Below are 71928 nucleotides of genomic sequence, written 5' to 3'. Positions count from 1 at the left end.
TACTAAATCCCAGAGAATTTTACTTTGAAGCAATGGTGCTGGGGTAATATTTGATACCCAAGAGAAGATTAGGAGAAGACACATTCCTCTGACAAAATTAAAGTTTATCAGAATTGCTACAACACAGACTCAGAACAGAGTGAAACTTTTTGGAAGATTTTCTTAGCTTTGGCTTTGACAAACCCTGCTGTTTAGAGCTGCCTGCTATTCCCCAAAGAACCCTGAAAGTAAAAGAGAAAATTGTTTCCAAATAAGAATAATTAAAGCTTGCATAACACAGTCTTGCATTCAGTTACAAAGTCAAAGAAATCAATCAGGGCATCTAGTTTGTACAAACAATGTCTTAAATTGCATGGAGGAATGTTTTGTGATATCCCCAATTAAAAAAAAAATCTGGCTACACTTTGTTCTAAATTTGAGGGTTCAAAAGGTTCACAAAACCTAAACAATCCTCATACTTCTCTCCACTCCCTCTTGCTAAAGACCTGCCCTGAAAAACAATTTCCAAAGTTTTGGGTTGAGAAAAAACAGGTTAAACCATCAGTTTTGCCCTTGAATTTCTCTGTGCTTTCCCCAAGGTCTTTAAAACCTAAATAATTTTGTGCTCTTATGCACTGGTCTCTTTTCTCTCTTTATTTCATCTTTTTCAGGCTGTACATGCTTTATATGATGGATATCTATGTTTCAAGTGTTTTCTTTCTAGTCAATTAGCATGTAGGGAGACAGGGATCTCTGACTGCAATACTCTCAATAAACAAATCATGAACGATTCAGTGATGGTTAGTTCTTTGGGGCAGGACTCTGTAACATAGCCCACCCTAAATAACTCTGTCTAGACATGTTTTGGGAATAGGGGCTGATATAATAATTCTGGGGAATTTTTTTAATGAAAGCAAAGGCATGCAGAGCAATGCCCTCCTCCTCTGAAGAGCATCTGCCAACACCCTGGGATGCTGCACGGTCATGGCAATTACTGAAAAGATGGAATAGGCTGACAGCAGTGCCAGCAGATTCCATCCTGCTGAGAAGGAGGGGTTCAGCCTTGGTAAGGGCTGGATCAGGTAAACAGAAGGGCTGATTTTCAGTAGCTGATGCCCAAGGGCTGGTGCACGGTAACTCTGCCACTTGAACATATCGAAACTCAGCAGCCCACAAGCATTTTTATGGTGAAGGAGATCAGCTCAGGACAGGGTGTGCAGATCTGACAGCAATTTCCATGGTTTTCCATGAACTGGGATGCCTGGAACACCTGCCTGGTCCTGCATGTTTAGAAACCAAATGAAACCATTTCCAGCTAACTGGATGTCCCTTGGGAGAAGTGTAGCTCTGTTCTCAGGCACAAGGTATTGTCCTGTTCAGGGCCAGGAGCTGGACTCAGTGATCCTTGTGGGTCCCTTCCAACTCAGGACATTCAGCAATTCTGTGTGGTTTCACCTCTCCAGACTTCACCTCCACCCATTTCCAAGTAAAAGAATATCAAGGTATTTTCCTTGGTGCTGCCATTTCAAGGTAGGAAATGGCTACTTGCACAGTCATGTTGGAATAGTGTAACACAACCTACCATAAAGGTAATCTAATCTGGTCTAAAAACAGCTTCTGTTTTTGAAGTGGTGATGAACTCACCTGTTGTGTCCACAGAACACTGAGGGACCTGCAAATCCCAGGGCAAATGGCAAGACAGGAGAAATGTCCATTTACCTTTTTTTTCCTCCTTTTCAGTAGGAATCAGACACCACAGAGGTGTTCCATACTATTCTTTCCACCTCATGAACAAAGCCAACAGGGATCAGATTCTTCTTACTGACACAGGCACCCAGAGGTGTCTCCTTGTGATTTAGGAGCCCAGAGGAGATTTAGTTAAAACAGCCAATGGAATCTGGGCAGGAATCCAGCCAGTCACATGCAGGTGACACAGAGTGAGTTATGTCACTGCCCAGATTATTGATGGTGATGTTTGATCTGGTTTTCCAAACGCAGATGTGTGGCAGATAAATTGTGTGCTAGAAATGTTCCCTGGCTGTGGAGAGAGTCTAACCCTGGTGTTTGTTTTGCAGAAGACATCTGCAAGACATTGGTTTGATGAGCTCATCACAGTAAGGAGGTGACAGGAGAAAACAACCTCCATTGCATTACTTTGATAATGTGCAGGACAGACTGATGCTTGTCCCTCTTTCCAGATTATCACAGCAAGAGTTTCATCTTCATTCTGCTGCTTAGATAATTAGGGATGAATATTTTCAGTTCTCTTGCCTGTTCTCCCTTCCTCTAAATCCAAGGGAAAGAAATGGATTTTGAACATCCACAGGTCACATTTTCAAAAGACAAAGTGAGTTTGAATGGGGAAATCATCTCTGCCAGTGATCCATTTTCAATTAGTTTTATGAATTTCTGTGGTGTATATTTGTTTCCAGAAGATATTATGTCCCTGACCTGATCCAACATGAGTAATACTCAGGTCCTGTAGACCCAGGATGGTGTTCAGTACCATTCATGGTTTGCTTGAAGCCCTGGTCACTGCCAACACACCTTTGTTTCTTGTTGGGACATGAGGTTCAGTGTGACACCAAGAGCGTGTGACCCTGGCCTGGGCAGCAGGAGAACCAGGACTGTGGGACACACAGCCCATCCCTACAGTCAGAGATCCTTCTCAACTACCTTAAACAATCCAGAATCATTCCAGGACACAGGCAGCTTTGTGGGCACAAGCTGGATAGTTGGGGAAACCCAAAAGGGAGAGTTGAAGCTAAAACAAGAACATGAATGCTATTGAAATCCTTCCTAAGGGCAGGAGAAACCCTCTGTGACAGCCAGGAGTGCCAATAATGAGGGACAAGCCCTTGTCCATCGTTTTCCATCAATATTTCCCATAAGGAAAGCATTTTACCCTGAAGGTTTCCTTAGCTGCAGTGTACTCTGTGTTCGGAGCCAAACACGGGAATTTATTTTGCATTGGGGCCATGGCTCAGCTTGAGAATAAATTGCCTTTGGGTGGACACAGGAAGGGAGCAGGGTACATTGTGTCCTCCTGAGCTCCCCCTTGCCTTCCAGCCTGGTCTCAGGCAAGAACAATAAACAAGATCCAGCCCAGTCCCCCCTGCCCGGGTTCCCATGGCGCGTGTCGCTCTCACGCGGCTCCTACCTGAGACCAAGAGCTCAGGAGAGAGTTACAATAATTCCAGTCAGTGCCTCCCCTCTGCCCCTGCACCCTGTGATCTTATCTGAGTGCCTGAGCCACAACTGAGAGCTCTTTCTTGCAGAGGGGGAAAACATCAGAGATGTTATGAAAGGCGCTCCTGGCGCTTGCCTCGCTCCCTGGCGGCGGCTGGGACTGGAAAACACAAGAGAACTCTCGCTCTCTTACCTGCCTCCTCTCTCCACCAGCACCCAAAACCTCTCTGGAGAGCTCTGAAAAGCCTCCCAGCTGGAAATGCCTCAGTGTTTTGAAGACTTGTAGCTCCTTCAGAATTGTCTCCATGCCTGGGCCCTGGCCCTGCTCATCTGGCAGCAGGGTAAGGCACACGTCTGCCAGCTCCCCCCACGAAGCTCAGCTCCCTCTGCCCAGTCCCAACATGTTTCAGGTCAGATTAAAAGCTACAGAAGCCTGATGCTGCCTTTTTAATACATAGATGTGGGTTGATTACCAGGGAGTGGTCATTTCACTCCTGCTTTCTTGGCAGGGGCAAGGGAAGAGAGGGAGGAATACACCAGGGAAAGGCAATTTGCTCTGCCAGCATCTCCCTGTCCATAAATCACAAACATCTCAGGTATGCAAGCTGGAGCAGACACTCAGGCAACAGTTGCAGCTCTTATCCCAAGAAATCTAATTTTTTTCCCCCTGGAATCTGTGGCACATTCATTCAAACTGCCTCATTTTTGAAGCATATCAAAACCCCACGTTTTTCCAGCTGCATCCCCAGTTTCTAGATGTGAGGATGCTGAGGTGAGTCCTTCCATCCCAACAGCTTTGGGATGCTACAGACAGTTTGAACCTGGCAGAGAGAAAAAGTACTGATTCCAAGGAGTTTAATGAAAGTAGGTAGCCTGAAGGAAGACAGAATATAGGAATTCCTCCACTGAAGGGAGGTATATGCCATGAAATCATTCTTTACAAGGCACCAAAGAATTCAAATTAAAACCTGAGGTAGAGGGAAAGCCCCTCTGGAAGCTCACAGGCATTGAAAATCCAACCACGAGTTTCCAAACAACAAATCCAGGCAGGCTCTGCCATCCAGGAACAGCTTGTTTAGCCCTGGTTAGAATAAAATGGATTGAGAAATAATAAATGAACTTTCCCTCCTGCCCCACCCAGCTTAGGCTCTTCTAGAGCTGAGATGATTTTACATTTTCACAACAACCTGAAGGCTCTGGGCTGCAGCTGCTCAGCCTTGTGGAAACGTTGCTGAGGTTTTTGTGATGATAAACAGGTATTATGGAAACAGCTTTCTGTGATTTGCCTGCCCATAAATAACAAGGTGTTGTGCTTACACAATGATTCACTTTTCAGCCACTTCAAGGAAATAATTTCAAAATTATGGCTTCTGTCAGTGTGGGGGAGAGGAAGGAGCCTTTCTCTGTTTTTCTTTTGGAGAGAATACATGAAAACTTGGGAGGAGCAGGTCTGAAGGAGAAAGTTGAAGGAATTTATGGAGTCCTGAAGGTGAGGCATGAATGTAGGCCAGAGGAGGTTTTAATCCATACAAATTAAAAAGATCTGCAGGACTTAAACTGTTGCATGGGAAAGGAGAGGAAGCCAAGAGCTAAAGGTCCCTGGCAGGAGATGGAGGGTCTTCCAGATCTGGATGTTGAAGACACAGGTTAATAAAGTGATTTAAGACATTTAAATGATGAATTTCTGGAATTTAATGAAGAACCCAGCTCTTCCCTTGAACAGGAGTGAGTAAAACAACTCTGGGAGAAAAGTGATGATCTGAAGGTTGATTGCAGCCAGATTGTGGAGAAATGCAAACACTTGGATGTGCAACAAACAAGTTCTTTGGCCTTGGTTTTTGTCTCTTTTTTTATTTGGATTATCATTATCATTATAATTTATAATTGTCATTATCATTATAATTGTCATTATTATTTTATTTATTTATTTCCTCCTATTTGAGGACCATTCTAATCTTTATCAAGCACTAATAAATATAATTTTTTTTAATAATGACATGCAGACACTGAGAGCAGAGGAATTTCCAGAAGAAGTCTTGCTCAAGGATGTAACCCAGGGGATTTTCTTCTAGCACACATTAAAGTGGAAGAGGGGTTACAACTCCTATTGTAAATGTCTGATAAATAAAGCCCCTGGAAAAGTGGGTACTGATCCAAGTCCTGGAAATTTCTTCATTCTTTCCACTCCTGCTTATTCATCTCCTTTGTCCACCCAGCTCTATTCTGGATGAAGTTTTGGGAAAAGCTACCAGCACACCTCCTTTTCTGTGCTGTCCTGGCTGGAAAAGAACATTATTGAGGATATAGCTCCATCTACTGCCATAAAGGGAAATGTCAGTCCACCAACATCTGTCTTGGGCCTTTCTGCCAGGGCATTAAACAAAGTGAACTCGGCATAAAAATGTCCCAGTTACCCTTTTTCTCGAATAAAAATAACCTAAACCAATAAGAAGCAAATTTTCATTTCTCAAAATTAAAAATTCCAATTAAAACAATGATTTTAGCATAGAAAATAGCAATATGCAGGCTTTTTTTTGGTGTCTAGACCTATAAAAGCCATTTTACCTGCAGTAATTATACAAAATTGAAGAAAGCTCTGAAAAATTTGACCTGAAACACTGTAGTTTAACCTTGTGTTTGCCATGGTCAGTGTGTTGGGTTTGCTTTCTGTGGGTCAGTTTTCCTCTGGGTTCTGTCAGTCAAAGAGCAAGGACAGTGTAAAATACAGGTTTGGTTCTCCTTGTGGTCAATATGGAGAAGAGGACAATTCCAGAGGGCAACTCATCCTCTTCTTGGATGCCTGGCTCAGGATTTCATGTTTTTTTAAAAATTATTATTATTTTTTCCCCCTAATCTGAGAATCATTCTGATTTTTTTTCAAAGACCAATTAATACCAGTGATGTTATTAATTACACAAAGACAGTGAGAGCAGAGGAGATCCCAGTAGTCCAGAAGGAACTTTGCTCAAGGGTATAACCCAGGGGTTTTGCTTTTAACATGAGAACAGATTCTTGGATGGTTTCAAACAATTAACTGATATTTATTTGCCTGATTTTCCATTTGCCAGTTCAGTTTTTTGCACTAAAAAATAAAATAGAGAAGATACTAGATAGAGAAGACCTTCTAGGAGATATAAGGCTTTCAGAAAGGGTTATGTGGGAGTAGGACAAAGGAGTACATGATATAAGAAGTCCTGGGAATAAAACACATCTAAAATATTAAAAACCTGCTGAAAAATCTAAGCCTTTATCCTGCATTCTCTGAAATATTCAGAGAAAGGTGCCCATGGATTCCAGACTCCTGAGGGACACGAGCCACAGCCCCCTTTGGATTCAGCAGTGGCCACTGGTAATTCTTGTATTGATTTCAACAAAAGCAGGAGCCAGTCTCGTTTTGCAGAATCCAGGGACAGTGCATTGGTCACCAGAGACAATGGCAGCCTTTCTACTGGCTTCACTGGGCTCAGGCTGGGGGCTGTGAAAGCTGGTCTTGTGTTGCACAGAAAGGGAATGGCTTTGGGGCTGTATAGCTCCAGGGATTAGTAATAAACAAAGAGCCTTTAACTTCTAGGTCAGTGCTCTGAAGCTCTGCCAAGCTTCTGGCCAGTGAATGCTGCTGCCCTTTGTACAGAGGCAGCTGATGAATGAGTTTGACAGTTCTTGGCATGGTCCTGAACTGAAAATGTCCATATCATTGCAATTCTGTGCCCTCCTTTAGGAATCAGGGGGACTTGTGAGGTTCATCATTTTGCTGCAGTGTTCTCAGGTGAGTGGTACCTGCTGGCAGGGAGCACAGAAGTGCTTGGCCTTTGAGGAAAAGAGGCCTCCACTCTTTTGTCTGACCACTGATGTGGTCTGGACAATGTATTCCTGCTTAGCCTCTGTGATAAACAGAATAAATGGGCAGCTGTAAGGACCTGAATTCCTGACCAGTCCATGCTGACTGCTGTGTCTCCTCCTGGACAATCCCTGTTGCTGCTGTCTCCACTCCAACAGGTGGAACCTGTGTGCACATCCTTGCAGCTCTAGGTGTGTACTGGCTCCCTGAGCTGATACTCTTTGAGTTGATATTCCCTTTTCCCTGCTCAGACATATTGTGAACTTGCCTGATTCAGCTCTATTTCATATAATCATCAGATAATTCTGTGGGCTTGTAGCCTGCTCATCCTCCTCGCTGGGAAGGGTTGGACACAGTGGCAGGACATGATTTACAATTGTGGTGTTGAGAAGAATCACATCCAGGCTGTTTGCCTGGAATTGCTTTTTGGCACTTGAAAGTTCGCATGAGTACTTTTCCTACTTGTTTTCCACTGGTTTTCATCCCATCCAGTATTTACCCTGTGAGTCTCCCCATGCATACCTTACTTATTTTGAAAGTACAGGATGTCACAGAAGTAGGGACAGAAAGGAGGATGCTCGTGTGGCAGCAGAAAGGCCTTTCCAGGAGGGGCAGGTCTCTCCAAACAAATGATCCTGAGATAAATCAGCACAAAGAAATGGATTGGTCACTACAAAGATCAAGGTAATTGCAGGGAAGGGATGGCTAAGTGGGATCTAAAGAAGGAGGAGGATTTGATCACAGGATTCAATGCCCACCCACTGAACAGGTGAACATCTGAGCCATCCTGCAATTTTCTACTTGGTTTATTCACCTCTGACCATCCAGCTATCAGTGCTGTCAAACTGCAGGCAAATCTCAGAGCCCAGATTGAAAAATTACAGGATGAAAATTTACAGGAACTCCTAGGGAAGAATTGGCTTTTGCTAATGTATGTCTGTGCCTTGGAGGACAAAATCTGGAGTGGAGATCTCTAGGAATGGCTTCAAACCAGCTTGAGGGGTTTGAGAAGAGATGGTTGGTTTGGTTCAGGGTTAGAAATACCAATAGCAGCTTGTGGGTTTTCCCTGTGTCACTGAAACCCACACGAGCTGCAATTTGGATGATACCAGGATGGCAACTCAAGACACCTCCACAGAAGCTGATGATTCTTATGGGTCCCCTCCAACTCAGGATATTCAGAATATTCCAAGATCCAGTGGCATGGCTGTGTGAGGGGAAACCATGTGGATTTTGATGGGGAAAAAAAAAACCTGAGAAAATGTTAAAGCCACATCTGTACAAACCACAGCTGCTGGTCCTGCCACAGCACCAGAAGATAGGAAAGACACAGATCCAAATGATCAGTTCAGGACAGGGAAGCCAAGAAATAAGGGATGGGACAGGGCTAAATGAAATATGAGTCACTCAGAGTCCAAAACCAGAAAGCAGCTCTCTCCCTCCATGGAGAGAGGAAAGAACATCTGCATCATGTTTTTAATGTGTGGGAAAGTCTCCCCAGCAAGGAAAGAAATCTCCCTTTAGCCTCGTTTCCTTTGGAAAGAGACTTAGTGCACCAAGAACCATTGAACCACTTGGCTGGTTCCAACCACAGCCAGGAGGGAGGGAGATGTCTCCCAGGAATTGACATGCCCATGGATTTTGCAACCATGGGGCTGCTGGAAAGAAGAATCTCTGTGGGAGCCTCTAATGAAGGGGAGACAAAGTCACTGGGCACAAAAAGCCCTGTGCAAGAGCAATGAACATAAATGTGATTATAAATGTCTCAGTCGTGTGCCTACAGGGCTCAGCCACTGGAGCCAAGAGAGGAGGGATTTTGACTCTGTGAGGAATTGGTTTCCTCATTTTCATTAAAATTTGCTGGTCTGGCACATCTTTTTCTGAGTGAGCCTCACATAATCACATGGCTCTGAGAGCAGAGTTGCCATCTGCTCCATCTCCCTGGAAGCTGATGCTTCTTTTCCTCAAGTCTTTTGTGATGTTGGCTCAGTCTTGTCCAGTGGCTCCAGTCCCACACATCAGTCAGAGCTTTTCCTTAGAGAGGGGCAAAGAGCTGGGAATTTGCATTGCATTCACAGTGGACTGAGAAGTCTTTCCCCAATGCTGACTGGGGTTGGAGCACTGCAGACACAGCAGCTCTGAATTTGGTTACAGTATAATCCTGGAGAGTGCATTTTTTTGTTGCTAGTTTTTTGCTCAGCTTGTGTTGCATTTGCCATCTGGCACTTTCTGCCTAGAATAATGAGGATTTTCATAGAATCAGAGCAACATTTAGTTTGGGAAAGATCTCTAATGCCATTGAATCCAGCCATTAACCCAGCACTGCCAAGTCTGACACTAATCCATGTCCCTAAGTGCTACATCTACACATCCTTTAAATCCTTCAGGGATGGTGACTCCACCACTGCCCTGAACAACCCATTCCAATGCTTGGCAAGCCTTTCAGTGAAGGAATTTTTTCTAATATCCAGTCTTAACCTCCTCTGGTGCAATTTGAGGCACATGTGGGGGAGAAGCCCTAATTTCTGCATGACCATGCTCAGGCATTTCTATTAACTCTCATTTTAAACATCCCAAGAATTAGAAGCAGTGCAAGGTTACAAGCAAGGCTGGCAGTTTGTGGATGGCAGCACCATCTTGTGTTCACTTCTGGAGAAAGAACTGAGACTTTTTTTCTTCACTGAACAGGCAGAAGTTTCTCAATCTCTTTGGCAGATTTCATAAGAAAAATAATAACTATTGGCAAACACTGGATCAACATAAGACAGAGGCTTAAAATCTAGGCCAGGCTCCATCTGCATCCCACCCTGGGTCTCCAGGTAGTACTTTTATTTTTTGCATATCACAGTTGGTTTAAACTGTGTGCCACTCAAATCCCAGGAGGTGCTTCAGCTTTGTGCTCATTGCTATCATAAATGGTCTGGCAAGTCACTACAACCACCCTTTAAAACCAGACATCTGACTATTTTTCCCACCCTGTAAAGTTTCAGTGCATGGAGACTTTGCATTATCTAGTCTGATGGGCTGTATCTGGACCTGATTATCTTGTTATTAAATCCAACCAGCAATTCCCTCCCAGAAAAAAGCTCTTGAAACTATTAAAGACAGTTCTGGCCTCTTTTCAAAAAGTGGGGCACTGCCAGATTAAATCTTGCCCAGTCAACCTACACGTACAAAAAAGCTGCTCACAGCAATATTTATATTTGTCATTCTGTGTAATTCCTACCATGCTGTCACCTCAGTGCCCAGTTTTTGACCTAGACCTGCACTAGACATTTGCCAGAGAAACCAGGTGACATTTGGCCAGATTTGAAGCAGGGACAGATTTGCTGCTGGTTGCAAAATGTATGTGTGTCATAGCTGCTCTTTGGGAAAACTGTGAGATCAGAGGCCATGGCTTTGAAGAAGGGATGAGATTGACCATAATTTACTCATTTATGTGACCTGCTTTGAGGGAGAATTAGGAATTTCCTCTGTGGACCAGGTCTCCCTGGGCACAAGCACACCAGTACACTATATACCCCATGTAGAATTTTGCAGATAAAACTGGTCAAGGGTGCTGGAAATATTATTTGCCACTGCCAATGTTTGCGAAATATAAGAACATTCCCTGACACAAATTTGGATTATTTCTACTAAGTTATCTCCAGACCATTCTCACATTTGGCAATTAATCCAGTCCAGGGACCATTCCCAGCTGGCAGTTTGCTCTCAGCCTTGCTCTGGCTGCTGGGTCAGTGTCACAGAGTCAAGCATGATATTCAAGGTGGCCCCAGTACATGGCAGCATCCCCTGGCACAATCATTTCACTCATTAGTGTGAATGGTTTTAACTCCAGTGGACTGAAAAGATGGGAAGTTTTATAATCCAGATGGAAAACAGGAGAGGACAGATTGATACAGGGGCAAGAAAAATGCAAACAAATACCATGAGTGGCAAGAAGGTTGTGCACTGGCATTTCTTGCCCTGCTGCCCATAAAGCCATACCAGTGTGGGAAAAGATAGTAACACCTGGAGAACTTCTGGAAAAGTCTCCTCTTTCCTTTCCAGCCACAGGGTTTAATGACACAGGCACCTCAAGGAGAGGGCTAAAGAGTTTAGAAAAAGAAAGATATAAGATGTGATATAAATTGTCATCTTTCCCAGCCATGCAGCTCTTGCACAGGCAGAACACAGGAGGTTCAGAGAGAAAAAAGTCAATTGTGACCCTCCCTGAGTGCATTATCATAGAGCCATAACATCATTTAGGCTGAACAAGACTTCAGAGTCCAACCATTTAATCATAAAACAGTTCAGGGTGGTGTGGGTGCCCTGTTCTGTTGTCCTGAGCAGGGGTGGCACCTTTTGCTCCCTCTGAGCTCAGAGGGGACCTGGGATGTTGCACAATTCCCACTCTGTGGATCTGGGATGAGACCAACCTTGCTCATCCATCCTGAGGCTTCTCTGCAAAAAATTGTGTGAGGGTTGGGAATTATTGGTGAAGCCTCTCAGCAGCAGGAAATGAGCTGTGATTGCCAGCTGATTTTATTGTTACCAACAAATGGCTGTCAGATAAAATTGACTTCCTTTCACACCCGACCTCAACTGGATACAGCAGCTGTACAAGTGAAGTGGATGTTTAGAACAGACTCAGACAACTTCAGTACTCAGGAATCATGGTTCCAGGCATAAAAATGCCCCAGTTTTAATACATCATAGCAATTGCTGTCAAATCAGTGCAGTGGATATTCACTCTAATTTCTAGACACGCTCACAACTGATAGATATTCTTCTGCATTTAACTTCTATGCATATTTCAGCAAATGAGTTTGCTGGCAGAAAACTCCACTCAAACAGCTAATTAAAGCAACTCATTTGGAGAGCAGATTTCAAATTTACCAGAATCAAACAGGCACTCTGGAAATGTGCTCTAAGTGCAGAACTCACTCAGGTGGGCACAATAAAAATGCTGCAAGTGACCTTGATGGGCTCACAGTCCCACAAAGATGGGCTCAAATCAGCAGGCTTGGTCACCCAGAGCTACAAAATATCTTCTTTAATTCCTTGTTTTCTCAGGAAAAATCTTTGCTGAAAGGGTCCAGGAAAAGGTCATGATCTTAGAGCTATTTTCAACTCAAGGGCATCAGATCCCAATTAATGTGGTTCACACTTAGAATCAGACTGAGTTTGTGACAGCTTGTGGAAGAATTACAAATAATTCAAGGGAATTAGGCAATGCCTGACTATCAGCTGAGATTTGAGTCTGGAGAGAAATCCCCATCTGCTGATACCAAGGGAAAGAGGGAAAGAAGCTATTTTAAATTAGTGGCCATGTGTTCTCTGTGCAGCTCGTACTGTCCTCCACTTTAGAGCAGTTTGGAAAGGATCAGCTTCTTTCAGAGGAGCTCTTCTCCCTTTAGAATTCTGTGAACCTTTGAGACTCTGATGGATAAAAAGCAGAGATGTGGAGCAATCTGGCAGTACAAAGATGGTTCTTGACTTGCCATGAATGGGCACATTTTAATCACATCTGTCTGGTTGTGTCCATAGCAAGAAATTGCACAAGACCTAGACTGCAATGGTGCAGTTACTGGAATGGTTAAAAATAAACCCCAAAAAACTAAACTAGTGCTGGCTGAGGTTCTTCCAGATAACTTCCACCATCCAAAACATAGCATGGGTCAAAGGGCAATTCAAAAGTCAGTTTTGATGGGACCTTCCTTGGAGGTTAAAGAGTTGTACTTGGTGAACAGGTTCTTGTCTGGGACCTCAGGGCCACAGGAAGGGCCCTGACTGTGGTGACTTTCCTTGCAGGCACTCTCCTTTTTCTGCTTATTAATTTTGTTTTCAGTTAGATCCATAAGCTGAATGGAGCACAATGAAAAAAGATAAGCCAAGAAGAAATCAGAGAACAGAATTAAGTCTTATTTAACTAGAAAAAGAGGAGGAAAATGAAGACTGAAATATTTTCTTTACTGACATTGGTTCCAATGCAGTGTCTGGGGTGGTGGTTTTGGGGTGCACTGCATTACATGAAGTCTGCTTCTTAAGCCTGGGTTATGTCCTAGATTCAGCTCAGGTGCTTGAATTTTAATTACGTTTTCCCTCTTGACTTTGTAAAATCTGTTAGATTTGTGTTTTAGGTGGCCATAATCACTCACTGGAGGTATTAAATATCCATGTTGACCAAGTTAGTGTTTAACTTTAGGAGAAATGTAGTTATTCAGGTGGTTGAAGTTAGGCTCAGGATCAGGCTGCTGTCCTGAACTGGAGGCAGAGTTCCACCCCTCTCCTGGCTGCTCTGTTATTCCTTCTTTCCTTTCTCAGGAAAGCACTGACACAAGAGTATTTTTGAGGAGAAAAAGGTGACCACAGAGGGGTATTGCTGGATCTGCCCTTTTCTATGCCAAGGGTTTAAGGAGAGAACAATTTAGATCCAGTACAGTAGCTCCAAATATGGTTGAGAGTAGTTCCCTTGAAGTCTTTCTCTGAAATGTGACTGGAAATTGGTTGATTAGGAGCCAGCTCTGTCTTGGAGAGCTTTCTTTCATGCCATTGTTTGGGTTTGAACTTGTCTGTTCTTTATTTTTGAATCTGACTCAAGCACACACAAGGGTGATCAACTTGCAATGTGGTTTTCTGTTTCAGAGAAAAAAAAAAAGTTCTGTGAGCTATGAAAAAAAAAAGAAAAGGCTGGTGCCATTGCCATGGGAATAAGTTGTAGTTACAAGGAAGAGGGGTTCTGAGAAAACAGAACATTTCTCTGGCACACAAGAACTAAAAAGTTCATAAGAAGTTTTATACAAGACCTTCCTTTGCTAACAAGCTCAGACTGGCAGTGGGAACATCTCTGCAATTTTAACTTGTTTTATACTTTTAAAAAAATTATTTCACCCTGTTCTCTATCTGGGGAGAACCAGTTCAGGAGATCAAAGTACCAAGCCTAAATCACTACCCACCAGGAGAAGCTTACAGTGGACATGAGTCTAGGATTTAGATTTATCTCTGTGCTCAGGCAGGGCTGCAAATAAAACCCAAGGGCTTTAGTAACTAAACACAGGAATCCATTGGATGAAAACAAAGCATGTAGTTATTCCTGGAAATAGAGTGTTCCCTTTAACCACAAGAGATGTCAGTTCTAGCTTTTGTCTAAATAGGGCTGCCTAAAAGTGAAGAGTTTTTTAGACCCAGAACCAGCAAACAAAGGGAAGATTTACAGTGAGACCATCACCCAACCAGGCTAATTAAATGCAAATAAAGACAGATGTTGCAAAAGAATAAGCTACAAAGATCAGTGATGAGATGGCTCCTCAAATAGCTGTGACTGACAAATGAGTTGGTGAAAATGAAGTCTGTGCAAAGACAATTCTTAATCAGAAGATTCTGTGATTTTTTCTTTCTTTTCCACTATTTTGGTTTTAGCTGGCTCCAGAGCTCCAAGATCCAGATGCTGGATATAAAGTTCTGTAGCTTCTCTCTTTGCATATATTAATTACTATGTATAGAAGTGAAAAACATTATTTCTTAAGTTCCAGTTGTGTCTAGAGAGTCCATCCAAGTCTCTCCTGGGTTTTTGTAGATGTGCAGAGAGGGAAAGAGCAGATCTGTGCCAGAGAGCTTGGTGTAGTTACATTCTGCCATGTCATCTACACTGACTTCAGGATTCCACTTTCTTAAAGGAAGTTAATCATCTCAGTATTCTGAAAATATAAAGCAGTTAGTTACAGCTGATAATGAAATTATACCTAATTACATGAAACCAGTCTTTCTGAGTAGACAGCATCTCTGAAGCCTTTGAAACACCACTGGGAAACAGAACATATGGATTTAGGAGAACTTGGGCTGTCTAATCCTATTCTGAGTAAATTTGATCCTATTTTACCTGTGGGCCTGGATATCTAGAGGGTTCAGTGATGGGTTTTGTGGATCACAGGCCCTCCCATTCTCTAAGCACTGCTGGAAACACGTTGAAGATGTTGAAGAAGATGAAGAAGTCAGATGGCATTTTGAGCTCTCGTGTGATTCCTTCACTGAGCTAAAATCTGGCTGTAGTCCTTGTGCACCCAGAAATTGTCAGTTCTATCTCTTTTCCATCACTGCATGTGCTTTTTGCTAGTCTGGTTTTCTCTGCACCTTCAGAATTTGTTTACAGACATCCACGTTTAACGAGATTAAAAGGAAATACTGAATAATTCATTCAAATGAAGAATTGAACTGCAGTGACCTTTATGTTAATAAAAGTGCCCCTTTCCTCTGTGCAAACACTTTACCCTTTGCAAAGCAGGGAATTCACTGCATCTGTTGAATTCACAAGTGGCTTTTTTTTTTTTTTTTTTTTTTTTTTTTTTGTTTGTTTTGTTTTAAATAACTGCCTAATAGCTGGAACCAGCATTGTGTTCCTCCTGCTGACTCACTGGTTTGCAAAAGCTCTGCGATGAGTGTGACATCTTTGAACACCACAGAATTTACTGTTTCCTTTCAGCCAGGCATAATCTGCAACGATTCAGCCCCTGTAAAAGAACCATGTGGGGAAAAGTATCCCAGCTGAACACGTCACCCTCCATACCTCCAGCCCCTGTGCCTTGCAGCCCTGCTGCTGTGCCATTCAAATGCTGCTCACTGTGGCAATCCATGAAAGGATTCTGCCTTTGTTTCAAAAATCGTGCAATGGATGTGGAATTTGGCTGGGGCCAGAGAGCCCGTGCTCATTAAAGTGGATAATTCCAGTTCTTGCCTCTACTGGGATGTGGAGTGCACTGGCACCAGCTACAAAGTGCTTATATAGGGGATTATATAGGGGATGTGATCCAGAGGGACCTGGACAGGCTGGAGGGCTCTGCAAACATGCTGAAGTGCAGAAGGGCCAAGTGCAAGGTCCTGCACCTGGGCTGAGGCAATCCCTCAAAACACAGGCTGGGGGGAGAAGGGATTGAGAGCAGCCCTGAGGAGAAGGACATGGGGTGCTGGTGGGTGAAAACTCAGAATGTCAGGGCAATGCGCTCTGAAAGCTCAGCCACAGCCTGGGCTGCTGTCCTGGTGTGAAGGACAGGTGTCTGCCAATAAAGGCAGAAACTTCTCTTTGAAATGGAGAATGTAAACCCCCTTCCTCCAAATTATTATAATTTCGAAATTAAGGGGTTCTCAGGCAAAGATATGGGAATTAGGAATAACAGTTCTTTACTAGGAAAATTCAAATAGAAATGCAGGATTACAAGGAACAATCCCAACCCTGCCAGAGTCAGAATCCAAGCTGGCACAGTCAGTCAGTCAGGGTGGTGGCACAGTCCCATTCCATGGTGCTGCATCCTCCTGCAGGGGCAGATGTGGCTCAGCTGGAGCAGTGCTCCTGGAGAAGGTGCAGTTTCCTCTGAAGCTCCAGGGATGATGTGCAAGGCTCTGGTTTTCCTCTGGAATCCAGTGGAAAGAAGGTGCCTTGGTGTCCAAAATCTCAATTTTTACTGGGTAGGAAAGGCTTGGCTCCTGCCCTGGCTGGAGCATCTCCCAGTGGGATGATGGAATTTTATCAGCCATGCACTGGGACTCAGTGGCCATGAACAGGAGATATCTCCTGGAGGGAGGATGGGCTGTGGGAAGATAAAGATGATTGCCCAGCTGGTTTAAAGATGCCCATGAGCAGATAATGTGTGTCAGGAGATCAGGGGCACTGCCCCAGCTGGTTTAACAGATGGGGACAGAGCACACATTGCTGGTCACATTCTGTATTGTAACCCAACAGCTGCATCTCACCGTGCCCAGCAGGGCATGGGAGGAGACTGTGCCCCTCTGCTCTGCCCTGGTGACACTCCATCCTCAGTGCTCCTCCAGCTCTGGAGCCCCCAGCACAGAAAGAACCTGGAGCTGCTGGAGGAAGACCAGAGGAGGGTATGGAGATGCTGCAGGGGCTGGAGCCCATCTGGAGCCAGGCAGGGAGAGCTGGGGGTGCTCACCTGGAGAAAAGAAGGCTCTAGACAGACCCCAAAGCCCTTTCCAGTGCCTAAAGGGGCTCCAGGAGAGCTGGAGAGGGATTTAGGACAAGGCATGGAGCAACAGGACAAGGTGGATTGGCTTTAGACTAAAGAGAGCAGGTTTACATTAGATATTAGAAAGAAAATTCTTTATTGTGAGGGTTCTCAGGCCCTGGCACAGGGTGCCTGGAGAAGCTTTGGCTGCCCCTGGATCCCTGGCAGTGGCCAAGGCCAGGTTGGATGGGGCTTGGAGCAACCTGGACTGGTGGAAGGTGTCCCTGCCCACGGCAGGGGGTGGAACAAAATGGTCTTTAAGATGACTCTAAAATTTAAATAGGGAACTCTTTATAGGGTAGTGCATTGTTTGGAGTTATCAAAGAGTGAAAGGCCAAAAATCCACACACAAAAAAAATCCCCAAATCACTACCTGGCAAAAGGCACCTAGATCTAAACCTTATGCTGGCTATTCAGGGAGAGCAGAGGATAATTTTGTGACTTTTTCTATTTGCTGCCTAATTTAGGAGAGGTATCCTCTGTGGTCAGCAAGCATCAGCTCCATGTCTGGGAAATGAGGAGTATTGAATCCTTTTTTTTTTTTTTTGTGCACTTAGACAAAACTCTCCACTGAGGAGGTGATTTCTCTTCTGTGCCTCTACAGAACTGAACACAAGAGGGTTTTCTTCTGGGTGAGATTTCAAGACACCACTGCAAAATAAAGGATCTGTGAGTTTTCTTGTGTTTATGTGCAAAACTTTTTTATTTGCTTTTTGAAGACTGTTTGAATGTTTACTTGTACGAATGTCTGTAGAAAGTTAAGTTGTCAGGAGAATTGGTGAGAATAAATATTCATGAGAGTACTCTTGTTTCAAATACTTTTGTGGCCATCTGTAAAAGCTTTTTTTATTATTCAAACAATGCTGAGCTTTTTGCAGATAATTTGCCAATAAAAAAAAGGAAAGGACTTTTTTCCCCTTTTTTATTTTTGAGAAGCAGCTGATGCTGTAGTGGCAAAATCATAATTTCTGATGTGTGATTTAATATCCAACAGTGACACAAATAGCCAGGAAGGACTAATGAGAACACTACTGATGTGCTACCAGAGAGACAAAAATATGTTTAAACCAACTATTCTGAGTAGAGAACAAATTAGTTAAAATACCACCTGTTTATGAATAATTAAGGCAAACAAAACATTCTCAATATATCAAATAACTTGTTTATAGCAGCAATTCTCTTTAATGTTGCTGTGATGCTTTAGTGTTGTTACACATCACCCTTCTGCTCATAAGGAAAATTCTTCACTGTGGGAATTTTCTTCTTTTTTCATGTGAATCAGGAATAACACAACTTAACTTTTCCTTTCTTGATATTTTTATCTAATATCTGTGTTTTTCATAATTGTACCAGCAGATAATCTCCAAAGTGCTCTGGCTCTGTTGCCACACCTGTTTTTCAAGGAAGGCTGGTAATCTCTTTTTCATAGGAAAGGAAGTGTGCAGAGGTAATATTTGCCTTGTGCTTAAGGCAAATCTGGAAAATGGGATTATACCCAAATCTCTTCTGTATTGCCACTGCCACAAAATTATATTTTCTCTTGCTATTCTATTCCTCCTTTACATTAAGTTTGGAGCTGAAAGAGAGGGAAAATTAGAATGATCCTTTTTTCTTAGTTTTTCCTTGCACAAGGACTTCTTGCCATGGTTGGGGAGCTGATTGTGCACCATGAGTTTTATTGATCTGACCCAGCTGAGAGTTTTCTCTTTTTATTCTTTTCCCGTTCCACAACTGTTTTTGTTCAAGATTACCAAAACATTTGGTGTGCTGTTAAACTCCACATTATCCTTCAGCAGTGATTTCCACTAGTTAATTATTCATTACATGTAGCTGTTTCAAAATCTTTAATTGATTTGTCTTCTTGGTTATGAAGCTGTGTAAGAAATTTTGCTTCCCTGCAGTGCTGTGTATTCCAGCCTGCCCATATCTCAAATTCCTTGGCTGTCACTTCTGCTGAAAGTCCTGGGGCCAGATATTTAATTTATCTCTACACTGAGGGGTGGAATCAGCTTTATCTCGTCGGGATCTCTCAATTTTTCTTTAAATGGGGATTTTTCCAAAGCATTCTGAATCTGTAAGAAATTTCACCTGGAAACATCCCAATGGAATCTTTTCAGGGCATTTCAATTTTTCTGAAATCAGTCACTGAAAACCTTGAACAAGCCATAGGTGCAGAGAATTTCCAGGGTGGGAAGAAAGCAGGGACCCAGTTCATGGTGCCCAACCCCACATGGTGGGTGACATTCAGGGCTCAGGTGGGTGACATTCTCAGGCAGTGAGATTCCAGCATTTCCTTCTGCAGCAGCACTGGTGAACACTTGAGGGAAGCAATGTCCTTCCAGAGGAGCCCTCTCCAGCATCCCTGCCATCAGTGTGGGTGCACCATGTCCTTGTGCACCTTCCTGGGTGAAACAGGTCAATGTGACAGCAACATTTCCACAGGAAAATCCTCTTTTCTCCCTAAAAAAGAACTTGCAAGAGATTTTTTTCCTTTCTCCCCCCCCCCTTTTTTTTTTAAACATCCTGTCCCTCATCTTGAGTATTATAATTTTGTACACTTCCCCTGAAGTGCAGTCTCTGCTGCAGATTTTGTTGTGACTGTGATTTATCAGCAGGGACATGGATCAGGACAATATGGTATTTATATATGAGGGAGAACAGCAGCCCAAGCTCAAAACAAATTTTCTTTCTCCAAATTTCCTCTTTGATATATAACCTTAGAATTTTAATCTGCTTCTTGTATCTACCATGATAATTGGGAGTCACAACCAATGGGTGCTGTGTAGTTTGTGGATGGAGAAACAAAAGGATTTTAAGTACAGACTTCACAAAGCTCTCAGTTCTGAAGGACTTTGCACATATCAAACCCTGAACCCAAATCAATAAGGATACATCTCACCCATGGCTTTATATATATATATATATATATATATATATATGTATGTATATATATATATACCATGCCCTGCCTTAGACCCCAAATTGGATGTCACACACAGCAGTGAGTTTGGGCCCAGACTCTGAATTTATGTTGAAAAATAAATTTCCCTCCCCACTCTTAACACAACTGGCTCACACTCTGCAGCTCCTGTCCTCCTGCTCTCTCTCCCTCATCAATTCTCTTTTCCCTTTCACACATCAGCTGCAAACATCTCATTTGGCTGGGATGCTGAAGCAGGCTCATCTCTGGCAGTTCCAGACTGTTGATTCAATCAGCTCTCACATCAGCACTAACACAAGTAAGTGAAAAAGGCTCTTGAATTTCATCACATTGCTGAAAAACTCGGATGGATTTCTGGGAGGATTATTCGATTTGCTTCACTAGGTTTTATAAAGGTTTGTACACAGCATTTAAACTATTATTATTTACTTTTAACAAGCTATTTATGTCCTGCTCTCAACTGCTTAATCAATACTGCTCTTCCATCTGTTCTGAGACACTGACATCAGCAAATTTCAGTCCTCTGCTGAGCGAGTAAAAAGGAAGGAATAATTTAAACACAGTGAGTGAATGAGAGGAAAAGAGCCAGAGAGAGACAGAGATGAACTAAATCTCCATGTCCAAAGATGGCCAGACATGCAGGAATTGTGGATTCAAGTCCTCAACTTGCTAATGCATTGATGAGCATTGAAGGAAGATGATAGGATTCAGAGTAGATAAAAAGTTTCTTTCTCTCACAGGAATAATATTTTGATACTCATTAAAGCTATTTGAATAAATTTTATTTCAAGTTAATTTGTTGAGGCTTCTGGACTTTTCTTTACTTTGCCCTAGAACAGACCCAGAATCATTTCCTAGTGCAGGATTGGCACAAAGTAACTTCTGAAATAAATCTGGAGAGCTGAAATCCCCCCTCTGTGAGCTGAAAGATGAGAGAAGGATGAACATCTGCATGTGCAGAGGGGTGCAGAAGAGCAGAGGGTTGATCCATGGGGAAGAGATCTCAGCCCATTGCTGCCCTGCCATTGTCAAGCACTCAGGGGACACCTGGAATGTTTTACAGTGGTGTAAATCTGAAATAATAACAATGAATTTTTTGAATGAGGTACTTCAGCATGGGCTGATTTCTCCTTATTTGGAGATGGCAGGACTAGGAAGAGAGAGATTAGGGCAGCATCTTCAGCCTGCTGGCATTATCACCAGGAACTTAACCAGGATTTCACAGACATCACACCTGGGTTCACTTCACAGCATTTTTGGTGCTTGTCACCAAGGTAATGAACACTTAGCACTCCAGGGGCAGGCTGTAAGAGGGTTATGAGTTTCTCTGACAGTAATAATTAGTCCTTAGTGACTGCAGAGGGAGCTGAGGTTGTGCTTAGTCAGGTACAAACACCCACACTATACACACTCCAGTACAGGTATAAATCACAGACCTGATTTCTACAGCACTTTAATATTACCTGGGCTGCAAATGTGTCACAGGCACAATATTAACTCACTCCTGGTGTTGGTCTTACAGGCAGCTGGAGTGTGTTTCATTGGACTTGTTTGTTGATCCCCTGTCTGGGATGGGATCAACCTTCCTCTCCATGTGCCTCTGTTGATCCTGTGGGATCCCTGACTTGTTGAGCTGGACCCTTGGAGTACCTGCCAGATTAATGGCAGGAATCCATGGCATTAAAGGTCTTTTTTAATCTAAACATTCCTATGATTCAATGATCCCTATAGCTAAAGTCAGATGAAAAAGATAAGGCTTGTCCTACCATGGAAAACAGATTCCAAACTTAAAATCCATTTCAGGTCTACAGACTATGAAGAAAAGGGATCATTACCACATTAAGCAAGGTTTATGTCATTTGCAGAGCCACACTCAAATAAAAACTCTTTCCAGACCTCTCCTGTGTAGCAGCAGAAGCAGCACAAGGTTAATCCAAAATCTCTTAGCAAATGAACAGGCAGATGTTTGGGGCTGATTCCCTGGTGTAATTCAGCAATGTGCCAGGGACACTGAGCCACACCTGTGCTAAGTCACAGTGGAAAGATGCTTGCACTGGAGTGCTGAGTTATTTCTGCTGAAAATGAAGAGCTTGGTCATAGTTTCAGCATCTTCAGTGTCAGTTTGGCTGAGCACTGATGGTGAGGCAGAAATGTGCATTTCAGAGAAATGTGCACTCCACAGCCACCAGTCTTTATTTATCTTCATACCAAGAAAAAAAAAATAATGCACATTTCCTCCTGCAGTGCCCCTCTGCAGCCCCAGCCTTGAATTTTCCTTGTCACCTTCACAGCTATGTCTGGACATACAATTTTGGAAGACTTTGGAAGCACAAGATCTTAATCTCCCATATGCTCCTGTGCTGATAAAGAACCACATCAGAGCTCCACTGCAGACCTGCATTTGAACAGCTGTCTCTGTTCAGTGGTTATTCCACATTCTGTGAAAATATTGCTGATTCTCAACAAGGTATTTAATTGAAATATTAAGGCACTTAATCCTCATTTCAGCCTTGCTTTTGTCTGTGGTCTTTTGTGGAGGCTTTCTATTTATTCCTTTCTTTTCAGCAGACCCCAAGAAGAAGAAGCAAGTCTGTGATTTGGTGTAGAGACAGACCAGCACAATAGTAAAACTAGCATTCCTCTTCCCATCTGAATTCCATTGTCACTGGATCTCCTGAAGAACCAAACCACATTATTGAACTTTAACATCTTTACAAGAGAGGTCACCCAGTGCCACTGCTGACCTCTACCTCACTATCTCAAAAATGCCACTGTGCCCTGGGATTTATTATCCTTATGATGATTGTGTGCTCCATTTCCCACATTTTGTCAGGTTTTTTCACTCTTTTCATTCTGCCCAGAATGACCAGAACTGAGTTGATTTGCTGGGTGGATTATTGTTCCTTTTCAATGACCATTGCTATTTTGTCCCTTTTTCTCCACTGCTTTGGCCTCATGACATTTTTTGGGCAGGAAGAGGGGAGGCAATGAGAGGTTATATCTTGAACAATTTCATACTAGTGGAAAATACCAATAACTTAAAATAAATATGCTCACTGAGATATCACATTATCTTGCTGAGCTCATGTACAGCAGAGATAAAATAGCTTTTTTAGAAGTGATTTTTCTTTCTCTGCTAGCTGAATGGAATATCAAAATACACAATTTAAAGTAACGGTTAGAAAAAAGGTTACACACGATGCTATCAACAGAAGGGAGCTGAAAATTAAATGGAAATGATTACCAAAGAACTCATTTCCTTTGCTACTGGGAGGCTAACAACAATAATGAAATAGAATTCAGAAGTGAAAGCTGAGATTCTTCCTTTGATGTCTGAATATTTTCAGTTTATGTTCCTTTAAAATAAAAGGCCACATCATAAATTAAATGTGATACTTAATTTTTATTTTCTCTCCACTCAAGCAGCATGTTTTCCTCTAGGTGTTTATTAAAATAATGATTCAGCTCCCCAGCTGCTGTTCATTGGCAGGTTTTTGTTTAGGCAGAGGAGCAGCATGTGTTGGGTGATTGCTGGGTCCCAGGCAGAATCCAGTTGACTCTTGGAACTGGGATTAAGGGTTGATTTTTTTTTTTTTTTTTTTTTTAATTCAACATGTGAAAATGCAGAATGAGAAAGAGCTCATGCCCTTGAGCTTAATTGTAACTGAGCATCTCCTATGATGAATCTCCTGTGATTGAATCACAGAATGGTTTGGGTTGGAAAGGACTTAAAGCTCATTTCATTCCACCCCCTGCCATGGGCAGGGACACCTTCCACTATCCCAGGTTGTTCCAAGTCCCATCCAACTGGACTTGGGCATTTTCAGGGATGCAGGGGCAGCCACAGCTGCTCTGGGCAATCTGTGCCAGGACCTCACCACCATCTGAGTAAAAAAAAAAAAAAAAAAAAAAAAAAAAAAAAAATTCTTGACATCTGATCTAGACCTACCTTCTTTTAGCTTAAAAGTGTTTCCCTTCAAGAGCAAAGACAGTTCTCAAAACACCAGAACTACTGAGCTTGTGTCTCTCATTATCACTGCATCACTTTGAGAGAAGGGAATATGCTTGCCAGTGAAAATGGGAATGCAGTGCCCTCTGGTCCCCCTTAATGAGGGTGCACCAGGGGGATGGAGGATTTCCTTCATGAAGTTTCTTTAGCAACTGCAGAGCACTTGTTGATAACTAATTTTTGATGTTTCTTCTTATAAGACTTGACTGGTTGAGTGCAGGTGCCTGTTGGAGGGTGAACTCCAGGCCTGATTCTGCTGCCTAGAGAGGTTTTTTCCTTTGTTTCACATCTCAGTTATTATTTCAATTCTATCTTTGTGTACATAAATACTGATGTGATGTAGAAGATAAAGAACTCCAAAGTGCCAACAGTGGAATGGACCCCACTACAGCAGGTATATTCACTGGTCTGCACCCAGTACCAGTTGCAGAAGAGCTAAAAATACACTTATTTCCTGTATTTCACCAGCTCTGCTTGTGCTGTGATGTACCAGAGATAAAATTCTGTGTAAGAAAGGAAGGTAGAAAAGCTTCCTGAGCTCTGCACTGAGAGACCTCTGCTGGCTTCAGACCACACTTTGAGCCACACACTGATGATGATCTGGTGGCTGCAGGTGATGTGGCATCCCTGGAGTGAGGGAGCAGGGTAGGTACCAGCTGGGATCTCTAATGTGAGTTTTAAATGCCTAAAGTACAAATATAATTACAAAAGGAGGAGCCAGGACCACTGGCAGACAGAGACTTTTGGTGACACCTCTGTACTTACTGCAAGAGTGCCTTGTAACAACCGGGCAAAGTTGTCTTTCCTTTCAGCACAGGCTGCAAAGAGCATGGTGGGGTACAGGACAGAGCTTGGTTTTCTCTTCTGAATGCTGAGGAGCTGAGACCCACCCATCTCCTTTTGGAAGTCTTTGCAGGAGTGCTGAAATCAGGGCTGTCATTTACAGGTGACTCCCACTCATCCTGATTTGGTAGGAATCCATACATCCATCAAGAGAGGCAGCAAGACTGAGGAAGGAGCACTTGGGGGCTGGGGGCTCCCAAAACTTGAGTTGGAGCAGGTGGTACTGGAGGTCAGACCCTGGTTTGCTGGAGTCAGCAGTGCTGTGATCCCAGGTGGCTCCAGAACAGGATTGAGCCTTCAGCAAACCAATAACCAAACCTGTCAAACCCCACTAACATTTTATGGGACAGGGGAGAGAAAGGGCAATGGGGGTGCCAGGTTGAGCTAAGGCAAAGGAGCATCTCTGTGGGTACCTGGGCTCCTGCTCATGCCAGTGTGGGTGTTTGGCTTTCAGCCCTCCCTGGCTGTTATCTCTCAATCACTGTCACCACAGGAGAGCGTTTGCTGCTCCCCACGTCACTCCTCACACCTCACAGGCACAGCTGGGACACGCAGCCAGCACGTTTGTGGTGGCTCACACTCACCTCCTCCCATCCCCCTGCCCCAGCCTCAGTGGGTTCATGGGGTTTTCAAGCTGAAGATTTCTTGCAGAGAGAAGCAGGTGCTTCTTCTTGTGGTTTGCATCAAAAGCTTGACACTGCTCCTAGTGCTGTGCCTGCTCTAGCAGTTACTCAACGAGCTCCTTCACAAATCATGCTTGCTTGTGGTTCTATGGGACCACAGCTGGAGTGCAGAGAGCCTTCCTTCTGATCAGAGAGGTGTTAAAAAGCTGCTCCTCTTCAGTGACTTAACCACAAGAGGTGAACCAGCACCCTCCCTCCTTAGTCTGTGCTCTTGGGTTGTCCCTGCATTGGTGTTAGGATCAACCTGCTGTGAAAAGAGAACATCCCTAACAGTCCTTCAGGGGTACTGCCAGTCTTCAAATGCTTAGAAATGCAATCTCTAGTCTGGATCAGGCTGGCCAGCCTCTGTCAGAGTCAGGGACACACTCAGGCTGTCACAGGACTTGGCTGACCAGCCTCAGTTGGGTGCCAAGAAGATGTCCTAAATCACTCTCTTTAAATAATGACCTTTGCACATCTCCTCTGCAACCCCCCTGAGATACCAGACTCCATTCAGAGCTATGTCTGATAGTAAAAATGAACATTTCACTCTCCTCCTGGATACCTTTGCACAGCACCAAATCCTTGGTTTAGACATTGCCCTGTGGAGTAGTTACAGTTGTTCAAGTATTTGCTGCTGCTGTATATTTACAGGTGGAAATTCCCCTGGGAAATATTCCCCAGACAGCAGAGAGCCATTTTAATGGCTTTTCTAAGCACCTCTGTTCTTTGTCCCTATTTAATCACTTCAATGCCCATTTCCCAATTATACACAACATTTTATTAAACTGTACAAACAGCACTGGCATTTAAAAAATTCATGTTAACCATTCTAATTAAACATGATGACCAGCTCCACAAACTGAGAATGCAGATGTTCCCCCCTGCATTTCCTACAGCACAAACCAGGATTTCATCACTCACTGGACTGAAACTGTTCTCAGGGTGTTCTGCCCTTCTTGTTGACTTCAGGCTCTCCAGCCCTTGTTCCTGCTGGATTCTGTGCCTGCAGTCACTGCCAGTGATGTTCCAGCACTGCCTGCAAGGCTGCATTCATCCTGCTGGGAGATCCAAACTGACAGCCTGGACCAGCAGAACCAGGAAGGCACCTCTGAATGGAACCTGATTTTGGGATAACTGACCTTCTAGAGCTTTTCTTCTCCATGGAACTGGAGGCTGATGCAATGAAGCTCCAAATATATGTTCTCCAAATAGATCCCAGCACCAGACTGAGTGACTGCCTAAGCCTAAGTTGTTACAAAATCTTTTTAGTCTCTGACTTGATTTTGACCCAGCTTTTCACAGGTATCTCAGTGACAAGCAGTAACTGGGTGGTTTCACAAATCTCCAACCTCAGGAAGCAGTGCACCTTTATTTAAAAGGATCCCATGATGAAAGGATCACAGAAAAGACTTTTATTTTTTTTTAACCCACCTACCTTCCCACAGACTGCAAAGGGATAGAACACACAGCAAAATGTCACAGGGTGGAGGTGAGGGCCACCCTCACCTGAAGTGCCTCCTGCCCTGTGACCATCATGTGCAGCTGTGCCAAAGAGCTGGGACATCATTTAGAGAAACGGAAACTAAATCAGCCTTTGCAGGACCAGTTTGTACCTTTCAAGTGAAATACCCCAATCCTGAGACTGGAAGGCCACTTTTACCATGCTTAAACAATGGTTTGAGGAAACGTGGCATTTTCCTCATGTGGGTTTTGGTTAAAATGTCAGAAAGCCCCATTGAGATCTTGCCCTGAGGCTGGTGTGTGAGCAGACACTTAAAGCTTTAGAACAGGGCTCTCAAAGCATTCTGCAACTTCCCATCCTCCCTACTCAGGCACTTAGTGTAAACCTCTGGTTTTCTGTACCAATCTTGGCACTTCCTTTCGTAACAATCCACTGAGATGTGCAGATGGTGGACTGGGCACCTGAAAAAAATCTCTTTGTCCCATGGAGAAAAATTGAGTCCCAACACCTGTGAGCAGCATTTTTAAAGGGTGTAGGGAGCAAATTTCCTCTTCAAAGCTGGGCACACTCTGGCAATTCTGCACTTGTACAAGTGGAGGTTACCAAAGCATCCAACCTGAGTCTTCCCTGACACCCCCAGGCCTTGAGTAAACCACTCTTCCTTCAGAAGAATATGGGTCTGGGTCAGAGCTGCAGAAATGGGGACTGACATCACCAGAAGCTCAAATATACCTGTATTTCCTTACAGAGAAACCTGTGTGTACCAGTAGTGGGGAACAGGTTTTGGTATCTCCTCATTTTCAGATGCTCTCAACTTCAAGAACATTGGGAAGAGAGAGAAGAGAGGCCAAAATATACCACAAAGAAACTTTATCATCAATGCAGAGTGGACTGGAATAAGTCAGAAGCCTCTAGGCATGGTATAAACTTTCACTGAGGTGCTTTCTTTCTGGAGGGTTCTTGATAAAAACAACCATGCACAGTCTTCAGCTGACAAAGTGCTACTCAAATCATTACAGAGAATTCCTTCAGTAAGGCAGATCTCAGGAAAATATTTTCTCCATTTTAGGGTTCACAAAAGAGAAGTTGCTGAACATATTTTGGTCCATGCTGTTAATCAATGCTCTGTCAGCACAGGACAGTCTGGGTTTTTCATTTAGGAATTCCTTGTCGAAGTTGCTACAGTCACTTGGAGATTTCTTCAAGAAAAGAAAAAAAAAATTATGTCAAACCACTAATAGTCAGATCTTTATTACTATTTTACTGGCCCTATCAGGCTGCTTTCTATGGGCTCAGCTCAGCCTTTTAGTTGGGAGCCAGTAAATATAAATATTATAAAGGAGGCACTGAGCCTGTGATCCAGGAATTCTGCCAGGCAGGGATGTTTCAGTTCTGCAACATGGCAGACTGAACTCACCAATTGTATAAGAGTTGTGGAAGACTGTAAAATTAAAGTATAAAGTCAAATTAAGTTCTATTATTGTTATTAATATGACTTTAGTAATTTAATGAGACTGTTATTAATCATCAGAATTATTCTGATTTAGCCAAACAGTTCAGTACCTGAAGTGATTTTTTTTGCACTTCTGCAGTGCAAAGAAAGATAATCCCTTCAGAATGGGCTGCAGGGATGTGATGAAGGGAAGGTGTTACCCTGCTGCAGTAACTGATAAAGCAATGAATAATTTCTGTTTTCTCAGGTGTGGGCACGCCAGACCCTGCTTGCAGCCACCACAAAGCAGTATTGTGAGGCTCAGCTCAGACAACCAGTAAAAATGCACAGTTTAGAAGACCTGAGGTGGGTGGAACTGAAAGAAGATCCATCCTTACCACTCTTGGTTTGAAGGGAGGCTCCATCCTTCTCTCTTCCAAAGCTTCCCAGTTGATTTCCCTGAAGAAGGCGTGCTGGCGGATGTTCCCTCTCGCTCCCAGCCTCCTCTCAGGCTCTCTCACAAAAAGCTGGAATGTTGAGTCCATAGGTTAAATTCTTCCCTGATGATAATACAGGCATAAAGCAGGGTGGAATGTGTAATTATCCAGTCAGTGCAATGAGAAGAGGCCATAATGGAGAAAATGTTGGGATTTTTTTTTTCCCCTGACAATGATGTTTACTGATTGGTATAAAATGATTACTACCTCCAATCCTGACAGAAGAACAGGCTGTTTGGGCAGAAAGATGGCAGCATGTGCCACAAAAAGAGATGCTCAACATCTCAGTCTGGTGTAGTTTGAAGTATTTTTTCCAGGATTTAACATGCCTTGCACCTTAGGGACTGCTCTGTGAAGAAACTGATCTCTGGTGGTATGAGGAGCCGCCATCACAAATCAGGAGAAGGAAGAAACACAGATCTCCTCAGGGGAGAGGTGTGCTTTGATGCCCACAGGAAAGACAGTGACTAAACTAAATCTGTTCCTCTCTACAACAGCTGAAGATAAACAAATTGAAGACACGATGCATGGATGATTTGTAGGTTTTTCTCTAAGCTAAAAAATATTTTCTTTGGCCACCTGATTAGTCAAAACCTCTCCATGGTAAGATCTAGAGAAAGACTTTCACTTGATGGGTGGTGATTCTTACCATGGTAAGATCTAGAGAAAGACTTTCATTTGATGGGTGGTGATTCTTACCTTCACCAAAATGTCCTTGGCATCCTTGTCCAGCCAGCGAGGGTAGAAGGGGTTATCCATACGGATGGACTGGAAAAGCTCCTCTTCATCTTGGCCATGGAAAGGGGATTGGCCAATGAGCATCTCATACAGGAGGACACCAAAGGACCACCAGTCCACTGAGGTGTTGTACTTCTGCCCCAGCAGTATCTGCCCAGAAAAAGGAGCCACCAAGGCAGAAGTAAAATGTCTGACATGAGTTTTTCAGCTTCAGGAGGGTGGACAGGTCATGGCCTGTGGCTCCTGGAGCAACGAGGCACAGCCACACCTGGGTGCCAAAATAATCCCTGGCACTACAAACAGCATGGCTGCACATAACTCTTAAGTTCCTTGAACAAATCCTTGGCTACCAGAGAGATCTCAAACATCAAAATGAGACAAGTCATCTTTAGCCTGCTCTCCAAGGGTTCAAATCAGGCTTGAAGTCCAAGAAGACAAATGGTCAGGTATCAGGATTTTGGGATTGGTTCCAGTGACACTAGCTGAGTTTTGGAATTACAGATGTGGCAGCATAAAGGTACTTTAGGACTATCACTTAAAACAGTGTGACTCTACCCCAGCAAATCTTCCCCAGGAAAAACATGAGAGAGGTTCTTGATCTGTCCTCTTGAGACCAACTGGGTTTTAGATGGAGCAATGGGAATTTGTCCTCAGTCAGTCCCTTGGTTTGTGCCTTTCAGTGTCACCTATAAAGTGACATCCAGCTGCAGAGATGACCTCCCTGGGGTCTATAGGACCATCACCAAGTTCTCAAACTTCCTCTCTAGAGAAGCAAAATTAATCTCACCTGCCTTTAGATATCTGTTGTGGAGATATCTAAAGCTGAACCAGTTATCACTAGCTTCCTTTATAGCTAAGGAAGGGAATTCAATAAATTTTAAACATCCAGATAAATATCTACCTAAATATCTGTAAAATATTTAGGTATTTTGTCCGTCTCCTTTTGTCTGTCTCTCCTGTTTGTCTCCTTTAGTTCTCAAAGAGCCTCAAAAACTTGCTCATATATAGATTTTTGCATTGCAGATATCTACAGGTTCACATGATGAACATGATGTGGTGTGTAGGATTCTTACCAGAATTTTAGAGCTATAGAGGGGAAAATTTAATTTATATTTATTTTCTTTATTTTTTATTATTTGATATAATATATAATAAATTTTATATTATATTTATTTTATTTGTATTATCTTTACTCTTGAGCCCATATCTTGGTTGCAATGGGATGTTCTATACTACATCTGTCTCCAAAAGAGGAGATGACAAAAGGACAAAAAAGAGATTTGAATATATGATGTAATAAAGACAATGAGTTCCACTCAGAGCCAAAAAAAAAAAAACCCAAAAATCAGCAAGACCCCTTAATATATTTTCTTCTAGATCACTTACAAACAAAATCATCCCAACCCTTCCTTCTGAAAAAAGAAATTATTTTCATAAGGCTTTATATTTTAAAGTCTAAAATATCTAGAAATTAAAATGGAAGTGGTTTATGACAGTCAGAAAGAAAAAAAGTTCATTTTGTTTGAAATTCTCTAGGAAAAAAATAAACTCAGCAATTTAATTTCAGGCTGTCTTCTTTTTTTTTATTTTTTTTTTTTTGTCAGCTATTTTTCTGAAATAAAAAAAAAATTTCCTTGTCCACTGACCCAAATCCCTCTTATTTGCATGGTTGTGGTCAAAATGCTGTAAGAAATTACAGTGGCAGCAGCTGCAGTAAAATACTGACAGAGTCCAGTGCTCCAGCCTGTGGCAGGAGAGATGATCCATAAACTCTAGAAATGCTTTCAATTTAGAGGTAAAATGTTTTATATGCACTCGTAGAATCCCTAAAATAAACATGGTGCAGAAATAAAACTCTGAGCTATTTCAGCTTTTCTCTTCTCTACAACATAAAATCACAGATAATGGATCAACATTTGGCTTTTTTTGTTTTTTTTTTAGAAGGAAAGAACAGGTTGGTTTTTTTTTTTTTCTTAAATAAAAGCAAACTGAAGTGGAATAAAAGACAATTGCAGCTTGATTGCAGAGCACACTTACACCCATTCTTAGGCAATAGAAATCCAATTGATTTGAAGAGACCCTTGAGCCAGCAGTGGTGTAACCTCAGCCAGAATCAAACCCTTGTGCACAGTGAAGGGCCAATGAATTATAGTAGAGGGAAAAAAAAACCCTAAAGGCTTTGACAGCTCTTTGGAAAGTACCAATATCCATCATAAAAACACTAAAATTACAAAATGGGATCTTGAAAGGTAAATAAATGGATTTCAGGCCAATGTCAGACACGATGCATGGATGACTTGTAGGTTTTTCTCTGAGCTAAAAAATATTTTCTTTGGTCACCTAATTAGTCAAAGCCTCTCCAAACTAAGATCTATCATTGTGTGAAGTCATCAAGCTAAGGAAACCTTTTCTTTTCTGGAGGGATCTAGTTCAAAACACCTAAATTTTCTAGGGGGGGGGAAATTAGTTTCTGTCTGGTTAAAAATTGAAAGAAATAAGGGAAAGGGCATAGTCAGTGTCTGTCCCTCAACTGCAGGACCTTTTGGATTTTTTTCTGCCATGGCCCAAAAATAATTTCCACTTAGCATTTTCTTTCTTGGTTTAAGCCAGCTCCACTTGCACCAAAACAGGAATTAGCCCCAAAAACAAGCAATGCCAAACAGCAACACAGACTCTGAGCCAGGCTAAAATCCAGTTTCTGGCCTGGAACTGCTCCAAACCAGGTTGTTTCTCTTTGCAAACTCCACCACTGCACAACAGTCATGCCTGAAGACATGATTCCTTGCTGGAGTCAGTGAGTCAAGAGTCTTTCTGAATTCTTCAGAGAGAAATCAGAATGCAGGGATTGAATTTGAATTAGAGTCTGTGGATGCATTGATGTGTATTAAGCCACTCACACATAAACCAGATGTTTAAGTAAAAGTAAGTTGGTTAAGTTTTAGAGTGAGTTTTAATGCTTTTAGTAAGTGAAAGGTTTCCAATGTCAAAGTTGAAGTGCAAGTTCTAGTGAAGGTTGAAAACATGCTGATGTTTTCAGTAGGAGCTCCAGGCCCACAGGTGTAGACAGGATTTAGATATAATAGAGCTGTAGTAAGAACATTGCTTACATTTTTCAATTAGAACAAGATAGGTTGTATGGGTGGTCTATACATGGCCTGGCATGTTAAGAAACTGGAATTCCAATAGGTTAAGGAGTGGGAGTCTGAGGTTATGTCTGAGGTTGTTGGGAAAACCCTATATAAGAGTTTGTATTGGGGAGAGTTGGTGCTTTTTGCCACTTGTTTCTTGCATTTAGCCATCTGCTTATTGCCACTGCCTCTTGCCATTTACTTTTACTTTTGGTACTGCTTTTGCCATTGCTTTTGCCTTTTGAAACTAATATACTTTGTAATAAAATGTGCTTTGTAATAAATAACCTTTTTAGCAACTATTAGCTGCTTGCTTATTTACGATAACCCAACGAAGTTGGAGCCAAGAGCTCCAGAGGTAAAAATGTCACAGTTTTCATTCCAGAGCCCTTGCTGACCCCCTGTGCCCCACACCTACCTCAGGGGCAATATAGTCAGGAGTCCCACAGAAAGTGCTGGTCTTTGCATCCCCAAACATGTTCTCCTTGCACATCCCAAAGTCAGCAATCTTGATGTGCCCCTCGTTGTCCAGGAGGACATTGTCCAGCTTCAAGTCTCTGTGGAGGAGGAGAAGAAAACCCTGTTCTTCAAAGCATAAAGCACACAAGTTATTTTAGCAGGTTACACTTGTCACACTTGTTCTCTGCCTCTGTGTAGTGCCCACGTGCTGGAAATACAAAAGAAGGCTGAGGGATAAATGAGGAACTGCTCTTTTGGGATTCAGAATCCCTCTTCTGCATTTCTCTTGTCCCAGCACTGATTTATCTGCTGGAGAAGACACAGAATCATGGAATCACAGAATGGTTTGACTTGGAAGGGACCCTAAAAATCACCCAGTTCCAATCCCCTGCCATGGGCAGGGTCACCTCCCACTAGACCAGGCTGCTCCAAGCCACATCCAGCCTGGCCTTGAACAGCTCAGGGATCACATCACCCTAGACATCTTCTAAAAGCTGCTTCCTTCAAGGAAGCAGAAGAGAGAAGCTAAGAAGGGCTTTGTGCCAGCTGGTGTTTCTGCCATAACACAGCCTGGAGAATGAGAGCAGGGAATTTTCACTCTCCCTTCCCATGGGAATCTCAATATTCTCTCTGAAGCTGTTGCCAGATCTCTCTTATGGGGCAGGCTCTACAAATGTCACAAGAGGTGACCCACAAGCCTGCAGAGGGTCAGAATAATCCCAGACATCAGCAGAGCCCCCACCACTGTTGGGCTGCATTACTTGAACCCCAGGATTTACAAAGCCTTTCACACTCAGTTTACAGGCTGTTGGCTGAGTTTTCAGCTCTGAGCTACTCAGGAAGCAAAGTGCCCAGAGAGAGAAAGAAATCAGAAATTAATAGAGAAGGAAAAAAAAGCAAACAAGCTGATGAATCATGACCACTGGTGAAGAACAAAAAGGTCCTCAAGTGGGAAAGAACTTTGAAAGGAGAGAAAAGCAAGAAAGAAAGAAAGAGAGAAAGAAAGAAAGAGAGAAAGAAAGAAAGGAAAGAAAGGAAAGAAAGGAAAGAAAGGAAAGAAAGGAAAGAAAGGAAAGAAAGGAAAGAAAGGAAAGAAAGGAAAGAAAGGAAAGAAAGGAAAGAAAGGAAAGAAAGGAAAGAAAGGAAAGAAAGGAAAGAAAGGAAAGAAAGGAAAGAAAGGAAAGAAAGGAAAGAAAGGAAAGAAAGAAAGAAAGAAAGAAAGAAAGAAAGAAAGAAAGAAAGAAAGAAAGAAAGAAAGAAAGAAAGAAAGAAAGAAAGAAAGAAAGAGAAAGAAAGAAAGACATGGTTTCTATGTAATTTTTCTTAAATCTTACCTAAAGATTTTGTTTTTATTTGAGACAACAACCCAGGTAAAATGTTTGGATCAGTGATGCTGCACTGAACTGAGGATGAGGGTAGAATTTGGGTCACCTGGTCTATGAACACACACATCCAGTGCACACACAGTGCTATCAACCACTGCTCCTTCTCAGGTCTCCCAAAGCACCAGACACATTTGCTTGTACCCACAGGGTGTAAGTGTTATTTTTCACACTAGTTCACAGCATACACATATTTTGGCCAAAGGACCAAGCAGGATGGGGCCTAATCCAGTGGATGGCATCCCTGCCCATGGTGAGGGGGCTGGAACCAGGTGATCTTCAAGGCTCCTTCCAGCCCAAACCACTCTGTGAATCAGTGATTCTGTGATTTTCCACATCTCAGGCAAGAGATCTAACCACATGTCTTGGGTTGCAATACAGGATGTAACCAGAGGTGAGTATTCTATCACCATCTATGCCCTACCCAGGTGGAGCAGTGCATTCTTTTCCACAACCCATCCTTCCTCCAGGAGATATCTCCTGTTCATGGCCACTGAGTCCCAGTGCATGGCTGATAAAATTCCATCATCCCACTGGGAGATGCTCCAGCCCTAGGGGGAGGAGCCAAGCCTTTCCTACCCAGATAAAAACTGACATTTTGGAACATCAGAGCAGCCTTTTCCACTGGATTCCAGAGAAAAGCTGAACCTTCCCACATCATCCCTGGAGCTTCAGAGGAAACTGCACCTTCTCCAGGAGCACTGCTCCAGCTGAGCCACATCTGCCCCTGCAGGAGGATGCAGCACCATGGAATGGGACTGTGCCACCACCCTGACTGACTGACTGTGCCAGCTTGGATTCTGACTCTGGCACTGTTTTGGGTTTGTTGGGTTTTTTTTTGTAACACTGTATTTCAATTTCAATTTTTCCTAGTGAATAATTTTTATTCCTAATTCCCATCTCTTTGCCTGAGGGCCCCTTAATTTCAAAACTATAATAATTTGGAGGAGGGGGGTTGCATTTTCCATTTCAAGAGAGGCTCCTGCCTCTCTTAGCAGACACCTGTCTTTCAAAACAAGACACCATGGGGCTATTGCACAGACACCCTCCTGCTGACAACTGCTTTACAATGTGGGGATTTTTTATTTAGAAATGTTTGTCAAAGAAGGTAATTTCTAATGCTTGATGCTCCTGGGATGATGGCCTGCAATTGCAGGGAAGATGATTCTTCAGCCTCCCTCTGTGCAAAGCTCCTTGTATTGCTTGGGCCAGGTCATCCTCAGGGTGGGGGACATTGTGGTGTTTATACACTAAATTGTTGTCATGGGACAATTGTTCACTGGTGCAAGAATAGGGCCCAAGACAAAATGGGAGTCATCAATCAAAGAGAAATAACAGAGCAAACCAAGACATTTGCCTTCCAAGTGGCAGACACTCATGTTGTCACAATTTCCAGCTGGAATGGCTTATTTTAGATACAACATTGAGATCAATCTAAGGCTGCCAGCACTGCTTTTATTCATCCAGTAGATCGAAGCAAAGCAAAAAAAAAAAAAACATCACCTACAATTCACTTTCATTATTTTGATGAGTCTGAAACTCACTGGCTCCAGGGACTGGAGTTTCTGCCAAAAAATGCCTCAGCTCATTCGTTAAAATTTAAGCCAATGTTTCCAAACGTGGGTGCATGAGACAGAACAGCTGGGTTCATTATTCTTATGACATTGCAAGAGATGTAGTTTCAAAAGTTATTTCTATTCACTTTCCTAAGTGCTTGCTTTGCTCTGACAGAGACACTGGTGAGTCTGTGTTCTCAGCTGACCTCATTGTCTTCAGTGAAAAAGGGAAAAGAATGTAGGATTGGTCAAACCTTTTCTCTCAATGTTTGATACCCAAATAATATCATCAACTCCTGGAAATGAGATATGTCTTCCTATCCACATGCTACCTAGTGCCCTGATATCCCAATTTTCCCTCAATTCCCCAAGCTCCAGACTCTAAGCACCCCTCTCCTTTCAGGAGGAAATGGGTCCCAAACCCCAACCCAGCACTGGTGCAGTGATTCCAAGTAAAAATGTGAATTACAAACAAAATGTCAGCATTAGCAGTCCTGCCATAAAGTCATCATGTCCAACAGGTATTTGTAATCAGATTTTCTGGGAAGGCTGACTAAAATTAAGGCATGGCCAAGTGATTTGGGCACTTAAATTTTTTTTCCCTTTGCTCATGGAGAATAATAATTACAGCCAGAAAAGTTGCTGAGGCCCCAGAGATCATCTTAGCTTAATGCCACTGCTATTGATCTCATGTTTATGCAATCACCATCATCAGCCAATAAAGACTATAAATGGCTCCCACATGAGTGCTAATAAGAATCAAAGCTCGTGTTTTAAAGGGAGAATGGATTCTGAGCAAGTCATCCACTTCCAGCATTTGCTCTAACGTTCACACTATGTGACAAACACTGAAATAAGCTCACTTTCAGCAAACATTGTTGCTGTAGGGAGCTTTCCCATTTATTTGTGACAAGTTATTTGTTCTCTGCTTTTAAAGAAGGCTGCAGTGTAGTAACTGAATTTTGCTGTGAAGTTAAGCTTAACCAGAACTCCCCAGAAATTCAGTTTCTCCTTTTGGCCATGGGAAACCAGACTGTGGCCTCATTTCTGGTAGAACTAGACACTTCCCACACACATTTTAACACAGGCTTGAGGAACCTAAAAATGCTTACTCTCTGCTTACTACAACTCAGATTCAGGCTGCTGAGATGAATGCCATCTCCCCATTGTGCACAAAATTAATCCAAAATTAAGATATAGCACTGTCTCCCTACTTTTGTTACTTGAGTTGAGCTTGTCACCACTGTCCCAAGGTGACCAGCACAGCAGACGTACCAAATTTCTTCTGTCTGACTTGACCTTAAAATACCTTGATATGTTGAAAGCTTAAACAAGGTGCCTGTGCTGGGTGCTGTGTGAATGACTCTGTGTAAATACATCCAAGGGTTTGTTTTAATGTTAACTGAAATAGGACTGAGTTCTGAAAGAAGGACCAAAACTGCCTTTTCTACACTCTCTCTTCAAAATAAAACACCCAAACTCTGTAAAAGGGAAATCTGCAGAGAAATGCAATGCCAGTAAGTGGAGCCAAGAAACAGCCTCTCTCTTGCCATTGGTGCTTGCAGTAAAAAGCAGAAAAGCATTCAGCATGTTAATTACATTAAAGAGTAAAATTACCTGTATATTATGCCCTTGGAATGGAGGAACTGGAGCCCACAAATGATTTCAGCAGCATAAAACCTGAATAACAGAAGGCACAGGTTAGAACAGGAGCTTCCCAAAGGTTTTTACAACTAGACCCAAAAGGATGGAAACCTTGTCTCCACAAGAGCAAAAGTTTCCTTATGTTCCCAGAAGGTTTGGGGTGCATCCATAAGGCTTGGGGTGACTGTTTTACTGATGGGCATAGTATGGGCAATCCAGCAAGTTGGTGTCCTTTCTCTGGAGATTTTGGGCTTGAAGTCATTGTTCCCAGCACATTTTTACCCAAAGGACACCAACACATCCTGCTGCAAAGAGGCAGCATCAGTGCAAAGAATGAAAGTGCTGTCCCAGAAGGGAATGAAAGCTGAGGATCATATCCCCTTCCAGTGTGGAACAGATCTGCTCCCTCAGTCTTCAGTGCACTGGCACTTAATTCTGGACATTCAAATGCATTTGAAAAAAAAATCATCAAACACTGATTTAAATAACAGTGTGGGGGTTTTATTATTAAATTATTAAATAAAAGTAATTCCTATGGTGGTTTCAATATTGACTTTCAAAATACCTTTTGCTTGCAGAAGGATCAAAAGCACCTTTCATTTATTCTAATTCCTCTATTTACTTTAATCAAAGCTAAATACATTTTTAATTCTCTGCTGGTATATTAATTTTTTTTGTTTAAATTTACCTTTTGTGCTTTTGATAGGTTTTCACCCCACCCCCTTGAACTTTAAGGGGAAAACAGGGAAGATCCCATTACTTCTAACAAACACCAGCTTCATCTCTGACCACTGTGCTGGCAACCTCAGCTTAAGCAGGTCCTGCAGCTTGGCTCCAGAGTTTTGTAAAGAAGCAAGGTCATGTCTGAGTGAAACCAGCTGTGTGGATGGAGTGTGGATGTGGGAGGGGAAAGAGGGTGGGAAATGACTCACTCCAAGCCCTTCACTGAGCTGGGAGGATGGACTGCATGGCTTTGTTGAGTTTGGAAACGCAGATTCCAGCACAAGCATCATCCCCACTTTGCAGCTGGGCAAGGTGAAGAGAGGTCAAATAATCTGCCCAGGATTTCATCTACAGGGCAGTAGGAGGGCTGGGAATAAAATGAAGTGCCCATTTTGCTCCTGGCTCGTGTGCACCCTGCAGCCCAAAGGCAATGAGAAATGTCTTACGTTGCTCTGGGAAGGTCAAACTTGTGGCAGCTCTGGATATGGAACATGAGGTCTCCTCCATTGAGGTATTCCATCACAAAAAAGAGGTTTTCCTAGAGGAAGAGACAAGGTGAATAAATCAGGGGTGATGGAGAGCAAAGTAAAAGTTTAAATATTAAAAAAAAATCAAAGAGTTAAGAAAGCAGTCAAAAAGAGGAAGGAAAGTGTTACTGTGAGGGTTTTGGAAAGAAAGCAGCTTCCTTTTTAGATTCCTCATTTCTCCTCTTGGTTCCCTAAGCCCATACTCCCACTCCCTGCTCTGATTTCTATAAACACCATTAGCAAACACTGCAAAGCCACTTCATAACCAGCTGGGGCTGTGGGTTTTTACCAGCAGAGCTCCAGGCTGACAGAAAGGGGTCAGGAACTTTACAGTGCCTCTACAGCAGAAGGACAGATGGACAAGCTTCTCAAGGAACTAGAGGAAAAGACAAAAATCCCTCCCAGCTCTCCTCTGGTTCCCCATCCCAGTGCAGTGTCCATCCAGTGTGTGACTTCATTCAGTGTGTGACTTCACCTGCATTCCTGCACAGCTCCTGAGGAGGCACCTGGGTCTGACTTTTTCAAGTTTTCAGAGACCCTGACCAGACACAGCAATTTGTTTTAAGCACATGCTTGATTTTAAGCCTGAAAGCTGCTCTATGTAACTTGCTGGTGGGGAAAGTAATGAATTAATCATATTTCTGGATACCCAGTGAGCACTTGCATGTCAGAGAACCCTGGAAAAAGTCAAATTCTTGACCCCAGTTGCATGCAACCATGAGTTATTCAACCAGGGCAGTGTTAAAACTCTCCTCCTGATACACAGAAATGATGGAATCTCTCTCTATATAATGATCACTGAGGTTTCTTTTCCAATCCTTGATACAGAATCATGGAATCACAGAATGGTTTGGGTTGGAAGGGACCTCAAAGACCCCTAAATTTCCAACCCCCTGCCATGGGCTGGGATATCTCCCATGCTCATGTACATCACAGTGATCCTCTCACAGCTTCATCAGCCAGAACTTCACCACCAGAACCCTGCAGAAGCTGGTTTAGATTGATCCCTTCCATGCTGAATTGTCTTTACAAAGCAGAAAAGACACATTTTGCTGGAGGAAATGGATCTACACACTGAGTTATGGTCCCAGTTTAAACTCCTGTTTTGGGAATCTCACCTTTTGTGCATAAATGCAGGAATAAAACAAAATGGATGCAGTATTTTCTTCCCCTCAAAAGCCTGACACACCTGAAGTCAGTCATCTCTGGGTTATGCTATAAAGTTTATGAGTATCTTCCTTGTGTTGCCTATTGCCCATTACATTTTTTCTGGGGGGGAAATAGAGTTATTTTCACTTATATTTTTAACAGTTGAAGGTTTTCATCCATAAGAGCTAATGTAAGTATCTCTGGCAGCAAGCCAAGAGCTGGCTATGTTAAAAAATCACAAAAGTGCTTGTTCCTTTCAAACAACAGCTGTCTGCTCTAATTTGTGCAATTTCTTTAGCCAGATCCTCTTAATTACAGCACTCTTATTTAAATGGACTCACTGGAAACCCCACCTGTCATCCAACAAAGCTCAAAGCCAGATCTGGCCTCCTGGGGAAAGAATACAAATTCCATCACTAAACCAAATGGGTGCAGGTTTTTAGAGTTTCTTGCATTTGCAGGGGGCTGTGCACATAAATGAGCTTCAGCAAGTAAAAAGGCCAAAGGAAGGTGGGAAATTGAGGAAATGTGTAAGGCTTGGAAGCAATGTGAGCTCAGGAGCCCATTCAGGAAAATAGTTGAGCAGATAATCTTTGGGAAGGTCCACAGGGAGGTGATGGAGTTTAACAACACATCAGTATCCACGTGTGTCCTGCTAGGACTGAAGAAACCCCATGGGAAGGACAAAACCCCTCAGTTCCCCTGTGAAACCCACTGATTTTGGCTGTACCTTATCACACATCCCTAACTGTAACCTGAAATCCATGTTTATCCAGTAGAATGAGCAGTCATGCTCTGCTTGTTCATGGATTTGAGCAGCCCTCTGATGCACCTGTTTAACTGAACCCAGGGACTCTGACTTGAAACTGGGGACTCTGGCAGCATCCTTGAGGGAAGAAAAGCTGGAGCAACCCCTCAGATTAATTTACATCCATATGTACAAACCCTGTTACTCAACTGCCTTAAGCTATGAAGTTGGAGAATACAAACTTTAAGAATGTTTAGGAGTGAAGTTTATGATGCATCAGGTGCTATAGAATGGTACATAAACCCTATTGAAAAGACAGGATCCCTCTGACTTTCCTGCTCTGGGGCTTGGAAGTTCCCCTTGCTTCTTCAGAAGTGCAGAGGTCTGGAACAGCTCGTGGAAGAAACTGGTTGAGATCAGCCCTATGTCATTATGAGTGGTGAGCTGCAACCAAGAAGGGCAAAAGGGCAAAAACTTACTGGGGCCAGTTTCCTAGGCCTGAGATCTACAGAGCCACAGAACACATTGAATATGGGAAGTGGCAAAAGCCATTCTTGAAACCAGTGGAAATTCAAGAGAGGGCTGGAGGTCAGAGTGGGGCACAGAGGATGTTCTTGCAGACAGGCTCCAGCTTCACTTCCCCTTGCCCTGGGAAAGTTAACTGATGGCTCCTGCCTGCTCTGAGAGGCTCTGGAGTCTGTCAGCACTTGGAGCAGGCAAGGGGGGTTGAGGGGGTATCATCTGGTTGAAATTGTCCTTGCTCACTGCAGGGCAGTTGGACTAGGTGACCTTTAAAGGTCCTTTCTAGCCCAAACCATTCTCTGATTTTCAAGGCTCTTCTGCAGGCAGGTGACAGAAAACTTACTGAGCACCTGTGGGTGCTACCCATCCCTGGGTAGAAAATGCTCAACTTTTGGTCATGGTTCTGGACTCACACAACCAAGTCTGGTCTCATGGCAGACCTCAGGGTTACAGTCACAGAGCTCAAGGAGGACTGTAAAGGACCTTCCTGCACTCAGGGATGGACACTGCACCAGGCAAGTTATAAATCATAGAAATTCAGGAAGGGACCAACAAGGATCACCAAAGTCCAGCTCCTGGCCCTGCACAGGACACCCCTGAGAATCACACCATGTACATGATGTATTTGATGTATTCCTGATGTATTTCACACCAGCTGTCTTAAGAATATCCATTCCCTATTTCTAGCCCATCTTCCAGGGTTTTCTCTGTTGCAGCACTGGGAACAGCACAAACCCTTCTGTGGGAGGGTGAAGTGCTGCTCCTACAGCAGACAGAGCCCTGCAACACGAGCCTGTACAACACAGACATGGCAGCTGTGTCCTGCACCAAACAGCACAGCTCCTGCACACAAAATAACACTGTTCCCAGTCCTGCTGAAAGCCTGGAATACTGCAAGAACTCCATTTCCTGCCCTTTCAACCCCTCAGTGCCTGTGCTGGTTTCTCCTGCCCACAGAGCCTCCCTCTGCCTCTCCAGGACATGGCAGGGATGGGGTTAAACCAACCTGCTCCTGCTCTGCTGCCACTGCTGGGAGAATGAATAGTCACTATCAGAGATGCTTTCAACTTTATAAACAATGGGTATAAAGCAGGCAGCATTTAAATTGATCTTCTGAAGGTACATTCTTTAACAGGCTTTTAAAATCCTTTAACCAGCTGGAAGCTCTCCAGAGCACTTTTCTGCAGAGATTTTCAGATTTTCTTTTCTTTGCATTTTAAAAAATGCTTCCATACATATAAATACACAATTTAATACTTTTTACTGAGGAGCAAAAATTCTTCTTCTCAGGGCTTCCAGGAGGATGAATATCAGAATAATTAATACTGCAGGACAGTATGGCTTTACCCGTGTTTAGAACAGTTGCCCTAATAAATGTCTACAGACAAAAAAAGGATTTTTTTTGTGAATTAAGTGAATTTCCATTGAATTAGGCTGTCCCTGGCCAAGAGACAGGCTGGACATGATGCAATTCCTGCAGCTGATTCTGGTCTCACCTTTTCATGCACCTCAGCAGAGTCTGGGTGCTGATCCACACTTTGGATCTATTTTATTTCACAGGATAGTTGCCAGCCAAAAGCCTCTCAGCCTTTTCCACCACATCACTCAGTGTTGCAATCCCATCAGAGCATCCCATCCAGTGGGAAAAGGGCAATGCAGCCCTCACTGTGTCTGCTGCCCCCAGGAACAGCTAACACAGGGTTACTCCTTGCTAGGAGGTGACCACAGGTGTTCACCTGCACTGGAATTTGCACCAGAGCAATCCAAACTTTAATTCTGTTTTCTGGTTTAAAATACCTTTTCCCTCTCCTGATATTGTGTAATATCAGCCTGTTTTCTGGAGATGGCAGCATTTCTTACAGCTGCCCAACAATCCAGCCCAGTCCCTGCTCTCACTGTCTCAATATTTCTTGTCCCAATCCTTGCACTGTCAGCATTTCTAGCTGTGTGTTAAGCTGCTCATTTGGGATGCTCAGCATGGTGTCCCCGTTGCTACAAAGCATAGGAATATATTTATACACATAAATAAAATACATTTGCAGAGATAAAGGTGCAGATTTGGTTTCCACTTGAGCTCTGAGATCCCAAGAGTTTTACTCACACTCAGATCAGACAGAGTCCATCACTCACTGATAAACTGAGGCAATATCAGCCCATGTCTTCCAAGAGGAAGTGACTTTCCCTATCAGTGTCCAACAGAATCTTGGAGAGTAACTTTCTCAAGGCTAGAGAAAGATTTGTCTGAAGTTTTGCAGATTAAAACAAAAAATAAAAATAATCACCAGGCCAAAAACTAAACAAAAAGTAGCCAAATCCATGAAACACAAATATTTTAGTTGTTGAAAAACAAACAATAAATGTTTTTATTTTAGGAAGTTAGGTTTTTTTCAGGATTTTTAGAAATCTCAGGCAAAGCTGAATGCATTTTGGGCTAATTTTCCTCAGGCTGGACAATGGGAAGGCAATGACAATCCATATATTGAATATGGCAATCATCCATCACCTAAAAACCCCACCTGAGACCTGTCCTCCTCTTTTCCTGGCCAATGCCTTCCCCCTGTTCACACCACACGGGCTGACACCACCTAAAAGTGCCTTCCAAAATTTCATACACTTGATGTTATAATTACAGCCGCTCACACCTTCCCTGGCACAACCCTGTAGAAATCCCAAAGCTCTGCTGAGATGCTGCTATTTCTGCTAAACAACGTGGAAATTTTGGCCAGGATTGAGTGAGACCTTGCCAGAGGCAAAATCCTCAAAGCTTTCCTAAACTTTCCCATCAGCTGCTTCAATTTGGCCTTGAATCAGATTTTTTCCAAGATCAAAACACCATGAGGATGGACAGATGTTTCCAAGCTGATGTGTCACCCCAAGAAAAAGTAGGAGGATGGAGCTAGGGCTGTTCAGGAGGTTCATGGCACAACCAGGCACTGGGGCTGAACATCCAAAATGTGTGAAATGCCCACGTGCCAATCCCATCCTCTGATCCAGGGCAAAGAAATCAGCCCTGCCTCTCACAGCAGTCAGAGAAGAAAAATGAAATTGTGCTCAGAAAAAAAAAAAAAATAAAAAATTTCAGGAATTGAAGTAACCCCTGAGGAGATATTTAAATGAGAAATCTCAAAATACTCATGGAAAACAGAACCTAAGAATTTTCAAATTAGGACCACACTCCTGTTTTATGATTCTTTTTTCCTTCCTGCCAGTGTAAGAGATTTTTCAGTCAGTATTAAGCACATGGAGGCAACAGAGCATGTGAAAAAGACTCACCACCAGGACAAAACATATAATACAACAGTAAAGCAGAAAATAAACATTTCTGTAATACTTTCTTTTAAATTGCAGTAAAGATTACTTCTCTTTTGGGTTGAGATAATCTTCTCTGTTGCTATTTTGTGCTGCAAGTCAAACTGCCTCAAGATTTAATTTGCATTTAGGTAAAGGATGTTAATAACATTTGGCCAATGAAGTAAAGAAACAGAAATAAAAGTGACTTTCAAAAAGGGAAAGCCTATTTTTATGGCAGAAGATCAGTAAAATGCAAAAAAGAATAAAACATAAGCCCTGGGATGCTAGTCACTGTTTTGGCATTACTGATTCTGGGATTTCACAGAATTATAAACATGTTTTTTCCTCCTCTTTAACATAACAGCATCCCTTTAAATCTAATAGAGCAGAATACCAGAATAGGTCTCTGAGCTTATTGCTAAAATTCACACTATTGCTAAAATTCACACTAATTATGTCAGCTGAATATCTGGATACAAAGATGACTGCAGTAAAATAAAACAGAGAAATTCAAAAAGAAGTTGGACCAAAAAACCCCAAACACTGTGGGCTTGCATTTATTCTCATGCAATAAAACAAGAAAAGTATTCTGAGTTTTGAAAGAACTGATCATTCAGACTCCATTGGAATAGAGAGGGGCATTAAAAACCTGTCTGAAGGGGTATCCAACTTTATTTAATTGAGCAGTCACTCATCACCTGGGTGGAGGTGAGGAATAAACTCATCCCAGAGCTCAGAGAACTGTCAGCAGATTAAAGGACTTTTTCTCCCCCTCTGCAAACATGTGGAATACTGAGGTCCTTGTTTTGGTGTAGGAATATTCTTATTTTTGCTGTTCTTTGCAGAGACACTCAGGGCCTGGAGCAGCTCAGGTAAGCCAAAGGATGAGGGATTCAGAAAGGCATTGGCACATATGTTTCTGTTTGAAACTACTTATCTATCCAGTGATACTTCAAGAAACAAAAAAAGTCATATTTTTAATATTAAAATTCTCAGAGGGACTCTAAAGAGCAGTGCCATGGTTTCTGCCCATGGCAGGGGAGGTGGAAATAGGGGATCCTTAAGGTCCCCTCCAACCCAAACCATTCCACGATTCTAAAATTATTCTAAAATGATCCTAAAAGACATTCTGACAACCACACTGTCCTTTGAGCCATGAAAGACCATCCAAGGTTGTCACAGCTGCCTTGCTCTGGGTGACCTTCCTGCACTGAGTGATCACTGCTGGCTTGCAAAGGTCAGAGGAGAAAAATCAGGAGCTGAAAATCAACCAGAGCCCAGAGCAGCTCTGGCCTGGGCAGCCCCACTCCAGCTCCCTCTGTGTGAACCAAGCTCTGAAGTGGCAGTGATGCCTTGGGATGAGATGGATGGGGATTTATTTCTCCATGACAGGAGATGTGCTGCTGCCCACAAGTGTAGAAAACAAAAAAAAATTTGGGTTTTCAAGCCTGGCACTCATGAACTTTCCAGGCACACACTGATTTTCCATCCTTCAGGTTTTCCATGGCTGGAAGCACTCCTGAAACAGGCAGTAAATCCCACTGGATCCTGACATGACTCTCCTCTTTCTTTGGTGGTCTCATGAGGGAAGGGGACACTTGCATGCCTGAAGCCAGAGCTGCAGAATGTCCCTGCTCTATCATCCTGAGCCTGACCTGCAGCTTCCAGACCAGGCTGGAGCACAGACAGCACAGAGATACAGGCAGCACTCCCTGGGCAAAAGCTCCCTCACTGAGCTGTCACTGCTGTGAATGTTTGATCTCTTCAATTAAATCTTGATTTTCTTTGCTTTTGGAGTAGTGGCATTTATATTTTCCTGTGAAAACCAGCCCCCTTCAAGCAGGAACTTAATTCCTTTCCTTGCCAGGCAAGGCCTCATTCCCTGGACACATCATCCTCACTGCCAGTCCCAAAGGGGTTAAACATGAATGCCTGGGCACACCACCTGCAGCAGTTCCCAGATGTTCCCTGTTATAAATTTAACCTGTCTTTAAACAGGTGCCACATCCTACAGAGGACTGGGATGTACCACAGAGGTTGAAATTGTTTCTCCTGATCCTGCAGAACTTCCCACTGAGCAGGTCCTAACCTTACACTGAGCCTTGTGCCACTTAATCCTGGGACTGGGAGCATCCTAACAAAACCCTGAACAAGCAGCCATGAGATAGTGCTGCTGTGAATTTGAGCTAGGAGATATCAATCATCTCTCAGGAATGGTTTGAGTAGGTTGGACAGAGAAAACAAACTCAAACTTCCATTGTTTCTTTCTATGCCTTGTGTGTGCTTTGGTATTGAGGCTGTTGGTGGCTCAGGGAAGCTAAGCAGCTGCTGGTTGTTGGCATGTAAGGCCATGAAAATAGGTGCATTATTTAAATGTCACTTCAGTTTTGGTTTGGAGTCACAAGTGAGATTTCAGGTTGCCCCTCTGAACTGCAGAACCACCAGTGTCTGATGCCATTGAACAGTGACTGGGGGCAAAGAAGTGAATGACAGCATGTTTATCCTCCAAAACCAGGGTGTTTTTGAGTTGGCTTTGATCCAGGCTAGCTGGATCATGCTCCAAGAGGTTCAGATAACACATCAGTGTGGGCACATCCTCACCCTGGCTGGGGCCTTTGCACATCCTTGGCCGAGGGTACCAGAATGCAGATTTTAACAACAGATTTTACCTCAATGAATCTTGGATTTCATAATCCTCAAATACACCATCCCATCCCCAGATTGATGTGGGGGAAAGTAGATTAAATTTCTGGAGCCATTTCATAAGTGTTTAATCTGAAGATCCTTTCCCTCAGCACCACTTCATGTCTCAAGTGGACCCTAGCAGGCTGAAACCCTTTCACCAAGCATTTGTATTTCAGTAAAGCATTCTCAGCCTGTGGAAGAAAGTGTCAATCCTTGTCCTACCTTGGTCTGGAAGGTGCAGAAGACATGAGTGAGGAATGGGTGCTCCCAAGCCAAGGAGAGGACTCTCTTCTCCACCATTGTGCACTCAACGTCATCATCCATCAGCACCACGTCCTTCTTCAGGGCTTTCACTGCAAAGTACTGGTCTGTGCTCTTCAGCTCAGCCAGGAACACCTGAAATGGAAACAGCTGCTCAGAAAGAGGGAATTCTCCTCTCAGAACAGCCATGCTGAGCTCCTGGGAATTCACACCTTAAAAACCTTCATGCTTAAAGCCTCATTCTGCCATTAAAGGCACCCAGACATAAAGACACCCAGAATAGTTTTATGAAGTTGAGCCCTGGAGAAGGATGAGAAGTTCTTGGCAATTACAGGAGCAGGGTCCCACATGGCTGGATGGACAGCACATTCCAGAAAACCAAACACTTCTGATAACAGAAACCATCCTCATGCAAATGTTCCTGAGATACATTTCCTGTTTTCTGACTTCAAATAACAAAGCATAGAATATTGCTTTGTCAGCATTTTCAATGCAAATACCCTGCACCAGATCTTCAGCAGGTGGAAAATTATGTCCACCAGTAGTTAGACTGGTTTTATATCAGATGTCTTTCCTTCCTCCCAGTTTTCAGGTTTGAGCACACAGGCTGGGTCCCCCATGCTTCTGCAGGAGTTCTCTGAGAATGGGAAAATGAATCCTAGAGGAGTTATGACCTCTGTCTATTTTTATAGGCAGGGGAAATGAGACCTGGATCAGCAGAGAAGGGTTTTCTAGAGACCACAGAGCAAGGAAGTCTCTGCTGGAAGGCAGTGACAGTCCTGGTCTTCACACCAACAGCCTGCTGACCCTGTTTTTATAGACTGAATAACTGTGTAAGATTCATCAAAGAGGTCTTTGAAGTTCTCTACCAGACACTATTTACTGAGTAAGCTCAGACATGTTTTAGCCCTGACAAAAGTTTTATTTACCCTTTTGGCTACTGCTGCATTTCACTTTGTAGCACCAGACAGAGAGTAGAGCCTAGAGCCTCCCTCTGTCTCTGCACTGAATGACCAGAAATGCTCACAGTGCTGATGCTGCAGGCACCCTTTTTACCCTCCTGTTTGTGCTGGGCACTGCTCTCCTGGGGGACTGGGGAAAATGCTGCATTTGTGTGACTTGCAAGGAGCACAGAGAGAGGTGGTGGTGGGAGATACCCTTGTGGATCTGCCCCTCAGCCTCCCAGGGTCACTCAGAGCTGGGGAGATCCCCCAGGCACTGAGATCTGCACACCCTGTCCCCTCCATGGGGAAGTGACTCTTGCTCCAAGCAAATGAGGGCACCAGGAGTGACACCAACACAGGAAATTCTGGGTGAGGTTTTGCTGCAGAAAGGCACCAAATCCTCTCCACACCCATAATGTGCACTTCAGACAGATGCAGAGCTCACAGAGGGTTTGAGAGTCCATGTCAACATGAGAGCAACAAGGTACAGAATCTGCTTTAATGCAGGCATTCAGGACTGGAATAAATGAGCACCTGAGCAACCTCATCTCATTAGACCTGTTTGGAGGAATTTGTTTTGATTAGAAGACCTCCAGAAATCCTTTCCTTCCAATAAAAATGTTTCTATTATAGCCATGCTCTTGATTTCAGGCTAGTCTGGAGTGTGAGTTTGGGATATTCTGGTTTAGCTGTGAGATGCCTCAGCTCTGGCTCCCATGCAAACTCTGGACATGACAATTAGACACAACACTTCCTAGTGGAAAATTTCCCTGTCCATTGAGTTGGAACTAGACAGTCTTTAAGGTTTTTTCAACCCAAACCATTCTATGATTCTATTACTTTCAATATGAAAGGCCAACACAGGAAATATTTCACCAGTTCAAGAACTGGCTGCAAAAATTGCTCCAGATCATTTATCAGGCAAAAACCAGGCCTCTGCCAAAGCACAGTTTCCCCCTTGGAAAGATGTGGGATGTGAGCAATATGATCCATACTCCTTCTTCTTACTGGCTGTGAAAATACAATGGGGAGTCCCCCTAAAATTGCCTCTCACAGCTTTGTACTGGCACTGAGTAACATTCTCTTCTGCAACGGGGAAAAACAATCCCCAATTCACCAGGATTAATGAATCCACTGAAAGCAGGTGGTTCTTGTTCCAAAAGCACAAATTCTTGGCTGTTGCAAAATTTGCTTTGGGCTCCAGCACAGAAAGGCTGTTCCCAGCTGGGGACCTGCTGCTCTGGAGAGCAGAGGTGATCCACACTCATCTCCCTCCTCACAGCACAGAGACCTTTCCCACCAGCTCTCTGGGACACCCAGGACCCATTAGCCTGCACAGAAGGGGAAGATGAAGCCCTACCTGGGGCATTCCTGCCCTGTCATGAGAGAGCAGCTAAAGGGACAGGGAGAAGGACAAGGTGAGGAGAAGATAGAGTTCAGGATCCAGCCATGCCAGAACAAGGATTCTTTGAAGATTTGGAGATTTATCAGCCAATGTGAGGCAGCAGGACCAGGGCAGTGACCTGTACTGGGCACTTGTGAGGCCACACCTCAAATCCTGTGTTCAGTTTTGGGTCCATCACTACATGAAACACTCTGAGGTGCTGGAGTGTGTCCAGGGAAGGGAGCTGGGGAAGGGTCTGGAGCTCCAGAAGCAGCTCAGGGAGCTGGAAAGGGGCTCAGCCTGGAGAAAAGGAGGCTCAGGGGGAACCTTGTGGCTCTGCAGAGCTCCCTGACAGGAGGGAACAGCCTGACTCTGCTCCAGGGAACAGGGATAGGAGGAGAGAGAACAGCCTCAAGCTGTTCCAGGGGAGCTTGAGATGGGATATTTGAAAAAATTTTTCCCTGGAAGAGTGGACAGGCATTGGAAGAGGCTGCCCAGGGAAGTGGTGGAGTCACCATCCCTAAAGTGTTCAAAAAGCCACGTGGATGTGGCACTTGGGGACACAGTTTAGTGGTGGACTGGGCAGTGCTGGCTTAGCAGTTGGATGCAATAACCTTAGAGGTCTTTTCCAACCTAAATGATTCTGTGTTTTTTTCCTAAGTGTCCCTTCAAAGCAGATGTTATTTATTCCACACAAAGCTACATGCAAATGCACACAGTGGTGTCCCAGTGCTTACCTTGCCAAAACTGCCCTTCCCCAGCATCTTGTGCAGGACAAAATCTTCAATGGTCAGTTTTAGCTGCACTTGGTGCTCCTGCTGTTCCTGGGACTGTTCTCCCAAGTCTGACTCTATGAGAGACTCCCCCTTCACTGTGCCCTCCACTGGAGTCTCCCAGGAGATGCCTTGTGGCTCTGCAACACACATCAAAGCACTCAAATAAACCCCTGGACAGGAGCAGAAAACCCCCACAACACCCACAGATGTTCTGCTTAGAGGTTTAAAAGGGTATTTCAAACAAATGGAAGTGTGGTGGCCATCTCTAAGTAGATTGCCTCTGCTCCCACACTGCTTTTTCTCCAGAATAAACTTTACTCCAGTGGAAACTGCACCTTCTTCAGTAACTTTTTTAAACTTACAACCACTTTATACACTCCTTCATCTCTCTTTCTGTTTTGTGGCACCAAATCCTTAATTTCTGGCCACCTGTGTTTCCAGTCCTTCTTGCTGCTTGTCATTACAATGTGGATCCATTTTTTCAAGGTCTTTTCAAAACCCTAGGCTAAGCCAGATGAAAATGTGGGATGGCATTTCCATACTGTGTTCCTGCTCTGGATGAGAAGCATTCCAGATCAACCATTCCAGCTGGCCTGGAGTGGAATCACTCAGGGTTTTTTCAATACTCCACTAATGGGGATTTATAAAAACTTGTAAGAGATTTTGTCCTTCACTGGATTTATCCCACTGCTGTAACTGTCCTAAAGTGCTGAACACTACTCAGCAGATAAACAGACCCATGTGTGAAACAGCTGTGAAACCACCTGAGGCTTTACTGTTTCACATCAGCATAGCCAGTTCTACTTGTAGAACAGACCAGAAATAAACACAGGTGGGGACATAATTTATTTCTCCTTGGGGTCCCAAGGGCACAGTGTCTCATTTGCCCTCCTAAACATGTGTTCTTGTAGCACAGAGGGCTGTGACACCTAGATCAGCTCCTGGGTGAGTGAAGTGGAGGTCTATCAGTGGTTTTCAAAGCTACCAGAAGTCAACCTCCACCCAAAAATATGAAATCAGAGAGAACATTTGCCATGATTATCAGAAGGATTCCAAATATCCTGTTTGGAGCTTGGAAATAAATTCCCTACTCGTGTCACTTCCAACTAACTACCTATGAACCAAACAACAACAAAGCTGCTGTCCTGGATCACCAGGAGGAATTACCTTTTTTCCCTGTTGTGGATGCTGGCAAGGCCTGAAGTGGTGTCACATCCTTCACAGGAACAGGGAAGCCAATTTCCAGAGGTCCATCCCTGGAGATCTGTTCACTGTCACGCTGGCAGCGAGCCTGGGGCACAAAAAACAGCAAATTTTGGAGCCAAAAGCCACGTGCTGAGCTTATGAACAACACTGTGACTTCTTGAGTGTGACTCTAGAAGAGGTCTTTGCTTATGAGATGATCATCTAAAAATGCTTAAACTCTTTACCTGCTGAGTGCTCTCTATCATTGCCAGAGCTTCAGCCATTAGTTTCTGGTTCACTCCACAAAGATTTGCTACTTTGGTCTGGCACTTGTGGTGGACATTCATGCCACAGGCTGAAAGAAAAAACATGAGAACATGCCAGGACAACAAAGGCTGTGAAGGGTTGGCCAAGAGCAAGTGCTGCTGCTGGCCAGAGGCTCTTGAGATGGCACTCCAATAGATTTTTGGTTCCCTGTGAAGATCATTTTTTTGTATTTTCTTCTGGCCAGAGGATGCATTTCCACATCCATGAGCCTTTGCAGGTACAGGCTGCTAAAACTACAAGTCATTATCTCAGAGATAAACTGCAATTAGAGAAGAGGATCCCCCCATTGGTTTAGGATTAAGGAGGCAGTGAAGTGTCTTGGGTCTGACAGGGGAAATAGAGCTTGCAAGTTCATACTGGAGGTGATTTGGGAAGATCAGCAGCGTCACTGTGATGTTCTTTGTCTTTTTGGGAAACAACTCATCATCTTTCTGGATCACATATCTCCCAGTACATGGACAATTGTCCTAATTCTTGAAGAATGAGCCTCCTAGAAGGACAGTCCTGTAGACCAGCCCTTCACCTCCTGGTGAAGCCACACTGGTTTTGCAGAGAAGGGCGATAAATGAGATTTGGATTAACAACCCCCCCCAACTCAGCTGGTGCCACCTCAGCCAGGCACTCACCATCACACTTGAGCCCCTGCCGTGCCAGGCCCCAGAGCAGGGTGCCACAGTGCTCACAGAAGGTGGGGCTCTTGTAGTTGTACACCTTGAAGCGGTGGGGCATGTCGATCTTGAACCTCTCCTTGTGGAACTGCAAGACAAAAGCCAGGCTCAAAACCCTCCTCATTTTCCATCTCAGCTCTGTGTGGAAAACCAAACGTGTACCAACCAACAGAAGTTGGTTTCCTCAGGTGTGACTGACAAGCAGAAACTGTCTATCAGGCCAAATTTTGATATGAATGCAATTCAGAGAGAATTGGGTCATTTCATCCCTGGCCTTGACCAAAGGACTGCTCATGCCTCATTTACATGCCCAGGCTCCCCTAATGCTCAGTGGGAAAACATTGGAACTTTTAAAAATTATTCACCTCATCCTGCAATGGATGTCTACATTTGTTGTCATGAATCACTCCTTGGAAGAGCCACAAAGTTGTAATTCTTTTAGTATGAAAGGTGATGACAAAATTGGTTACCTCTACCCTGGAGATGTCAGAATAGAAGTGAGAGTAATCTCATTTATCAATAAAAATTGTAAAAGGAGAACAGGAGCCAGGGTGGGACTGAAAGTAAACTGAGATTGCAGGACACAAGGTAAAGGGAATAGTCCTATGAGGAGTTTAAGATCTGTTTTTACCTACCAAAAAGAAAAAAATAGAGTAAACTGACATGAGAAAAATAAAACAAGTAATAGCAGAGATATCAGATCTCCCAGTGACTGTTTCAGATAGCACAAAATGGGATGTTCAAGCACAAATCTGAAAATTCAGCCTGATGTCTTGCCTAACACTGGATAGTGAAGATTTCTCCAGTATACCTCCAGCTCATGCCCATGACTTCCCTCTGAGTTACACTTTATGCATTAGAAAAATGTCAGTTGTGATTCAGCAGCTGCTTATTCTGCAGCTGCATTTCAGTAAATCTTAAGTGGGAGGTTATGAAATCACTGGGAACATAAAAAGCAAAGGGCACAGATCAGATCACAGAGTCCTTAGCTCAGTAGGACCTTTTGCTTCATCAGAAGTTGCTTTGCAGTGATGCAGATCTGAATGACGCTGAATTTTTTTTAAAAAGGAATCATAATAAAATAAAATAAAATAAAATAAAATAAAATAAAATAAAATAAAATAAAATAAAATAAAATAAAATAAAATAAAATAAAATAAAAATAAAAATAATACCACCTACCATTGTTTCTCTGCTGTTGATTGCTGATCCTGTACACTTGGCTATTACTTTATCAATGCACTTCTTATGAATGGCAGCATTACATTCTGCAACAGCAAGTGTGTGATGGTGTTAATAAGGAAATTCCAGAAGAAAAGATTAAGTAAATTATGAGAATAAAAAACTAAACAAAAAGTTTCTTACGTCTGCATTGATATCCTTGTTTATTCAGACCCCTGAAATGAACAGAGCAGTGGTTAATTCTGACTTGTCTCAAAGCCTCAGCAGAAGAAAGGAGAACAATAATTATCAAAGAAGGAGAATAAAACCCCTTTGCTTTTTATCACTCTTTGTAGGGATTATTTAATTTCATTATCTTCATTTAATCTAATGGTGGAGTGACTCTCTGTTCAGCACACATTCACATCCTGAATTTCATGATTTCCAAAGAGCAAACTGGACTGATGAGAAATGCCTGTGCATTTTGCCAAACCCAAAGGTATTTGTAAACAATAAATTAAAAAGTTTAATTTTAATTGGAATTTTCACAGTTGGAATTACAACTGCAAATCCTTAAAGTGATGCAATAACTCTACATGGAAGATGCCAGTGGTTTTACAGGAGGAGCACAGACACTCATCAGCAAACTATGGAATCTTTTAGGTTGGAAAAGACTTTTAAAATCACCCAGATCTGCCATGTCCAACACTAAACCATGTTCCCAAGTGGCACCAGCAGGTTCCTGGGGTTAAAAGGAGAAGGAGCACAGATCCTTTTGCATTTACCAAACAAACTCGTGGCACACAGAGCAGAAGGTGGGCTGTGGAAAGAAGGTGGCTGTGAACTCGTGACACTTGACATTGTGGATTTTGGCTTGTTTGATGGCTCCCCTGCGCTGGTGCAGGGAGAAGAAGCCTTCAGTCTCACAGTCAGCCAGGTCCTTTGCATCTAGGAGGAGAGGAAAGATGTTTAAATTCACCCTGTGTGATCAGGCACTTTTGAGAAAATGCAGCTGCCCAAATACTCTGTGACTGAAGCTGATGATTCACTCATGGTAATGAATACTCAAAGAAATATCATTTTATGAAACCCACAAAAGTCTCATTTGGATGGTTTTCATCCACCATTCCTACACTAAAATGACTTTAGACATCAGAGTCTGAGCTCCCTTGACATAGTGCTGCTTTTGAAATGCAGAACAAAAATTTCCCAAGGAGAGGTAATTTAAACATAAAACTCTGACTCTGTATGGCACTGAAGAAGCACACCCTGAAAAGGATGAAATTACATAAAAATCAATAATTACTGATATATGGACACAAACACATGTGTATATATAGATATATATAGGTATTTAACAGAATCCTTTCTGTGTGCATATACATGTGTCAATAAGCAGATATTTATGTCCCTAGGATATTGTTATTTTTCCATGCCAACACTGGCTTTGCGGTTTGCTGTGCCCTTGCTGTTATTCACAGTTATTTAAATTTTTGGGATAGCAAACCAATTCTGACTTCACATCACTTATATACCTGCTTGTGTCTACAAATCTGATATTCACACAGAAAATCTCTGTTTTGTTTCTCTCCTGCAATGCACAGTGAGTTATTGTGTTATTCTTTTTTTTTTTCCTTTTTTTTTTTTTTTTTTAGTTAGAGTTGGGATTAAAACCTTGAGACATGATATTTGTGTTTGGACTTACATGTTATTAATTTTTATTTAAATTATAGTGAGCTTTTTATTTGTATTTATTTATTTGTAGTTAATACGTTGAAAATAATGATGTATTTTATTTTTATAAGATTTTTTAAGGGTTAATTTGTTTAATTAAGAACAGATATATAAATTATTTTTATTTGAATTTAATAATTCAACACTTGTGACTTGCAATATGGCATTTTTCATTTAATCATAAAAGTATTATTTAGATTTATGAAGAAGAAGGTAAAAAAGAAATAAATTTTTGTTTTCATATTTTTATTTTGTTTTTTATATATTACTATATTTAAAATTTTTAAATCTTAAGTTTTTTATTATGTGCTATTACACACTTCTATATTAACTATATACTAGTGATTTTAGTTTTATTATTTAATTTTGGAAGGGTTTTTTTATGGTTTTAGGTTAAAAGTGGTGGTTTTTGGGGGGCTTTAGTGTCTGTTAGTTCTCAGTATCTAGGATTCTAATGCAGGTAACCTTTGGGAACTGCCCTCTGTGTGACCTGGTGCTGATTTTGATATTTGTAACAGAAGCACAAATTGCATTTTCTATGCTTTGGCCTCCCTAACACCCTGTAACACACAAAGAGCAGCCCAATCTGTATTAAAGAAAATCTGTATTAAAGAAAATATCAGTGTGGCCATTGCTCCTGCCAGTGCTTCTCTGTTTCTATAAATGGAAGAGCCTTCCAGATATCTGCACCTCACAGCTTCACCTACATGACGGGAGAATTTTGGCAACAAAGATGTGAGAATAAGACCAAGCATTTGAATTAAACCAATATTACTGAACAAAGCAGAATTCAGCCCTTCTGATGAGAAATTTTCCCTAAAATCCACCCTGAGGCTCCCCTGGCCCAGCCTGAGGCTGTTCCCTCTCCTCCTGTCCCTGTTCCTGGAGCAGAGCCCAACCTGGGGCTGTCCCCTCCTGTCAGGGAATTCTGCAGAGCCACAAATTCCCCCTGATCCCCCTTTTCTCCAGGCTGAGCCCCTTCCCCAGCTCCCCCAGCTGCTCCTGGGTCTCCAGACCCTTCCCCAGCTCTGTTCTCTCCATGTATTTCTTGTAGTACATAAAGCAGAATGATTTCAGAGGAAGCTGGCTCCTTATTGTATCTGTTCTGTCTTGTTTAGCATAATGGGAATATCTGCCATTCAGTGGTAAACCAGCCAAAAAAAAAATCTGCCCTGCAAATCACAGAAGAACAGTCACCACACAATAAAAATTACTTTTCTGGAGTTTTAATTTCAAGCAGTTATGTTTGCTGTTATGGATCAGTCAGTAATAACATAGGCACTGCTTTTAGTGAAGACACCATGTCTGCCCCACAGCCCAGAAATCACAGCTGTAAATTAACAAACAGAATCACTTGCCACTTATTTCCAGGAAGTATCTTGCATTCATCAGCATTCGCCCTTGAGGCTTCAGTTCTAGCTGGTTGAGATAAGTGAAAAACAAGAAAAAAAAGTCCATTAACCAGTCATTCAAAGAAGGAAAAATCATTTCAGATGACTTTCAAGCGATCTCCTTTTCCCAGTGGGAACTGATGAATGGCAATGAATGCTAATTTTCAGGTTGCTGTTACCCACGTGAGGAAACAGAGGGTTGATCACCTCATCAAACCTCAGCATGATAGGAGAGATGGATGTGATTATCCAGAGAAGATGTAGGCAGCTTTTTAGACACCCAATTAGGATCAGCACTATCTATAGATAAAACCTGTTCCCAGTAGATCCTGCTAGGGGAAAGTGGGAGCAGTTCAAAAAACCCAGCCAGCTTCTGACAGGTGATGCTGAAATCTTTTAGGCACTCAGTTCTACGAGTCTGACTTCTTTACAGTCAACCTGAGGGGTGCTACAAGTTTATTTGGGTATTTTTGGGGCCTTCCCACTGGACTTGGCAATTCCCACCTACCTGACTAATCATCCATAAATGCCTTTGGAGATCTGGACTATGTATAATCTGGATACTACATTTTAAAGATTTCTGGCAAGATCTTTCTTGCTTGGAGTACCAGGGAACACAACCTTACATTTAGCATTCTTCTGAAGACACTTCAAATTTATGCCACAGTAACTTCAGTGATTTTTTAAGGAGTTGCTGTGACATAACTCTGAACTCAGGCAGCTGTGAATCAGCTACTTGATATTAGATAAAATTTTTAAAGCTGTTTCCCCAGAGAACATAAAATAACTCATGTTCAGCCAGTCATACTAAGATTTGCTCCCAGTGGGTTTTCTCAGCAAAGATTAATACGTGGGCACAGCTCACCTGAAGCAGGATCCTCACTAGCACAGGGCAGGTTTCAATTAAAATAAAAGTGCCAAGCTCTTCTCTTCTAACAAGTCTCTCCATCAATTCACACCCAAGTAGCCTCAAAACATTTTTCCAGCCAGTCCCCACTGTGCTGCTGGTGACAGTCACAGCCTGGCAAGCACACAAGGACATCCCCTTACCCTGCAGGACAAGAGAGTGATGCTCACCCATATCTCTGTCTTCCCATTGCTCTTTTTGCACCTCTCTGCCAGCACCTTGAGCTCCACTGTGGTTTCTGAGACCATTTCAGCACTTTTGTCCTTGACCACGATGTGCATGACCCGACCATTGTTGATGTGGGCATCAAAAGTGCTGTTCCAGGGTGGGTACATGGTGGGCTTCTTCTGCACATACACCTGGCCATTCTCTGTTGAGAGGGAGAACACAAATCCATGCAGTGAGGGCAGCTCATGAGAACAAATACAGACACCTACCCTAAAAAAGGGAATTTCTACCCTTGACTCCATCAGTTCTGTTGAGTTCTCCAATGCTGACTCCAACATCATAAATACTCACTTTTAACCAGGGGAATCCCATCCCAAACAACTGCCTTGTTTATCATCTGGCCCAAGGCACTGCAAAATGAGACAGCTTTGCTTCAAGCCCCCAAAAGCTGAGTGCACTTTGGGATTAATGTCCAGCCCAGTAGCCAACTAAGGGATGTTAAAACATGAACTGTCTTGCAGACCTGTAACCATCCCTACAAGGATGTAGAGTCTTCAGCAAAGCAAACTCTCCCTCATGCTTGAATTTCTCTTCCTTCATAGCATCTTAATATGGTGATGAGTAAAAAAAATGGTTATCTCTGAGGTTTGCAGAGGGTTCTCTCTAACTGGGTCTCTCTGAAAAGAGTCTCAGCCAGATTTATTTATCTCACAAAGCCAGTTTTACCTCATACAGCCCTGTAAAAGGTTTACTCAAGGTAAATTCTATATCACAGTTACCTTCTGCAAATGTTCAACCTATCAAATGCTGAAGCTGAAGGAATAAGAGGAAAAAAGGAGCAGACCTCTGATCCCTTTCTAAAGACCTTGCTTCTATTTTCAATAATCCCAGATGGAAAAGAACACACAGCTGACAGCCTGGAAGGTGACATGTGCTGAAGACAATTTTTCCCTAAATGAGAGGACTAATTCACAAAAAATCAGAGACAAAAATGAGACATAAACTTTCCAGCATCCCGGAAAACAGAAATCTCAATAAAACACCATTATTCCTTTGCTGCATCAGTGAAAAAGCCACAGATGTGAAACACAGCAGTTGCAAAACAAGTGCTTTCATTTGTGCTGCACACCAGGACTCTGGGCTTAAATAAACAAACCCTGGGATGTGAATGAACTGCCTGCTGCATGGGATCAGACAGCCACCCCCACTGGGATTCTGCCAGGGCTTTATCCAACCCCAAAAACGAAACAGCAACTGTCCTTCCCGGGAGCAGCTTTCCCTGGAGCTGGGAGAGCTCATCCTGGAGGCTTTGCTGAGTTCAAACACGCAGCAGGATCCTTCATGAAGCAAATGTCACCAAGGCAGGTGGCAAAATGGCACCGGGCCAGGTGGCTTGTGAAGGCAGAAGCCACTTTTAAAGGGCAGACTCTTTTTATATCCCAGAGGCACATATAATTTCTGAAATATTTTGTCATCAATTATAAATTGCTGTAGCACCTCCAACTGTATGGTGGTGTGGTTTGTTTTTTGGGGTTTTTTTTGGTTTTTTTTTTCACATTGTATTATAATGTGACAAGGTTCCCTTGCACAAAATAAGCAAGTGAAAAGGCTGATCAAGATCTATCCAGAACTTCTGAAATTCTTTACTGTGGTCTTGCTGTGACATCCCAATGTCCACAGAGGATGTTCATCACTCCCAGATCCCTGGGGACCTCTGTGCCAATGACCTTTTCATTATGGATGGTTGATAAGGGACAGCCTTTGAATGAACCCAAAGTCAAACTCCCTGTTTTTGGAAACCAAACACATTTATCATCTACCACTGTTCTGTTTGCAAAAACCCAAACAAACAAACAAAAACTAAACAACCCACACTTTGCCAGTGCTAAACATAGAACCCCAGAATGGTTTAAATTGGAAGGGACTTTTAAAACTATCCAGTTCATCCCCCTGGCATGGGCAGGAACAACTTCCACTGTCCCAGGTTGCTCCAAGCCCTGTCCAACCTGGCCTTGAACACTTAGGCATGTCCTGCCCTGCTCAGAAATCATTTCTACCCTGAAAAAACTTCTTCATGGCCAAGTGTCAGAGCACAGGCTGGTGGTCAGGATGATTTGCATCTCTCACCAGCTCTGCAGCTGGTCCACTCCTACTCCTTGGTCATAATTTGGCCAAAATTTGTGTATCAGGGAAATAAATATAGATGTATTTTTAAAATCCCATTACAACTGAGCAGCAAGTGCTTTATCAAACCAGGGAGTTGGAGAGCAAATTATGACCAAAAGAAAAATAATCATGAAGCAAGGATAAGGCAGTTTATGGCAGTGTTGGATTAACAGCTGGACTTGATGTTCCTGCAGGTCTTTCCCAATCTTAGTGATTCTGTGATTCTGCCTCAAATATATTTAGTTATTTTGCCTTCTTGAAGCCTGTTAGAACATGACAGCTCCTTGGGATGGCCATGCTGAGAGCATTCCTGGCATTTAGAGTCAGGCTCATCTCCCTGCCCATCAGACACAGACCTGAGTCTGGTCAGGGGCTTTTCCAGGCTGTGATTCACCTCACCCATCAGGGACATGCTCCTCAGCTGGGATTGCTCACACATCAGGATCTGGGAATTACAGGGTGGATGAGGACTCAATTTTCTCAGCCTCCTTAAGGTAAAGTTGGCCATGCACCCATTTAAACACCCTCCAGCAGCAGCAGATTAACAATCCCACCCCTGGAGGTGAATCAGTCCCAGGAGGTTCAGTGATTAATCCCTCTGCCTGTCCCACCATGCTCTGAGCCATCACCAGATGAAATTACATCCCAGCAAACAGGAATCTCCTAATGGCAGAAAGTCACTTTTGCTACACTCAGCCCTCACTAATGAAAAGTTCCCTCAAACACAATTTTTTTTTTTATTGTTGGCAGAGGATTTATTATAATGATAATTAAAATAATTATAATTATTACAGTAATGATTAAAATAACTATAATTAGTATAATAATTATTATTATTGACTCTGAGGAGCACAAAAATTATATCCCTTAGAAAATACTTTTGTTTTTGTTGGATAGCAGAAAACACTTTTAGATTTGTATCAGACAAATAAATATAGGTCTGTTCTGACCAAATTGATTTTGCTCACTTTTGAACTGACAGAGATTTCAATTTGAGTTATGGCTTTCAAAAGCCTCATTAGAAGAAAACAGCCAAGCTCTGCACAGAGCTAAAATAGAATGTATTTTCTGATAAAAGTGAGATCTTGGGGACATCTTGTCACGTAGTATTTTCTTTCCTTTTGAACTTACTGTTCACCACATCTTCCATTATTATTTAAAGTATCATTTAAGGCAAGATGAAGTTCAATGTGATAAATGCTGACTCTTAAACAAAAAATGAACCCCAGTGAAATACTGAACTATTTTAAAATTCTAATTTTTTAAACTACTTTAACATCCTCTGGGGATTACAGTCATGGGGATTCTCAATAAACAGGGATTTCTGAGTGGATTTCATTTTTCAAAGAATCACAGCAGTCATATTAGAAATTTATCAAAGATTTAAGCTAAATATCAGCCAATATGAGTAATTCCCTAATTTGAAGGACTTGCTCTTCATCATTCTTCAAAAGCACAACTGGAGAACTTTTCATCCTTTCACTGGAATTATTTTCAGGCATATAATAAATGTTTTATAATAAATTAAGAAGGACTCATCAGTTGTTCAATCAGGACAAATGTGCAACAATCCATAGATCCAGACACAGCAAACAGCTTCTCAGGAGGTTTCATTTCCAAACCTTTTACACAGCACAGCAATTACACAGAGAAATTAACTCTCTCTGCAGAGATTGGGCTGTTTAAGTGCCTTTTAAAAAAAAATTAAATTATGGAAGTGGTTGGGTCTGTCAGTTTCCCCCCAAAAAGTGAGTAACAAAGATGGCCCTGGCAGAATATTATAGCACACTCAGATTTCATCTGTCTGGAGTCCCACTGACAAACCAACAACTGCTTATGGAAGGGTGAAACCAAATACAGCTCAGCTCAACTGCTCTGTCACATGCTGGGGCTTGTAATGCAGCTGATAATATCCTCAAATTGGAGATACAGATTTGATGGCAGCATCCTAAAATCAGATTGCCTTGCCAAACCCGAACCCAAACTTGCACTGTGCTGGGACACACACATCTTTATCAAGTGGGGTTGGAAGTGGATGATCTTTGAGGTCTCTTCCAAGCTATTTTATGGTTCATTCTATGATTTACCAGCATGTTACCTACACCCAGGAAATGACCCAGAAAAGCACAGACATGACTTGAAAAAACCCCATCCACACTTAACCCCTCCCCACTCACCTGACTCCACGGCTTCTTTTACCATCACGGCGCAGTAGGGGTTAATCACCTCCCCCTGGGATGGCAGGTAAGGGCCACTGTCATAGTTGGACAAACCAATACGCAGGAAGGGAGACATGGCAAGTCCTGTGCAAACAAAAGACAGGAGACACTTGGGACAGAGTCTAAAAATTCCCCTGGTCTGAAGCAGCCTTATCTCCGCCGGGCAGCCGCTAGTTATCCATCCAGCTGGAGCCTCTCTGACTTCCTTCCACAAACTGACCCAGCACTGCCGGACGTGCCCAAGGTACTGAGACTCAGCTGTGGGCTTAACCACGGAGCTGAACTCATCCCAGGGCTGGGAAAATCCACAGGAGCAGCTCTGAGCACTGATGACTTCACGCTGACCGTCGGCAACGAGGACGACAATGCACAGGATCAGAAATCAGAACATTCTTGGCTTGGGATAAACCTCTGCTGTAATTTATGTTGAGTCACATTGAGAACTTGAATGCTATGGGAATAGAGAGGGGTTTGGGAACACTGCTGGAAGCTTGCAAGCTGAACATGAAACTGTGAAATAACTGTGCACTATTTATATACAGCATGGAAAGGAGCTTGGGCTTTCTTGGGGGCTGAACCATATTCACAAGTGAAGCTATAAAGAGAAAGTTCAGCTGATATGAACCACACTGTATAGACAGTGAAACAAAATACCCCACCAGAAAAAAAAAAAGCACTTCAGGATTTATTTTAAGCAGCTGAAAACTGAAACAAATACAATTAAGATGCCAGGAAACACTACAAAACCTTTGGGTCAAAACATTACAAAATCTTTGGGTTAAAACACCACAAAACTTTCTCTGCAAGGTCTTTCAAAGCCTTCAGAGAGATTTAATGAAACCAGAAATTAATAACTGCTGAAGCTAGTGCCCATCATTTTGCCATCTGAGGCCAAAACTGGGATTTACCACCCAGCTTTTGTCTCATCATCTGAGCTTGTCATTCTTGGCTTCTCTTCCAGTCAATGGGGAGCAGGAGGCACTCTGAACTCAGCTGCAGATGTCTGTCTTGGACCACCAGAGTTAAAAGACATCAGTGCTACCACCAGCTGTTTTCTGTCAAGTATATTGACAATGACACCTTGTTCAAGCACAACAGCAAAAGGATCAGTGACTTGTGGTGTGGGATGCAGCCAAGTCTCTTCTGCATTTTGTACATAAAAATGAACTTTCTGAAGGGAAGCTTTTTAGCCTCACATGGAAGAAGTTCCTGGTTCTTTGCTGGGAATAGCATTTTCTTACCTGTAAATGGTATTTTCCTGACAGATAAATTCAGTCTCTGAGAGGGGCTTCTCTTTTCATCACTGTTGTGGACAACATGGAAAGTTTTTTCTCAGCTGAAGGAATAACTGCTCCTCTGGCTAGGCTGACTTCAAAACCTGCCTCTCTGTTCAAGGACACAGGAGGCAAGACCATCAAGGAGAGAGGAAAACTTGAGGAACCAAGATGTAGCCTTTTGTTTGAGTGTCTTCTCTCTTCCCCAGCAGTGTGGAGTGATGAGTTTCCATCAGCCCCTTGTACAAAAGTCTGGGGCTGCTACAAAACCCAGAAAAACTTTTCATCAGCACATGGCCAGGTTGCAGCAGGTTGCTGTTCCACTTGTATCCTGGATCTGATAAGATCTTCTTCTTCCTCCTGTTTTATAAAACAAACACAAACAGCTGAAGTTATTGCTGGGTGTGGAACACCAAATCTCCTGGCTGAGTATTCACAAGCACTGAGCACTCACATTCCAACATTTTCTGACACAGATGGCTCGTGAAGCCAACTGTCCATGTTCTCTGACAAGGAATTTGCCTTCCCAGAAGGTTTCCCTAAATTTACTGCTCTGCATCAAGCCAATTTATACAATAAAGAGCATCTGAAGACTCTCATTCCCATTTGAACTCCTGGGTGTGTTAGCCAACAACCAGGCTGAGCTTTCAGGAAAACAGCAAAAAGTCACAAACTCTCTTGGATACTGCACTTTAAAATAGAAGAAAACCATCAAGTTTCTGGGGAAGAGGGGATGAGGCAGAGAAAAATGTCCTGTGACTCATGTCTGTTGTGTATCTCTAAGAATCCAGATGTCATGGATCTGTGAATGTGGCATGGCCCTTGACCAAGAAAACATCAGGGTTGGGTTTCTGCAAATTCCCAGAACCAGGTGGGGCTGGACATAAGCAATTAGGAGAATCCTGCTCTCCTGTGGATGAGGGCAGCATCTCTGAAGGATGTTTCACATTAGCCAAGTGCCTGATGAAGCTGCTTTGGAGAGCCACTTGCATTTAGACAGATCCTCAAGCACAGACAGACCTGTGGCACTGCAGAGAAGTACAGTGAGTGGTTTGTGAGTGCTCCATGGCAACAAAAGGCTAAAAGTTCTGCCTCAACTGTCAGAAGCAGAGAAATCTGATCAAAATAAGAAGGGAAAAATCTCTTCAGTGAACAAATACATATATATATTTCCCTTTCTGTGTGATGCAGACATTTATTATTACTTAGACATTTCCTTTGTTTCAAAGAACAAGAAGCCTGTGAAGTCTAAAGGCAAAAAGGAAAACAAACAAAGCATCTCTGGCAGCAGAAGAGAAATCCAAGGAGCTGTATATTCTGTAGCATCAGTGTGGAAAGCTGAAGATGGCCAAAGACTAAAACCAACAGCCAAAATATCTTTGACTCTTTGTGTGTGAACAGAAATGTTCTCTTTGCTTCTACCATACTCCACCAATTCTGGGCACTGCTGGGCAAGAGAAAATTACGATTCTCTTCCAAATCCCTGATTCCTACACTGCTGGCTTTAGGAACCTGTTGTTCCACAAGCAGGAGGAAGTGCAAGGGTTAAGCATTCCCTCACCAGGACTTTCCAAATTCACCTTTAAAAGCTCAGAGTGCCAGTCAGAATTATTAGTAAGTATGTTGAGCATCTAGATGGCTCCTCAGCAATAAAATGTGGTGACACTATTGACTTAGGTACCAAAGAAATAAAATTAGGACTAAACATTTGAGACAAAATTCATCACACTTCACTTAAATCCATGTATTCACAACACAGGCAGAACTGTGAAAGCATCTTGTCCTGCTAAATACTCCTATCACTGGGATGTGCTACAGATGTGCTGGGATGTGCTGTTCAGGTCTGTGGATCAGCTCCCTGAGCAGTGACATTTAAAACTTTCCTTCATGTCAAATTCTGGATGTTCCCTCCCTCCCCTCCAGGGCAACACTTCATTTTGGCTCTGTGCAATCAAGCACTCCCTGATCAGGTATCCCAGAGATACTGTGGAATATTCACTCCTGAAGTATTCAAAAACCATCTGGGCATGACCCAGATCCTGAGCTGGAGCCACCAATGTGACATTTCCCTCCTTTGGGAGCCAATGGCAATACCTGGGGATGATCTGTTCACATGAAGCACCTTCACTGCAAGATCTGGTTTTGATCAGATCCCTCCAACCATCAAAATTTCAATGGATCCCCTCAATGTACCAAATTTAAAAGACTTCACACAAACCAGTGTATGGCAGGGGATGCTCTGCAGCCTCCAGCAGACAGGTGAGAATCTTCCACATAGGTTTGGCACAGTGAGAGGCAGCACTGATAAACCAACAGCTGCCCTTCTAAGCCTTGCAAGGGCTGGCTCAAACTTGCTAAAACCAGAGTTTACTGCTGTACCAGCCTCGTGTGAGCACTCTGCTCTGGGGTGGATTTCTTTACCCTGCAAAATAAATCAGACAGATAACTGGTTTCCTGCTTCTCTCCACTATCTTTCCTGAAACTACCTTGGCTTTTGCCCAAACATCTGTTTTCCAGGTCAGATTTCCAGCCTTTGCCACTAAAGGACTGCTACTTGGCTGGCAGCCATGGCCATAAACAATTAAGCAACAACACAAAACTCAGCTCCAGCATGGCTTGCTGTAATAGCAGCAGTTTAATTTAACACCAGAAACAGCTGCACTGGATATGGAGAGTGTCTGCTTAATTTCCCAGTGGAAAGGATACTGTGAGGTATCTGAAAATCAAGGATGAAATGCAGTTTTCTGTAAGAGGCCACCTGCAACCTCTCCTACAGTGAAACATTAAACACAGTGTAATTTGGGTTCAGCAATGCTGCACCCCACTTTGCTGGCACTGGGGAGCTCTGCCCACTCTGGAGAATGAAGCAACATAAGGAAATCATTCCCAGGTGATATGAGGAAGTAATAAACTCTGTAACATCCTTGCTCCATTGTGGTTAAGAAGAGAAGAAATGAGCTACTGCTGCCAGTCAGCAGAAGATGTAGGTGGAGGACAGCTGCCTGTGATGGGCCTTGTGCTTCTGCCTTTCACTGACTGAAAATGGATGAATGTATGACAGAGTAAAGATGGAAATTTACTGAACAAGGGCCAGCTGAAAAGGGAAATATTTCTGGATTTGAGATGCTGTTTTCCTAATGTCATCAAACTGTCATTTTCTCGAGGTCAGAGGGAACATTTCCTGCTCTCCCTACTTTTTTAAAAATTTTATTTATTTTTGAGGCATATCTGCTTGCAAAACAAGTTCATAATCTCCAGATCAGCATCATTAAGAAGGAAAGGATCCAGGAGTTATAGCTGGAGGGTATGAACTTTCTTTCACCCCTTTTCCAAGGCATGTCACAGCAAAAAAAGGCAGGTCCTGGCCCTGCAGACATCTGTTTGCAAGGCTGGTGGAGACCTGCACATGAACAGCACACACCTCAAGGCCTTCCTGCAGATTCCAACAGCAACCCTGAACACCAGCAGTGATGGATGAAGTCCCTTTCTCCATCCCCTGACTCCTCATATCCCACAGGCCAAACAGGAGGGAATGGGAATCTAAGCAACTCCCCTGAGTGACTCATTTTGGGTGCCCCTATAAGCTGTTATTTCAAAGGAGATCAAACCAGCCTGCTCGTGAAGGAAGAAGTTCAGAACCCCTCTGGGTGCCATCCAACATTTCTCACACTTTTCTTGGACAAAGATGTGGGTCAGAGGAGGAAAAGGAGGGGAATTTGGAGCCCTTTGATTTTTCCTCCCCTCTCTGTAGTCAGCCACCCCTTCTTCAACACCTCACAAAGGTAGAGAAGGGAGAGAGTGACCAGCATGGGATTATCTCATGGGATTGGTACAATACCAGCCTCCATGCAACTAAAGAACCTCCCAACACTTCCTGGAACCTCTTGATTTCCAAACAGAGGTGATGCTCCCACACAAACCCTTTCCCATCACTTGCAGGCACAGAAGATCTGGGCAAAGCATTTCTTTCCCATTTGGAAATGAGCCTTGCAGACTTTTCTAGGACCAGGCACAGGGTTGGGCATTTCTCTTTAAAACCCTCTGGGATGTCTTGTGAAGCTGTGTTTGGAGCAAGTGCTGTATGTTGGTAACAGGACCTAAATCCTGTATAAACCCTACAAACTCTGGACTCTGCTGAGCTCAGGGGTTTGTTTGTTTTTTTGTTGTTGATGTTGTTATTGCATTAGTGGTGCACAAGGCAAGACCACAGCCTCTGGCACAGAGCAATACCAGGTCTATTTTCAGATCTTGAACATGATTAAGGCACAGTGCAGTTAACACAGGTGAACAGATTTACTGCAGAGGGGTTGGTGTCCATCCCACTGGGGGAACTGCAGTAAAGATCTGCTGGGAATGCCCAGTGGTCACCACACTCACCCATGGGATGAGGATGGAATTCTCAACCTTTCTAAAGATACAGCTGGGCCTTAAAAAGAGGGAATTTGTGCTCTGTTATCCCCTTGGGTCTCCACACAACAATTCCTTCAACCTGACCTAAAAACAGGCTGTGCCCAAGGGAAGTAGGGGCTGTCCTAAGCAGGAGTGATGATGATGATGATGATGATGATGATGATGATGATGATGATGAGTGGAGGCAGTGTGCAGAACCTGCCTTTTGGTTGGGATACAGAGGCTGGGAACTCGTGGCCTGGCTGCCTGTGAGGAGATTGAGGTGGATTCACATGGATATACAGGGACAGCTGCACTGCACACATGGGCTGCCAGCACAGAGATATGAACATTTGTAGGGGTGCATCTTCCCATCCTAAAGAGGGTATTTCAAACAAAGCCAAACCCACCCTGGAACTGCTGTTTCTGCCCCATGATTACACAAAGATAACCAAGGTCAGTCCCAGCACTGATGTCCAGCTGTCCAGTGAAAAGGACAGAGATTTTTGGGTTAGATCCAGGGGAAAATGCATTTGTGTGTAACAGTGGTGATAGATTGGAAAGACAGTGAAAAACATCTGGGTGAGGATCCCACACCAAAACCATCCACTCTGGAATTTGCTTAGAAATGGAAAAAGGGTCCAATGCAGAGGAACACCCTGAGCACTTCAAGGCTTATCAAGGAGACAAATTCTTACACAAAAAGCTCAGACATGCCTTTTGTTTTCCAGCAGACAATGTGAATTTATCTACCCTGGCAGGGCTTTTAAAGCTGAAACCCTTTTTATTTGTGCAAACTGGAGAGAGAAGCAGAGCAGACACCACCAAATCCTGACTTGGATTAAACCCCTCCAGCTCCTGTTCCTGAAGCCAGGTCAGATCCCTTTTTTTTCCTTCACATTTAATGAATTTTTGTCAAGTGTGGTCCTGAAACAAAGTAATTTTTCTCACTTGTACTGCTGGGAAAATGCCCAACTATTCAGTTTACTCTCCCTTGTAAAACTTTTCTCTTTTTTTTTGGTGCATGTTTGGGGTCCAGTGTATTAACAGTAACTTGTCAATTTTGCTTCCTTATTTTCCTAGAAAAGTTCTAGTTCATTTATTTTCCTGTCTCACTTTGTTTCTGTAACATGTGGACCACACAAGCTCAAAAGAAATGTTTTCAAAGTAATTATCCCTATTGTGCTTCTCCATAATTTTTAATACTATATTTTCAGGTTTTAATTGTCTGCTAACAAACAGACCAAACTAGATGTGGCAGAACACTGTTTAACAAACACTGAACACAAAATTCTTTCAAGAGCTTTGCAACATAATGAGGGAAATAAAAATACTTCAAACTGAGATGTAGCTACAATATGTCCTTTTCTTTTGCCTCCTGTTCATTAGCACAGCAGTTTCTGTATTTCTGCTTTTTATTTCTGATTTTGGCACTGGTTCACAGATTTCTTGCTCTGGCCTTTTGGGTGTTTTCTAGTGCTTTTTTAAAAGACACAGGTGGATGTTCCTTAAATACTTCACCATCTTGTACCAGGACTTTTTTTTTAATGCACTGACTTCCTGCCAGTGCCAGCATCTGCACCTATATTTTTATTTTCTTTCTCTTAAAAAGAAAGAAAAAAATCCCAAAGATGGGTACAGCCTTATGATCATCCTTCCTTGTGCAGGCACAATTTAATGCTGTGATTAATCTACTTCAGCAGGGGAGGTATTTAAGGTCTTTGTTTAATCCAGAAATCTGCTCAGGGTATTTGGACCCTGAATTGCAGAAATGTTGGGCTGGAAAAGAGCATTTCACTCCCCCTTTGACACCACCAGAGTGTGTCACCTCATCCTTGAGGTATCTGTCAGCAGTGAAGCTTCTTCTGTGCTGGGTGTTACCACACACTCCTCAAAAAAATGGGCAAATCTGTCACAGGAGACTCAAATCATAACTGGAGTCCACACTGGAAATGCACAGCTGATTTCTGTGTGACAAAATGGGATTTGGAGATGCAGGCCAGGCTGGATGGGGCTTGGAGCACCCTGGGACAGTGGAAGGAGTCCCTGCCATGGCAGGGGCTTGGAAAGAGATGATCTTTAAGGTCCCTTCCAACCCAAACCATTCTATAATTCTATGTATTTTAGGAAACTCACTTTGATCTAGGTTGTTTCATGTTTCTCCAGAACTTGCACCATTATTTAAGGAAAATCACTGTTTTCTCCTCACTCCTCTGCAGCACTGGACACTTTTTAAATCAGGCTTAACAGATTAAAGATGTCTGACCATCCAGATAATTCATTTTAGACACCCCAACACCACAAGCCCAGCTTGCCTGAAATCCTCCCAGGAAATCTGCAGCAGTCTCTGCTCCTGTGAGCACCTGGCCCAGCTCACACTTAAAACAAACAGCACCAGGGAATTCTCAGGTAATTCAGCCCTTTCCACACCTTTGTAGCTGAATATAATTGCATAAATATATATTAGAATAAAAAATATTTCTTTTGCACAGCAGATGCTGGCAGACCTACAGTTTCTGCCTTCATTCTCTGCTCCATCAATTTTTACTGCCATGGCTTCACCACAATCACCCCCAATTTGCTGTTGTTGTTTCCATCCATTTCAGGTGCCACATCTGAGCCACCTCTTGTCAACACCATCCCAATCCCACTTTCTATGTTTTTCCCACTCCCAATGCCCCTGGACTCCAGCCACACCCTTAAATAAACTCTGATATATCATTTCCTCTTCTTCAGTTAAATTAAAAACTGCACTTCTACTTAAAGCAGCTCTGGCTCCAGTTATGCTGGAAGTCCTCCTCCCATTTATAGTCTGGTGTCCTATTCTCAGTGTCAGAGCTCCAGATCAATTCTTGAGACTTTCCACCTCTCCACATCTTCCCTCCCCACTCACCATTTAACTCACATCAACTTTATCATTTATCCACCATTTATTTCTGTGCTTCTGTCCTTCATTATATCCCTGCCTGAGTGGGATATAGGACACACAATGGGATGAAGAATTAAATGTAAAACATTGAGAAAATTAATTTTAGACCAAAGTGATGAGAATCAGATTTTTGGGGTGTTTCGTTGTTGTTGGTTTCGTTTCTAATTTAGTTTCTGGGATTTTTTTTTAAATTTTTTATATTACCATATGGCTGCTTGAGCAAACCTTCATGGGTTCATCTTCACACTGAGTGAAAAGCTAAATCATGACCATGCAGACAGTATCTGCTTCACCCCAGCATCACTGTCCATCTCAGCCAGGCAGTGCAGGGCACAGGGAATGTGCTGCTCCTCCTCACAGACCACTGCCCACAGAAAATCACACCCAGATGTCCAGGTGCACTCCCAAAATCCCAAACTGGGACAGGCTGAAGGCCCCTTCCCTCTCCTCTCCACCAAATAAACCAATTCCTGACACCCAGCTTCAGAAATCCACTCTCCTACCTCTGTGGGAAATAGAAAAGTATAAAACTCTCAGAAATCTGTGTAAAAGCAAATCTCAGGATGGAGAAATGCAAGAATGCCAAAGATAGGGGTATGAGCAGTGTAGAGATAGGGCTCAGGAAAATATCTTAAACGAG

At 42.9% G+C, this 71928-nt stretch overlaps 1 protein-coding gene across 3 annotated transcripts; it reads right to left on the bottom strand.

Annotated features, from left to right (window-relative positions):
• Positions 1–26220: 26220 nt before the first annotated feature.
• On the bottom strand, positions 26221–64249 carry PRKCQ (protein kinase C theta). Of its 3 annotated transcripts, none has more exons than XM_079304936.1 (18): positions 63938–64249; positions 62655–62780; positions 58314–58513; positions 57204–57264; positions 54897–55059; positions 54316–54347; positions 54133–54218; positions 52909–53038; positions 52201–52310; positions 51938–52061; positions 50732–50907; positions 47628–47801; positions 38930–39021; positions 37734–37796; positions 33138–33276; positions 29553–29741; positions 28755–28883; positions 26221–28123 (listed from the first exon to the last, which is right to left on the bottom strand). In XM_079304936.1, the coding sequence occupies exons 2-18, from the start codon at positions 62770–62772 to the stop codon at positions 27968–27970; spliced, it is 2142 nt and encodes a 713-aa protein (XP_079161062.1). In that variant the 5' UTR covers positions 62773–62780; positions 63938–64249; the 3' UTR covers positions 26221–27967. The 3 variants fall into 3 exon arrangements, with proteins under 3 accessions (XP_079161062.1, XP_079161063.1, XP_079161064.1); XM_079304937.1 differs by lacking the exon at positions 63938–64249 and adding an exon at positions 62917–63043 and having other exon boundaries at positions 27836–28123; XM_079304938.1 differs by lacking the exon at positions 63938–64249 and having other exon boundaries at positions 27836–28123; positions 62655–63065.
• Positions 64250–71928: the final 7679 nt, after the last annotated feature.

The sequence above is a fragment of the Erithacus rubecula genome, assembly GCF_903797595.1.
Source record: "Erithacus rubecula genome assembly, chromosome: 4".
In the NCBI taxonomy this organism is placed as follows: Eukaryota; Metazoa; Chordata; class Aves; order Passeriformes; family Muscicapidae; genus Erithacus; species Erithacus rubecula.
This window is presented reverse-complemented; position numbering and strand designations above follow the sequence as displayed.

Coding starts and splice junctions, on each gene's coding strand:
- PRKCQ (XM_079304936.1), bottom strand. CDS start 62,772: ATGTCTCCCTTCCTGCGTATTGGTTTGTCCAACTATGACAGTGGCCCT. Junction 47,802..50,731: donor GGAAGGGCAGTTTTGGCAAG/GTAAGCACTGGG, acceptor TTTCCATTTCAG/GTGTTCCTGGCTGAGCTGAA. Junction 33,277..37,733: donor TCCAAGGGCATAATATACAG/GTAATTTTACTC, acceptor CCTCCTCCACAG/AGACTTGAAGCTGGACAATG.